This window comes from Callithrix jacchus, chromosome 7 (genome assembly GCF_049354715.1).
Source record: "Callithrix jacchus isolate 240 chromosome 7, calJac240_pri, whole genome shotgun sequence".
NCBI lineage: Eukaryota > Metazoa > Chordata > Mammalia > Primates > Cebidae > Callithrix > Callithrix jacchus.
In genome coordinates this window covers 50,645,128-50,698,852 of record NC_133508.1, presented here as the reverse complement: position 1 = coordinate 50,698,852, position 53,725 = coordinate 50,645,128, and the positions used below count along the sequence as shown (strand labels likewise).

General features: G+C 47.3%; 2 protein-coding genes and 3 pseudogenes across 2 annotated transcripts in view; 2 read left to right on the top strand and 3 right to left on the bottom strand.

Moving 5' to 3' along the window:
• The first annotated feature begins 3,351 nt into the window (after positions 1–3,351).
• LOC128932581 (PRAME family member 8-like) lies at positions 3,352–5,962 on the top strand (annotated as a pseudogene).
• A 4,033-nt stretch (positions 5,963–9,995) lies between these two features.
• Positions 9,996–12,174, bottom strand: LOC118143214 (tubulin beta-8 chain pseudogene; annotated as a pseudogene).
• A 2,876-nt stretch (positions 12,175–15,050) lies between these two features.
• LOC100412733 (tubulin beta-8 chain pseudogene) lies at positions 15,051–16,254 on the top strand (annotated as a pseudogene).
• A 6,772-nt stretch (positions 16,255–23,026) lies between these two features.
• On the bottom strand, positions 23,027–25,395 carry PRAMEF12 (PRAME family member 12). The gene is given in 7 exon segments (XM_035307788.3): positions 23,027–23,157; positions 23,160–23,362; positions 23,364–23,579; positions 24,508–24,616; positions 24,619–24,669; positions 24,672–24,830; positions 24,833–25,395. Coding segments are annotated over 7 exon segments (1,092 nt in total). The 5' UTR covers positions 25,056–25,395.
• A 15,484-nt stretch (positions 25,396–40,879) lies between these two features.
• CFAP107 (cilia and flagella associated protein 107) overlaps positions 40,880–53,725 on the bottom strand; it is a 14,978-nt gene continuing 2,132 nt past the window's right edge. Inside the window, exons 2-4 of the mRNA XM_002750299.6 lie at positions 47,214–47,327; positions 44,531–44,708; positions 40,880–43,259 (exon numbers count right to left, since the gene is read on the bottom strand). Of these exons, the coding sequence (XP_002750345.1) occupies positions 43,078–43,259; positions 44,531–44,708; positions 47,214–47,327 (474 nt within the window). The 3' untranslated portion in view covers positions 40,880–43,077. The remainder of the gene's footprint in view (positions 43,260–44,530; positions 44,709–47,213; positions 47,328–53,725) is intronic.

The window sequence follows — 53,725 nt, the reverse complement described above, 5'->3', positions numbered from 1 at the left end:
ATCGAAACAGAGACTTTCTGAGGTGTGGTTTGAGCAGCAGGAGCGACTGCATTAACAGCGGTATTGGGAAAAGATGTCTAATGAAAGTAAAGGCATGTTAGTTTTATATAAGGTTATTCTTCCACTTCGGGGAAACGTGTGAGTTTAAGAGAAGTGGGGGAGAGAACTTCGACTTCCAGGAGGAGGCAGAGGAGTCAGGCTGATTGTCTGACAGACACAGCTTTATCCTGGAATGATGGACCCACTGGGGAGGGTCTTGTACACAGACAACAGTTGTAGTGCTATAGACGACCAGGAAGGGTCCTGTCCATTGAGGCTGCTTTTAACTAGTACTGACTTTCTGACTAGGGTGTTTTCATATGGCCGGGTATCTGGAACGGGTAGCAGCCTGGCAGATTTCATGTCTGGCCTGTTGGAGGACTGGAAGATAGTTACCAAGAGGCTGCTGTCTGGAATAAGGTTAGGTCCAAGCAGAAAGGTGCAGCCATAAAGGAGTTCAAAGGGGCTATACCCTGTGGGTTCTTTAGGGGTGGTTCGAATCCTGAGTCCTTTGTAGTGGACCACTTCAGCCTTGGCTGGGAGGAGAATGGCCTTAAAGAAGGCCTTTACTAAGGGGACATTGATAATTGAAGACCTCTGTGTGACGAGAAAACCTCTTTCTGTCCATATGGTAGCATGGTGGTGTAGGAGGTGGAAGGTGTATTCAGCGTCAGTATAAACATGTCCTTTGGCAAGAGTGAGAGCACGGGTTAGGGCGATTATCTTAGCTTGCTGAGAAGTGGTGGGGAGGGGAGTGTGGCACCCTCAGTAAGAGATGAATGGGATCCCACAGCATATCCAGCTTTGACTGGTGCTGACCAACTGGGCTTGGAGGAACTGCCATCGAGAAACCATGTGTGGTCTGGGCTTAGAACAGGAAAAAGACCAATATGGGGAAATGGGAAGGATGCTCTCTGGATTAGGGAGACACAGTCATGGGGTTCAGGGTTTGTGCTGGGTGTGAAGTGAGAGGCTGGGTTGAAGTCAGGATCCAGAGCAGTGGTTAGTGTGGGGGTTTCAGTGAATAGTGGCTAGAGGTGGAGGAAGTGAGGGACAGAACGTATGTGTGTAAGATGTGAAGGAGAAACTGAAATTTGGAGGTTGTGAGAGCTGTAGAGGGTAAGTGGGGCATTGCCTGTGATTTTGACGGTTGCTGAGAGTATCAGGGTGGCAGATGCTGCCGCGTGCAGGCATGAGGGGCCAGCCTAGGACTGTGAGGGAAGTTGTTTGGATAAAAAGTCTACAGGGCGTGGGCTTGGCTCCTGCATAAGACTTTCAGTGGCACAACCTTATATTTCTACTGTGTAGAGAGAGAAGGATTGAGAGGACTTGGGGAGCTGAGAGGACTCTGGGCCAGACCATTCTCCCTCATTCCCTCCCTGTTCCACGAGGCTGTGATGTGTGAGGAGACGGAAATGCATAATTTTCAAAGAGCTTCCCTTTCCCTGGCCTCAGGCCAAGGCCGCTTCCCTCCGACCTGTCCCTTGTCTTTGCATTCAGGATGGACGCTCTCAACCTGCACTCCTCACTGGCCTGACTCTGTGCCCCTGGGGAAAGGTGGGCCAGCCACTGGAACCTCATGCAGACCAGGCCACGCAGACGGCCTTGGGAAATCACAGTGTCACATTCAGGCCCCAGTGCCCCCAGGGTCTCAGACACTAGTCCCTACCTTTCAGGAACACAGCTCTGTGACAGCCAGAGAAGCTGGCCCCCTGCCTGCTGCCATCTCCCTCCTCCTCCCTTATTCCACTCCCCATCAGCTCCTCTGGGCCACTCCCTGCTGGGCTGTGTTCTTGCCCTGAGTTCCTCTGACTCTGTCCAGCCTGCAGCCAGTGTCAGGAACTCCCCCCACGCCCAGGGTGCTACAAGCACCTCCCTCAGCATCAACTGTCTGCTCTGAGGGTGACCCTGTCCTCAGATTTTATTGGAGGAAAAAAAGGGGCAGCCCCTCCTGGCATGACAAAAAGTGACCCGACTAGGTCAGAAAACTGACTGCATTCCAGGTGCAGCCTTCTCAGCTCTCAGGCTGGGCCCGGGGAGCCTGGAAAGAAATGGCCCGTGCCCCAGAACCTCTGCCAGGCAAGGTCAGCCCGCAGCAGTCCCGGGTGCCTGTTTAGGTCCAGAGTAGCCGCTGAGGAGCTACCTGCTCTGTGCCTTGCTACGTTCTCCAAAATAGCTCGGTAGAATTTGGGGAGAATTCCTTAATCACTGCTGATTACAGGAAAAGGGTCTCCAAGCATCTGGGCTGTATTCCAAGATCCAGGAGAGATGGGCTGACGTTCCTGGGCTGCAGAGACAGTGGGCTGCCTGGCCCTTTCCAGGCTCCCCTGGCCCAGGCTTACAGCTGACAAGGCCACACCTGGGGAAAGAAACAGAGGTTCAGAAATATTCTACAGACTCTGGAGACCCTGAGCAAGGGCATGGAGAAAACTTTGAGATCCCAGTGGGGATTCCATGAGTGGAGAAGGGGTCAGGTCATCCCTTGAGATGAGCTGTGAAGGCTGCCCTGACCTGGGCAGCAGACAAGCACCTTGAGAAGAACATGGTAGAAAGGTCCCCCAAGTGCAGGATTCTCGCTGGGGTCCTGGGGGTGGTGCAAGACTCCCTGAATTGGGCAGGAAAGGGAAGCCTGTCCATGAGATCTTTCCAACATTTAGGTTGTTGAACCGTTTGGGGGATGCTCTGAGCCCCTCACCTGAGGGATCTGCCAATCATCTGCCACCTAAACATGGGCAGGTTCCTCTCCCTGGCCAAGTCTCAGGGTCACCAGGTTTAAAATATGGAAAATAGCAACATGCCTTAGATTCTCCATGAGGGAGAGCTGAGATCCTGGATGAATGGTACCAGCCCCCTGCTGTGCCTCCTGGATGCCCAATCAGCAGAGATGCCCACGACCATCCTTGGTGCTGAGCTGACCCTCAGCCTCAGGTTCACAAAGCAAGGGCCTACAATGTAGAAGCCCCACTGAGCACGTTTCAGTTTAACTCGATTGCACACATAGTAGGGCATCAAGAGTGAGGTCAGAAATGTGGAGAAGGAACATTTACAGAAACATTCCAAGATAGAGAACATCGTTCAAACTACCCCAGTTTTGGTGGCCAGTGGCATCTCAGAGCCGTTTGGGTTTCACATGGGATGGGAGAGAAAGGCCTGGAGGACTTTCTGGAGGTGGGGAGGTACTCGCTACTCTGGGAAAGGGCTGCCCACCATGCAGGGTCCACTGAGGAAACAGGAGCTTCTCCTCTAGTGGCACTGAAAGGTACAGGCAATGGGACCAGGCAAAATCCAAAGGGAAAAGAGGATGGACAAAATCAGAGAGAGGGAAGAGTGGCAGGGAGGGGAGATGCTGATGTCCGGGACGTGAATAAAAGCTCAGGCCCTTGCCTTAATTTGGAGCCTCTCTTTTACTCACAGGCCGTGGAAACTTCAAGGGCTGAAATGGCGGATGTGGATGAGAACTTCCGGGGCATATGGTCTGGAACCCCTGCACCCTTCCCAGAGGCCCTGAGTAAGACGCAAACAGCAGAGAACTGTCCAGAAACAGGCAGGCAGCAGCCCTCGGTGGTGTTGGTAGACCTTTGCCTCACGAACGGGACGCTGGATGAATGCCTCACCCACCTTTTAGAGTGGGGTAAGCAGAGAAAAGGCTTACTCCATGTGTGCCGCGGGAGCTGCAGCTTTTTGGAATGCCCGTTCCCAGTGTCACAGAGGTCCTGAACTTAGTGGAGGTTGACTGTATCCAGGAGGCAGACGTGTGCTGCCCTTCGAAACTGTCCATTCTTGTAAAGTTTGCCCCTTACCTGGGCCAGAGGAGGAATCTCCGCAGACTGTTCTCGTCAGCCCTCATGTATCTGCCTGCATTCCTCCAGATGAAATGAGGTAGTTACTGCCCGATTCACCTCTCAGTTCCTCAAGCTGCACTACTTCCAGCATCTGCCTCTGTACTCTGTCTCTTTCCTCAAAGGCCATCTCGACCAGCTGCTCAGATGAGGGAGGAGGATGAGCTTTCTCTGCAGACCACAGCAGAGCCTTTCTTTGTTCCAGTAAACACCAGAGGGCATCGACTGCGACCCAGCCTATGGGAGGTGACAGTGAAGGGGACACCAAAATGTCCATGCATTGTCCTGTTTGCAGCTCTGTCCTGAAATGGGGATCACACAGCCATTCCAATAAAGGCAGAGGGATCACCTGGGCTAGATGCCATCGGGAAGGTGCCATTCAATGAAGCTAGCATGGAGGGTTCAGATCTATGAGGGTGCATTTGTAAATTTTTCCCAAGGATGTGTGTCTAGGTTAAGATGGTGGGAAGTAGAAAGGTGAAGAGGGCGCTAAAGAACAGAATGCCCATCACACTCCTATATTTTAACACACAACCTCTGTCCTCACCTGCTCAGTGAACAGACAACGTCCTGTCTCTCTCTCTCCTGTCAGTAGAGTGTTTTGAGCTTCAGGTCAGATCATTAATGTATGGGAAACGCATGATGTTGGAACGGAGGGTGAGGGAGCAGGAGTGAAGAATGGTAAAAGTGAAAGATGGTTTGCAGATGGCACAGGTATGTCAGGGACCCCTGCGGCCTGGTCACCACAGCTCATGTTGCAGGATCCTGCCTGGGTTTGTCCTTTATGCCTGTGTCTCCATTGGGTTTCTGTGGCCCAGAGATGTGGTCTTCTGCCTGACAGATGAGGAAAGGGAGTCTTAGAGTTCATGGACTTGACCCAGTCACCTGAGTGATGGTGAAGGAGTGAGCCTCAGTTGGGACTGCCCTGAATGAGCAGCGTCTCCATTCCCAAACCTGGGTGCTGACTATCAGATGAGCAGAGTTCACCTCATGAACTCTCGGGTTGGAAACGGGGTCATCTTTAACCCTGAGGTCATCCCCATTACCTCCTCTAACTCCTCCTTGTTCTCTCCCAGGTGACTCCAGGCCCCCTTGGAGATGGTCGGAATGACCGACTGCCTGCTGTCAGAGTCAAACTTGAAGCATCTCTCTTGGTGCCCAAGCATCCGTCAACAAAAGGAGCTGGACCTGAGGGGCATCACACTGACCCATTTCAGCTCTGAGCCCCTTGCAGTTCTGCTAGACCAAGTTGCAGCTACTCTGCAGACCCTGGACTTAGACGACTGTGGGATAACTCAGCGTCATCCCGCTTGCCCTGAGCCGCTGCTCCCAGCTTAGTGCCTTCAGCTTCTGTGGGAACCTCATCTCCATGGCCGCCCTGGAGAACCTGCTACGACACCACATCATCGGGCTAAGAAAGCTAAGCCTGGAGCTGTATCCTGCCCCTCTGGAGAGTTATGACACCCAGGGTGCTCTCTGCTGGGGGAGATTTGCTCAACTGGGGCTGAACTGATGAAGACACTGAGGGACTTAAGGTAGCCCAAGATCACTGTGTTCAGCACCGTCCCCTGCCCTCCCTGTGGTGTCAGGACCTCCAATGACCTGGAACCCAGTCACTGCCTCTGTTGAATGCCCCCCCATCAGGGTGGATAGATTTCAAGCTTTCTTCTGGCGATTTGGGAACTGAAACTCAGGCCATAAGTGCATGGTAAAGGGAGCACAGACCCGTCATTCCAGATGCCTGCTCAGTGTGAATGGGAAAGGGAAAGGGATGCTGCAGGGATGGGGCTAGGGAAAAAGTTGACTTGGAGTCGATGGGATCTTTAGAGAGCTGTGTCCCAGAGAATCAGAAATGGGAAACTGAATTGCTAGAGTGAGACTCAGTAGGATAGACACATGACAGAGTTACCCCTGCACAGATGCTTGTAAAGAAACAGTCAGAAATCAAAAGAAACTGAGTGGAAACTGTCTGGTGTCCTCCATGATTCCTTTACCGGGCTTAACAATTTAAATCTAAAAAGCTCCAGTTACTGATGGCAGAAAGAAGGTACTGATTTGTTTGTGACTCATGAGGCTCAGCTCCCAGAAATCAAGGCATCAAAATGGAATTTGATCACTTGGATCAAATTTGATAATTTGGATTTTTTTTTTAAAGGTCTCCATTTTGTGTTGGAGATCATACTAGATGGCTGTTTTCTTCCATGAGCTGAGGATTCTCTCGCCTGAATTCCTCTTCAGCCATCTCATTGTAATTTTCTATTACTGGGTTTCCCTGGGGTCTCTGCTAGTGATTCAGGTGGTCCTTTTCTCTTCTTTTCTTTATAAAGATGGGGTTTCACCATGTTGGTCAGGCTGATCTTGAACTGCCGACCTCAGGTGATCCACCCGCCTTGGCCTCCAAAGCGCTTGGGTTACAGGCCTGAGCCACCACGCCCAGCCTCTGGTGGTCCTTTTCATAATGACAGGCACTATGTTAGGACCTGAACTGCTGGCACGTATCCCTGCAGCTGAGTATGTGGTAGCAATTTGTATGCCTTTGGCAGGCTGTGCTTCAGCCTACGGCTTAGCTACTCTTTTCCATCTTCCACCACTGCAAGAGGCCTGTATGATTGGAAATAGGTAGAATGTGCGGCTCTGCACAGCCATTCCAAAACTGGCCTTTCCGCCACAGTTCCTCGGAAGCACGTACGTTTCCCTTGCTCTCTGTTCTTTTCCAGTCTGGAGAAGCAGGGATTTTTGTTTTCATCTATCAAATCTATGGAAGTGAAATGTTGCACAAGCAAGCTCCTCTAGATGAAGAAGATACATACATTTCTTATAAAAAACTAAAAAGAGGAAGGGCAGACACTTCCTATGGCACAGTGAAAGCAGACCATGTAATGATGATGGAAACCGCTCAGACTTCTCTCTAAATGTGGAGATACACAGGAGCTTCTGTCTTGCTGAAATATTGCTTCGTATGTATGGCCCGTGGTAGTGCAGCTGGTCAACATAAAGGATAAGAACTGGTTCACACTGTCACACATGTAACAATTCTCATCTTTTCATTTTAAGGTTCGTTGGTGTATTCACCAAGCGTTGTCACAAATGACAAATCAATGCTGTAATATAATTTGCACCTGGGATGGCTAACATGCAGCCTCAACTAGTTAAATGTGCTTTTTACTTTTTACCATCACCAGTTTTTACGACTGTTGCAAATACAGAAACTATCAGAAAACAGGGTCTCGGAAATGTAGAATTTTGGCACTCTGTTCATGAGTAAAAAAGAGCTATGTTTGTAAAGCATGACTGAGTTTAATGTAGTTCTAAAAACAAAACTGTGTGCTTGCTCGACTTAAAATTCCTGACAACGTTGAACTTTGACTTGTATTCAGAAAAATTCCAAAACAGGTCAGTTACATAAGGAAGTACAGTATTTGTTAAGCCAGTATCAGAGAAAAGTTACATTAATGTTTGATTGCTGGATCTGGTATCTACTCATTAGTAATGAATACACATCTTTCTAGTGGACGAGCCATGTTCTTTTCCATGGGCCTTCTGCATTTGTGCAAACACACCCGAAATCAACTGATCTTCTGGAGGAATGATTTGGTTGGGAAATTTTCCGCTCTGAAGCAGAGCAAAACGGTACCTTCTGGTCACCACTGGGGCTGGGAAAGGGAGGCCTCCAGGGGAGAAAACAACCTAGATGAAGATGCCCTGGGTGGTTCTGCACGCCCTCGCAAAGACGGCTCAGTGGGTAGCCTCTCAGAGCAGCTCTGAGATCAACTGTCGTCTGAGTTAATGGGTAATGACCCAGAACAGTTCGCAAAACTTGGCACTTTCGCTCACCAGCCAGAGACACCCGGCCTCGGCTTCCCGCGGCGCAGGCGCCTGGAACAATCAGGGCACCTGGAGGAGCCAACTCAGCTGAGAGCGGTGATGTGTTTCTCTCCTTGAAATCCTCCTCACCTCGGGGCGCCTTGGTTCCCCTACAAATCAATCAGCCCTTTCAGGCAAAGAAGACCCTCTTTCCAGATCATCTAAGGGTCATTGTGCCAACATCCGGGTGTGGAGAGTTTCTGCAGGGAGAAGGACGCCGAGGGCTCCCTACTCGCCGAGCCGGTGACTGGAAGGGCGTGGAGTGGCGTGGGGGCGTGGAGACCCCTCCCCGCCTCTGCTCCGACGCCCCGGCCAGTCGCCTATTTAGGGAGCGGCGGCGGCCGAGAGCAGGGTGCCCATGGCGTGCTTGGTGGATGAGGTGTACTCCCTGCTCGCACCCGTACCCCAACCTGGCGGCCACCAAGGGCAGGGGCGCGGCGGGGACTACCTTCCCGCAGCCTCTTCCTTCTTCCCCCTCTCGGCGGGCGCGGCCTCGTCCTTCCTGGGCTGCGGGCAGCTGGCGGCCGCCAAGGGCTTCCACAGCTCCCCGCGGGCGCAGTTCGTGGCCCTCCTGGGCAGGTGGGGCCGACAGCTCCACGTGGCGGTGCAGGGAGCCAGCGCATCCACGCCGGTGCAGAGCTCTGGGGGCGGTCACGCTGCAGCTCACGACCCGCGACCCCGAGGCCCCGGCGGGGAAGGCACAACCGGGAGCGGCTCTTCCTCCAGTGCGGGCCCGTCGGGGTCCAGAGCCCGGCAGCCCCCAGAGTAGCCCCCGCGCACAGTCGCCCTGTACTCGCCCGTGGCCTCGCACCGCGTCACTGTCTTCCTGAATGGTCCCGGGGCCGCGGCGGGGGAGCTAGAGGACGGGGCGTCGGACGGAGAGCCGGGCCGCAGCCCGCTCGGCTTCCAGGCCCAGAGGAGGGGGAGGCGTCGGCGAGGAAGATGCACTGACTGCCGCAGTCCGAGGACGACGGCCGCGAGGCCCAGGCTGAGGCCTGTGGAGCTGGGCGGGCAGGAGGTCGATGGTCCGGGGCTGCCGCTGCGGGAGGTTGAGGAGGGCGAGGCAGCTTCGGGGTGCGCGCTGAGGAGCTCCGGACAGTCTCCGCAGGCGGGGAGGATCCCAGACGGCGGCGCTGGTTGGGAGGCGGCCGCCGCGGGAGAAAGGCCGTCGCCAAGGAGCCCGGAGCTGGGCGAGGAGCGACTGGGCTTCCAGGTAAGGCCTGGGGAGGCCAGAGCGCGGGGGAGCCCGGGGGTGCAGGTGTCTTCCTGGGGCCTGGCCCTGTGACTGCTCCGGGCTCTCCGAGGTGCGGCGCTTCCTTAAGCGAGGGCCATTTCCGTGTCTCCCAAACAGCCAGTGACCCCAGCGCAGGCACCTGGAATGGCAGGACACCTGGAGGAGCCAACTCAGCTGAGGGCGGTGATGTGTTTCTCTCCTCGAAATCCTCCTCCCGTCGGGGAGCCTTGGTTCACCGACAGCACAGTCTAGGGGTGACTTTCTCGCAGGGGCTGCTCCACAGGCTGGCCAGGGCGACGGCCTTGGGACATTCTTATAACCCACGTGTTTGCGCTGTGAACCTCGGGCAGAGGACCGGCAGGCCAGTCCCGTCAGCGCGGTTGGATGATCTATGAGTAGGCACAGCTGAGCTTCGAAGGAGCATTGCCCGCTGCATCCTCCATTCCCAGAGACCCCTCTCTCCCACTTCCCCACTACATGTGGCAAAAACCCCTGGACTGCTGGGATCTCTGTCGGCTCTTCTGCCTTTTCCTTTACAAGCTCCCAGGCCACTGGAAAGCTGAGGCTCCTGAAATGCACCCTCTTAGGAATTTGCTTGGCTTTTAAAAACTATCCCCACTCAGGAAATCCAATACTTCGAGAGCATTTGGGCTGCTCAGTGTTGCTGCCTGGAACAGGCTGAGGCTTTAAAGGGCTGGGGCACCAGAGGGCAGTCGTGACCCAGCGGAAGTGGAAAGGCACAAAAGGTGTTGAGAAACCCGAGGGACTCCTTCGTGGTCTCTTCCACTTTTTTCCCCCCCATAGCTGTAAACCCTTCTGAGATATGCTCGAAGAGCTTCCTGGATCTTCGATGGCCGTGTTGTTTCCGATAAAGGCTGTTGGCTATTTTTCCCCCTAGGGTGTGATGTCGCAGGTGGCTGTTTTTACATTGTGTGGGTGCCAGTCACAAAGTAGCGGTGGTTCTTGTTCTGGATATTGAACATTTGTCAGATATTTGCTCATCCACCTCTCATGGACTGTGACCTCTGAAAATGGCATTAGCTATCGGCCATGAGGGGTGGGGGGGTGGTCAGAAGCAGCCATTATACTCTTCAGGTCAAACATCTGCTGGGTGAACTCAGCCACGGTCAGGACCCAGTACCGCTGGCTGCCCTGGCTGGTCAGTGGGGCAAAGCCAGGCATGAAGTGCAGCCTGGGAAATGGGACCATGTTCACAGCCAGCTTCTGCAGGTTGGCATTCAGCTGGCCCGGGAAGTGCACCTACGTGGTGACCCCACTCATGGTAGACACCAGGTGATTCAGCTCATTGTAGTTGACTGTGGGCAGTTTTAAGGTTCTGGAGCAGATGTTATAGAGAGCTTCAGGATCCATGCAGAAGGTCTCATCTGCAGTTTCTATGAGCTGGTGGACTGAAAGGGTGTCTGACACCTTGGCTGAGGGCAGGACGCTGAATGTGTTTATAATCCTGTCTGGATACTCCTCCTGGATCTTGCTGATGGGACTGGGTTTGGGATAAGTAACCTTCTCCCCACCCAGGAGGTGGGTCAGCTGGAAACCCTGCAGGTAGTCACAGCTGTCAGCCTCCTTCACAACTTCCATCACTGACTCCAACAGCGCTGTGCCTTCTGTGTAGTGGATTTTTTTGCTTTTAGAGAATGCTTTATTAGGTAAAACCATATACTATAAAAATGCCTTAAAATGCAACAGGAGGAGATGTGAAGACACAAAGAACAAGAACATAGTGACACATGGCTATCAGAACACACACAAGAATCCACACTGCTTCCCCGCTTTACCCAAAAAAGGAAGGTTCTAGGCCCCCTCCTCCTCGGCACTTTACTACTTTCTCTCTGGGCATCTGTTGCCTCCTTACTCTTCTCTGTGCCTGTTTACTGGGTCAATACACATGAGACACACGCACAGGGCCTGGACCATTCTAAGTGGAAAGTGAGTGTCAGCCACTGAAGTTAAGCCCCGTCTTCTCAGGGGCCCCCAGTTCTGTCCAGATGCTGAGACCCTGTTTGCTCCTAATGGGTGGGCCCAGTATCCTCAGATCCTGGCCATTACCTGTGCTGGGAAAGCATGAGGCATGGCTTCTGCCCCGGAAGCGGAGGTCCACACGGCATAAGCAGGACCCTCAGGGCATCACCAACCCATGCCTGTCCTCATGGTGGGTAGTGGCCCTTGCTGAATTAAAGTAGTTGTGGGAAATAAAGACATCCAAATTCCCTTTCAGCAAAATGTTTACATTATGTAGGCATAGAATACCTGTAATATCGATCAAAGACCTTTTCTGGCTGGGTTTGGTGGCTCACGCCTATAGTCACAGCACTTTGGGAGGCCAAAGGTGGGCGGATCACGAGGGCAGGATTTTGAGACCAGCCTGGCCAACATGGTGAAACCCTGTCTCTAATATAAAAATTAGCTGGGCATGGTGGTGTGCACCTTTAGTGCCAGCTACTCAGGAGGCTAAGTCAGGAGAATTGGTTTAACCTGGGAGGTGGAGGTTGCAGTGAGCTGAGGTCGTGCCACTGCACTCCAGCCTGGGTGACAGAGCCAAACTCCATATCAAATGAAAAACAAAAACCCTTTTCTTAGCACTCCCCCCTTTCTCCCTGCCAAGGAAGACTAGTGCATCATGTTTGGGATCACACATCGTCAGAGGGAAGTTAAGGATCAAGTGCCTGTGTGTAATTGGTGACCTTTTCTTTGCTGAAGGACCCTACACAAAGGGCACGTAATAGTAGAACCCGGCTGAGGACCTGGGGTGCTGTGGTTGGGTACAAAACAGGCAGGAGGCTCAGTTTCCCTGTAAAGTGTAGGTGATGATGCCCACCACCCTATGAGGCCCTTGTAGGACCCAATGAGATGGTGCACAATCAAGACTTGGAATGGAGCCTGGCTTACAGCTCAATACGTGCATCTTGTTACTTTCTTTCCCTCCTAATAGAAGACCCAGCATTCTTCGCCCTTCAATCTCACCTTCTATTCTGCAGGAACCCAGGGCAGGCGATGAGACTCAGCTTCCACATGCCGCCACCACTTCATCGTGATTCCCCCAAACAGCAGAGCCTCAGCAGCCTGCAGAGGGAGGGGTGGGCAGTGCAGGAGCCAGTTCATCTCCAGGGACCAGGAGAAAAATTTCCAACTCATGAGACTCATGTGCCATCTGCTGGTAGTTCAGACCACATGGTGTAAATTTATTGATGTAAACGGGATGATATTGAATGGTGTCTCCAAAAATTTGCTGTTAGGTAATGTTTATGCAGAATATTCATTTGTGATTTATATATAACATTTTAAGATACAAATTGAAATTTTATACAGGGAATTTAGTATTTTAGAGTATGCAGTGCAGTATTTTTAAAATGCTTAATGTGGTTTGGAATCTCAAATGACACCTTCAAAACTCATGTTAAAGATCAGTAAGAATAGTTCTTATTTAAAAATATTTAAATTTATAAAATTTTGGAGCTGGAAGTAGTGCAATATTTTTAGGGAAACATGATTCATATTCTTAGAGAACTTATAAGGTCACAGTGAAGTTGAGCAGAAAGTAGATCGTTCCCACATACTTCATGACCCCACACTAGCACAGACTCCCCAAGATCAACACCCCACACCAGCTGGTACATTTGTTCTAATGCATGAGTCACATGAACCATCCTTATCAGCCAATGTTCATTATTGACATTAAGGGTTCAGTGTTGGTGTTGTATATTCTCTGAGCTCTGGTGAATTGATAATGACATGTATTCACCCTTATAGCATCATGCAGAGTAGTTCCAGTGCCCTAAAAAATCATCTGTTCTCTTTCTGTCCATCTCACTGTACCCTGACTCCCGGCAACCCTTGGGCTTTCTACTGTGTCCATAGATTTGCCTCTTCCAGAATGTCTACAGGAGGTGGCCTTTTCATGCTGACTTCTTTCACTTAGTTATGTGGATTTAAGTGTCCTCTGTGTCTTCTAGGGCTTAAAAATATTACATTGTCAGAATGTGCCACAGTTTATTCATCCATTTATCTGCTGAACATGTTGGTCTCTATTAAGTTCTGGCCGTTATGAATGTCGTGATTAAAAAATTCCAGGTTTCACCAGGCACGGTGGCTCACGCCAGTAATCCCAGCACTTTGGGAGGCCGAGGCAGGTGGATCACAAGGTCACGAGATCGAGACCATCCTGGTCAACATGGTGAAACCCCGTCTCTACTAAAAATACAAAAAATTAGCTGGGCATGTTGGCATGTGCCTGTAATCCCAGATACTCAGGAGGCTGAGGCAGGAGAATTGCCTGAACCCAGGAGGCGGAGGTTGCGGTGAGCCGAGATTGCGCCATTGCACTCCAGCCTGGGTAACAAGAGCGAAACTGTCTCAAAAAAAAAAAAAAAAAAAAAAAAAAAATTCCAGGTTTAGGTTTTCTCATTTGGGTAAATGGCAGGGAGTGTGATCGCTGGACCATGTGCCCAGGTTGTGTTCAATAATGACTTTTTTGCTTGACAATCTCATGTGGTAGACAGAGATTGCTTCTTCAAGGGTAGGGACTGTGTCTCTGTCACCCTGTGGTCCCACAGCAGATCATGGAGCCTGGCAGGTGGCTGTAAATCCTTATTGACCACATAGTGCTTAGAAATCTGTACTATCGGATTATAGCCACTAAAATGCAAATGTCGGGAAGTCAACCTGAGCTGCTACCAATATAAACACATTGAATATGGAGGAAATGGGTCACTACCTGTGTCATGGCAGTGCCATCATCACAACAATGAACTTCATCTGTATTTTTAGATTGCCCCCCACATAATCCAGGACACAGTCTTTAAACATAGAGTCACCAGGTTTCCTGAGGGTCACTGGCCTGAGTCTGTCCCCTTAGAACTAAGGTTCCTCATAACTGTACTTACCTATCACAGATGTCCCTGTAAGTGCTACTAGAGGGTGAGCAGCTTCACCAAACCTGATGAACCAGTGGAATCTGACCTGAATGCCTCCTTGTTCTGCAGGGGCCCCCAGAGAAATCTGTTGGGTTCAGATGGAGGAAACTAGAAGACTCCTCAAACCCAGGACCAACAAAGAGATTCCCTCCAAGGTCCCAATTAGGGAGTCAGGACAGGGACTGGGAAGGGAAAGCCCCTTGTGTCCCTGAACTTGGAACTGACAGAGAAGGTCCCCTCCAGGGCCTGTGTGGAGACAACCAGCTGGGAAGAATAAAGTCTCTGAGATCCTCAACCCAAGAGCTGGACATCTGAATTCAGGAAGACGTGCCTGAGGTCTTTCCCTGGCGCCACCTAGAAGAGTTCACGGGGTTCTTGCCAGTGCAGAATCTGCTGGTTCAGGAGGCGTCAGGAAAAAATCAGAGGTCTCCTTGGAATCCCACTTCTAACACCAGTGATATCCACAAAAAATCATGGGGTCTATAGATTTAGAAAAAGGGGAGTGTAATGTCTTCTAAAGGTTTACAACCTGCATGCTGGGAAATGGGCCCCCAGTCAGGACACGAGGCAAGCACTTGGAGGGAGGGAAGGGGACCCAGGAATCTCTGCTGAGCATGTTGGCCAAGTGGGCATATTCAGCAGGTGATTGGAGCAGCTATGCAAATACACAGGGTGCAGGATACATGCATGTTACATACCTCCCATGTTCACTTACGGAAAGATAAAGAGAATTCTCAACAGAATATAGCTTTTTCCCCGGTAGACAACTGGGCAGTTCTAATGCAAGACATGGCAAGTAAGTATTTGGGATTAAACATCTTTTGATTTCTTATCTGTCATGTGATGCTATGCCAGAGTCAGCCTGGAAAACAAGCCACTTAATATAGTGTTAAAGAAAACCTCTCTGAGGGGACTTTGTGGTTTGTAGGAAGTGACTCCCCAGGCCACGTAGATAGGAGTTAGGGACCTTTATGTCCCAATTTCACCTTTTGATGTAGAGAACCTAATTATAATGCATTTAGATGTAAAGCCTCCACCACAAAGTGAACACGAGAGGGATGGTTCATGTGACTCATGCATTAGAACAAATGTACCAGCTGGTGTGGGGTGTTGATCTTGGGGAGTCTGTGCTAGTGTGGGGTCATGAAGTATGTGGGAACGATCTACTTTCTGCTCAACTTCACTGTGACCTTATAAGTTCTCTAAGAATATGAATCATGTTTCCCTAAAAATGTTGCACTACTTCCTTCCAGCTCCAAAATTTTATAAATTTAAATATTTTTAAATAAGAACTATTCTTACTGATCTTTAACATGAGTTTTGAAGGTGTCATTTGAGATTCCAAACCACATTAAGCATTTTAAAAATATTGCACTGCATACTCTAAAATACTAAATTCCTTGTATTTCAATTTGTATCCTAAAATGTTATATATAAATCACAAATGAATACTCTGCATAAACATTTACCTAACAGCAGATTTTTGGAGACACCATTCAATATCCCATTTACATCAATAAATTTACACCATGTGGTCTGAACTACCAGCAGATGGCACATGAGTCTCATGGTTTGGAAAGTTTTCTCCTTGTCCCTGGAGATGAACTGACTCCTACACTGCCCACCCCTCCCTCTGCAGGCTGCTGAGGCTCTGTTGTTTGGGGAAATCATGATGAAGTGGAAACCCTGCAGGGTTTCCAGCTGACCCACCTCCTGGGTAGGGAGAAGGTTACTTATCCCAAACCCAGTCCCATCAGTAAGATCCGGGAGGAGTATCCAAACAGGATTATAAACACATTCAGCATCCTGCCCTCAGCCAAGGTGTCAGACACCCTTTCAGTCCACCAGCTCATAGAAACTGCAGATGAGACCTTCTGCATGGATCCTGAAGCTCTCTATAACATCTGCTCCAGAACCTTAAAACTGCCCACAGTCAACTACAATGAGCTGAATCACCTGGTGTCTACCATGAGTGGGGTCACCACGTAGGTGCACTTCCCGGGCCAGCTGAATGCCAACCTGCAGAAGCTGGCTGTGAACATGGTCCCATTTCCCAGGCTGCACTTCATGCCTGGCTTTGCCCCACTGACCAGCCAGGGCAGCCAGCGGTACTGGGTCCTGACCGTGGCTGAGTTCACCCAGCAGATGTTTGACCTGAAGAGTATAATGGCTGCTTCTGACCACCCCCCCACCCCTCATGGCCGATAGCTAATGCCATTTTCAGAGGTCACAGTCCATGAGAGGTGGATGAGCAAATATCTGACAAATGTTCAATATCCAGAACAAGAACCGCCGCTACTTTGTGACTGGCACCCACACAACAGCCACCTGCGACATCAAACCCTAGGGGGAAAAATAGCCAACAGCCTTTATCGGAAACAACACAGCCATCGAAGATCCAGGAAGCTCTTCGAACATATCTCAGAAGGGTTTACAGCTATGGGGGGAAAAAAAGTGGAAGAGACCACGAAGGAGTCCCTCGGGCTTCTCGTCACCTTTTGTGCCTTTCCACTTCCGCTGGGTCACGACTGCCCTCTGGTGCCCCAGCCCTTTAAAGCCTCAGCCTGTTCCAGGCAGCAACACTGAGCAGCCCAAATGCTCTCGAAGTATTGGATTTCCTGAGTGGGGGTGGTTTTTAAAAGCCAAGCACATTCCTAAGAGGGTGCATTTCAGGAGCCTCAGCTTTCCAGTGGCCTGGGAGCTTGTAAAGGAAAAGACAGAAGAGCCGACAGAGATCCCAGCAGTCCAGGGGTTTTTGCCACATGTAGTGGGGAAGTGGGAGAGAGGGGTCTCTGGGAATGGAGGCTGCAGCGGGCAATGCTCCTTGGAAGCTCAGCTGTGCCTACTCATAGATCATCCAACCGCGCTGACAGGACTGGCCTGCCGGTCCTCTGGCCGAGGTTCACAGCGCAAACACGTGGGTTATAAGAATGTCCCAAGGCCATCGCCCTGGCCAGCCTCTGGAGCAGCCCCTGCGAGAAAGTCAGGCCAGCCCTGAGACTGTGCTGTCGGTGAACCAAGGCTCCCCGACGGGAGGAGGATTTCTAGGAGAGAAACACATCACCGCCCTCAGCTGAGTTGGCTCCTCCAGGTGTCCTGCCATTCCAGGTGCCTGCGCTGGGGTCACTGGCTGTTTGGGAGACACGGAAATGGCCCTCGCTTAAGGAAGCGCCGCACCTCGGAGAGCCCGGAGCAGTCACAGGGCCAGGGCCCAGGAAGACACCTGCACCCCCGGGCTCCCCCGCGCTCTGGCCTCCCCAGGCCTTACCTGGAAGCCCAGTCGCTCCTTGCCCAGCTCCGGGCTCCTTGGCGACGGCCTCTCTCCCTCGGCGGCCGCCTCCTGTCCAGGGCCACCGTCTGGGTTCCCCCAACTGTGGAGACTATCCGGGGCTCCTCAGCGCGCACCCCGAAGCCGCCTCGCCATCCTCAGCCTCCCGCAGCGGCAGCCCCGGTACATCGGCCTCCTGCCTCCCGGCTTCCCGGGCCTCAGCCAGGGCCTCGCGGCCGTCGTCCTCGGACTGCGGCAGTCGGTGCACCTTCCTCGCCGACGCCTCCCCCTCCTCTGGGCCTGGAAGCCGCGCGGGCGGCGGCCCCGCTCTCCGTCCGACGACCTGTCCTCTAGCTCCCCCGCCGCGGCCCCGGGACCCTTCAGGAAGACTGTGACGCGGCGCGAGTACAGGGCGACGGTGCGCGGGGAGCGCGGGGGCTGCTCTGGGGGCTGCCACGCTCCGGGCCCCGACCGGCCGGCGCTGGAGGAAGAGCCGCTGCCGGTTGTGCCTTCCGCGCCGGGGCCTCGGGGTCGCGGGTCGTGCGCTGCAGCGTGACCGCCCCCAGAGCTCTGCACCGGCGTGGATGCGCGGGCTCCCTGCACCGCCACGTGGAGCTGTCGGCCCCACCTGCCCAGGAGGGCCACGAACTGCGCCCGCGGGGAGCTGTGGAAGTCCTTGGCGGCCGCCAGCTGCCCGCAGCCCAAGAAGGACGAGGCCGCGCCCGCCGAGAGGGGAAAGAAGGAAGAGGCTGCGGGAAGGTAGTCCCCGCCGCGCCCCTGCCCTTGATGGCCGCCAGGTTGGGGTACGGGTGCGAGCAGGGAGTACACCTCGTCAACCAAGCACGCCATGGGCACTCTGCTCTCAGCCGCCGCCGCTCCCTAAATAGGCGACTGGCCGGGGCGTCGGAGCAGAGACGGGGAGGGGTCTCCACGCCCCCACCCGACTCCACGCCCTTCCAGCCACCGGCTCGGCGAGGAGGGGGCCCTCGGCGTCCTTCTCCCTGCAGAAACTCTCCACACCCGGATGTTGGCACAATGACCCTTAGATGATCTGGAAAGAGGGTCTTCTTTGCCTGAAAGGGCTGATTGATTTGTAGGGGAACCAAGGCGCCCCGAGGTGAGGAGGATTTCAAGGAGAGAAACACATCACCGCTCTCAGCTGAGTTGGCTCCTCCAGGTGCCCTGATTGTTCCAGGCGCCTGCGCCGCGGGAAGCCGAGGCCGGGTGTCTCTGGCTGGTGAGCGAAAGTGCCAAGTTTTGGGAACTGTTCTGGGTCATTACCCATTAACTCAGACGACAGTTGATCTCAGAGCTGCTCTGAGAGGCTACCCATTGAGCCGTCTTTGCGAGGGCGTGCAGAACCACCCAGGGCATCTTCATCTAGGTTGTTTTCTCCCCTGGAGGCCTCCCTTTCCCAGCCCCAGTGGTGACCAGAAGGTACCGTTTTGCTCTGCTCCAGAGCGGAAAATTTCCCAACCAAATCATTCCTCCAGAAGATCAATTGATTTCGGGTGTGTTTGCACAAATGCAGAAGGCCCATCGAAAAGAACATGGCTCCTCCACTAGAAAGATGTGTATTCATTACTAATGAGTAGATACCAGATCCAGCAATCAAACATTAATGTAACTTTTCTCTGATACTGGCTTGACAAATACTGTACTTCCTTATGTAACTGACCTGTTTTGGAATTTTTCTGAATACAAGTCAAAGTTCAACGTTGTCAGGAATTTTAAGTCGAGCAAGCACACAGTTTTGTTTTTACAACAACTACATTAAACTCAGTCATGCTTTACAAACATAGCTCTTTTTTACTCATGAACAGAGTGCCAAAATTCTACATTTCCGAGACCCTGTTTTCTGATAGTTTCTGTATTTGCAACAGTCGTAAAAACTGGTGATGGTAAAAAGTAAAAAGCACATTTAACTAGTTGAGGCTGCATGTTAGCCATCCCAGGTGCAAATTATATTACAGCATTGATTTGTCATTTGTGACAACGCTTGGTGAATACACCAACGAACCTTAAAAAGAAAAGATGAGAATTGTTACATGTGTGACAGTGTGAACCAGTTCTTATCCTTTATGTTGACCAGCTGCACTACCACGGGCCATACTACGAAGCAATATTTCAGCAAGACAGAAGCTCCTGTGTATCTCCACATTTAGAGAGAAGTCTGAGCGGTTTCCATCATCATTACATGGTCTGCTTTCACTGTGCCATAGGAAGTGTCTGCCCTTCCTCTTTTTAGTTTTTTATAAGAAATGTATGTATCTTCTTCATCTAGAGGATCTTGCTTGTGCAACATTTTACTTCCATAGATTTGATAGATCAAAACAAAAATCCCTGCTTCTGCAGACTGGAAAAGAACAGAGAGCAAGGGAAACGTACGTGCTTCCGAGGAACTGTGGCAGAAAGGCCGGTTTTGGAATGGCTGTGCAGAGCCGCACATTCTACCTATTTCCAATCATACAGGCCTCTTGCAGTTGGGTGGAAGATGGAAAAGAGTAGCTAAGCCGTAGGCTGAAGCACAGCCTGCCAAAGGCATCCAAATTGCTACCACATACTCAGCTGCAGGGATACGTGCCAGCAGTTCAGGTCCTAACATAGTGCCTGTCATTATGAAAAGGACCACCAGAGGCTGGGCGTGGTGGCTCAGGCCTGTAACCCACGCACTTTGGAGGCCAAGGCGGGTGGATCACCTGAGGTCGGCAGTTCATGACCAGCCTGACCAACATGGTGAAACCCCATCTTTATAAAGAAAAGAAGAGAAAAGAACCACCTGAATCACTAGCAGAGACCCCAGGGAAACCCAGTAATAGAAAATTACAATGAGATGGTTAAAGAGGAATTCAGGCGAGAGAATCCTCAGCTCATGGAAGAAAACAGCCATCTAGTATGATCTCCAACACAAAATGGAGACCTTTAAAAAAAAAATCCAAATGATCAAATTTGATCCAAGTGATCAAATTCCATTTTGATGCCTTGATTTCCGGGAGCTGAGCCTCATTACTCACAAACAAATCAGTACCTTCTTTCTGCCATCAGTAACTGGAGCTTTTTTTTTTTTAGAGGGAAAAAGAGAAAAAGAAGGGGAAAAATGAAAAAGAGGGAATAAGGAATATTACTTCATTCCTAAAATGGGTTTCAATAATGGCCGATCAATATTTTGAGTGTTTAAAGTGGTTAATGCATATTTTATGTGTTTAAAATGGAGACCTCTATTGTGTTTATTTGTTCTGGCTCTGAGTTCAAGTCCTGGATATCATTATCAATTTTTTGTCTTGTTGAATCTAAATCTCATTATGTGTCTTATGTATCTGGGTGTTAAGATCTCTTATTGTTACATTAATCCTTTTACCCTTGCATCCTTGTAGCTTTGAGATCTATTTTATTAAGTGTGAGAATTGCAACTCCTGCTTTTTATTTATTTATTTTTGCTCTCCATTTAGTTGGTGAGTTTTTTTCCATCCCCTTGTTTTGAGTCTTTGTATATCTTTAGATATATCGTTAGATTTTGTGGATAATGTATATTTTGTGTGTTTAAAATGGCGAGCTCTATTGAGTTTATTTGTTCTGGATCTTAGTTCCAGTCCCGGATATCGTTATCAATTTTCTGTCTCGTTGAATCTAAATCTCATTATGGGTCTTATGTATCTGGGTGTTAAGATCTCTTATTATTACATTAATCCTTTTACCCTTGTATCCTTGTAGCTTTGAAATCTATTTTGTCAAATATGAAAATTGCAACTCCTGCTTTTTATTTATTTTTGCTCTCCATTTGGTTGGTATGTTTTTTTTTTTCCAACCCTTTATTTTGAGTCTATGTATATCTTTGGATATACCATTAGATTTTGTCTGTATCTTTTGATTGGGAGATTTGGTCCATTTAAATTTAGGGTTGCTGCCATTTGATATTAACTGGCTATTTTGTCCTTTCGTTGATGAAAATTCTTCTTTATGTTAATGCTCTTTACTTTTTGGTGTATTTTTAGAAAGGGTCATACTGGTTGTTCCTTTCTGTGTATAATGCTTCTTTTAGAAGTTCTTGTAAAGCAGGCCTGGTGGTAATAAAATCTCTGAGTACTTGCTTGTTCCTAAAAGATTTTATTTTTCCTTCAAATGTAAAGCTTAAATTGGCAGGATATGAAATTCTGGGCTGAAAGTTCTGTTGATTAAGTATATTGAATATTGGCCCCCACTCTCTTCTAGCTTGTAGGGTTTCCATTGAGAGATCTGCTGTAAGCCTAATAGGCTTCCCTTTATGGGTAACTTGATATTTCTCTCTGGCTGCCCTTAATATTTTCTCCTTCGTTTTGATCTTGGTGAATCTAACAATTATGTGCCTTGGGGTTGGTCTTCTTGAGGAATATCTTTGTGGTGTTCTCTGTATTGCCTGGGGTTGAATAGTGTCCTGCTTTGCTAAATTAGGAAAATTTTCCTGGATAATGTCCTGGAAAGTATTTTCCAGCTTGAATTCATTCTCTCCGTCACATTCAGGTACACCAATCAAGCGTATATTAGGTCTTTTCACATAGTCCCATATTTCTTGGAGACTTTGCTCATTCCTTTTTATCCTTTTTTCTCTATTCTTGTCTTGTCATTTTGTTTCATTAAGTTGGTCTTCGACCTCTGATACCCTTTCTTCTGCTTGATCCATTCGGCTGTTTAAGCTTGTACATATTTCACTAAGTTCTCGTGTTGTATTTTTCAACTCCATAAGTTCATTTATATTCCTCTCTATATTGTCTATTCTTTTCAACATTTCATCGAACCTTTTTTCCAAGTTCTTAGTTTCTTTACATTGGGTTAGAACAAGTTCCTTTAACTCCCAGAAGTTTCTTATCATCCACCTTTTAAAGCCAACTTCAGATAATGCAACACAGTCCTTTTCCATCAGGGCTTGTTCGGTTGCTGATGAGTCCTTTTCCATCAGGGCTTGTTCCGTTGCTGATGGGTTCTGATTTTGAGTATACTCGGCCTTCTTAGGCTGTTTTTTTCCCTTCATTGTAGATGAACCGCCTTTCTAATTAGGTTTCTGAGTCGACGTCCGACTTATTGATTCCCAGTGCTGGGATCCTAGCAACCCACTGTGGCGGCCTAAATCGCAGCGATAAGACTGATGGTGCTCTTCTGCCCGGGAATCTCTGGTCTGGCTTCGCTCTTGAGTCCGCAACAAGCGGCTCTGACTTCCTGGAGCTCCAAACTCTGGTCAGTAGGGGAAGCAGTCCCGTTGGCTCTGCATGAAGAGCTGCTGCGCCGAGACGCCAGCAAAACCGCTGCGGCAGCCACAAGAGTCGCGCTGGCGACCCGTGGGGCTCCTCCACTGGGAATCGGCTGATCGGTGAGTGATGAAAATTTGTCTAAAGATGTGGCATCGTCTCGTTCTCTGAGCTTTCACTGGGAGCTACAATCCCGAGGTGTTAGTGGTCGGCCATCTTGGATCACATGTCCAACTGGAGCTTTTTAGGTTTAAATTGTTAAGCCCGGTAAAGCAATCACGGAGGACACCAGATAGTTTCCACTCAGTTTCTTTTGATTTCTGACTGTTTCTTTACAAGCATCTGTGCAGGGGTAACTCTGTCATGTGTCTCTCCTACTGAGTCTCACTCTAGCAATTCGGTTTCCCATTTCCGATTCTCTGGGACACGGGTCTCTAAAGATCCCATCGACTCCAAGTCAACTTTTTCCCTAGCCCCATCTCTGCAGCATCCCTTTCCCTTTCCCATTCACACTGAGCAGGCATCTGGAATGACAGGTCTGTGCTCCCTTTACCATGCACTCATGGCCTGGGTTTCAGTTCCCAAATCACCAGAAGAAAGCTTGAAATCTATCCACCCTGATGGGCAGGCATTCAACAGAGGCAGTGACTGGGCTCCAGGTCATTGGAGGTCCTGACACCACAGGGAGGGCAGGGGACGGTGCTGAACACAGTGATCTTGGGCTACCTTAAGTCCCTCAGTGTCTTCATCAGTTCAGCCCCAGTTGAGCAAATCTCCCCCAGCAGAGAGCACCCTGGGTGTCATAACTCTCCAGAGGGGCAGGATACAGCTCCAGGCTTAGCTTTCTTAGCCCGATGATGTGGTGTCGTAGCAGGTTCTCCAGGGCGGCCATGGAGATGAGGTTCCCACAGAAGCTGAAGGCACTAAGCTGGGAGCAGCGGCTCAGGGCAAGCGGGATGACGCTGAGTTATCCCACAGTCGTCTAAGTCCAGGGTCTGCAGAGTAGCTGCAACTTGGTCTAGCAGAACTGCAAGGGGCTCAGAGCTGAAATGGGTCAGTGTGATGCCCCTCACGTCCAGCTCCTTTTGTTGACGGATGCTTGGGCACCAAGAGAGATGCTTCAAGTTTGACTCTGACAGCAGGCAGTCGGTCATTACGATCATCTCCAAGGGGGCCTGGAGTCACCTGGGAGATCACAGGAGGAGTTAGAGGAGGTAATGGGGGTGACCTCAGGGTTAAAGATGACCCCGTTTCCAACCCAAGAGTTCATGAGGTGAACTCTGCTCATCTGATAGTCAGCACCCAGGTTTGGGAATGGAGATGCTGCTCATTCAGGGCAGTCCCAACTGAGGCTCACTCCTTCATCATCACTCAGGTGACTGGGTCAAGTCCATGAACTCTAAGACTCCCTTTCCTCATCTGTCAGGCAGAAGACCACATCTCTGGGCCACAGAAGCCCAATAGAGACACAGGCATAAAGGACAAACCCAGGCAGGATCCTGCAACATGAGCTGTGGTGACCAGGCCGCAGGGGTCCCTGACATACCTGTGCCATCTGCAAACCATCTTTCACTTTTACCATTCTTCACTCCTGCTCCCTCACCCTCCGTTCCAACATCATGCGTTTCCCATACATTAATGATCTGACCTGAAGCTCAAAACACTCTACTGACAGGAGAGAGAGAGACAGGATGTTGTCTGTTCACTGGGCAGGTGAGGACAGAGCTTGTGTGTTAAAATATAGGAGTGTGATGGGTATTCTGTTCTTTAGTGCCCTCTTCACCTTTCTACTTCCCACCATCTTAACCTAGACACACATCCTTAGGAAAAATTCACAAATGCACCCTCATAGATCTGAACCCTCCATGCTAGCTTCATTGAATGGCACCTTCCCGATGGCATCTAGCCCAGGTGATCCCTCTGCCTTTATTGGAATGGCTGTGTGATCCCCATTTCAGGACAGAGCTGCAAACAGGACAATGCATGGACATTTTGGTGTCCCCTTCACTATCACCTCCCATAGGCTGGGTCGCAGTCGATGCCCTCTGGTGTTTACTGGAACAAAGAAAGGCTCTGCTGTGGTCTGCAGAGAAAGCTCATCCTCCTCCCTCACCTGAGCAGCTGGTCCAGGTGGCCTTTGAGGAAAGAGACAGAGTACAGAGGCAGATGCTGGAAGTAGTGCAGCTTGAGGAACTGAGAGGTGAATCGGGCAGTAACTACCTCATTTCATCTGGAGGAATGCAGGCAGATACATGAGGGCTGACGAGAACAATCTGCGGAGATTCCTCCTCTGGCCCAGGTAAGGGGCAAACTTCACAAGAATGGACAGTTTCGAAGGGCAGCACACGTCTGCCTCCTGGATACAGTCAACCTCCACTAAGTTCAGGACCTCTGTGACACGGGGAACGGGCATTCCAAAAAGCTGCAGCTCCCGCGGCACACATGGAGTAAGCCTTTTCTCTGCTTACCCCACTCTAAAAGGTGGGTGAGGCATTCATCCAGCGTCCCGTTCGTGAGGCAAAGGTCTACCAACACCACCAAGGGCCGCTGCCTGCCTGTTTCTGGACAGTTCTCTGCTGTTTGCGTCTTACTCAGGGCCTCTGGGAAGGGTGCAGGGGTTCCAGACCATATGCCCCGGAAGTTCTCATCCACATCCGCCATTTCAGCCCTTGAAGTTTCCACGGCCTGTGAGTAAAAGAGAGGCTCCAAATTAAGGCAAGGCAAGGGCCTGAGCTTTTATTCATGTCCCGGACATCAGCAGCTCCCCTCCCTGCCACTCTTCCCTCTCTCTGATTTTGTCCATCCCCTTTTCCCTTTGGATTTTGCCTGGTCCCATTGCCTGTACCTTTCAGTGCCACTAGAGGAGAAGCTCCTGTTTCCTCAGTGGACCCTGCATGGTGGGCAGCCCTTTCCCAGAGTAGCGAGTACCTCCCCACCTCCAGAAAGTCCTCCAGGCCTTTCTCTCCCATCCCATGTGAAACCCAAACGGCTCTGAGATGCCACTGGCCACCAAAACTGGGGTAGTTTGAACGATGTTCTCTATCTTGGAATGTTTCTGTAAATGTTCCTTCTCCACATTTCTGACCTCACTCTTGATGCCCTACTATGTGTGCAATCAAGTTAAACTGAAACGTGCTCAGTGGGGCTTCTACATTGTAGGCCCTTGCTTTGTGAACCTGAGGCTGAGGATCAGCTCAGCACCAAGGATGGTCGTGGGCATCTCTGCTGATTGGGCATCCAGGAGGCACAGCAGGGGGCTGGTACCATTCATCCAGGATCTCAGCTCTCCCTCACAGAGAATCTAAGGCATGTTGCTATTTTCCGCATTTTAAACCTGGTGACCCTGAGACTTGGCCAGGGAGAGGAACCTGCCCATGTTTAGGTGGCAGATGACTGGCAGATCCCTCAGGGGAGGGGCTCAGAGCATCCCCCAAACGGTTCAACAACCTAAATGTTGGAAAGATCTCATGGACAGGCTTCCCTTTCCTGCCCAATTCAGGGAGTCTTGCACCACCCCCAGGACCCCAGCGAGAATCCTGCACTTGGGGGACCTTCCTACCATGTTCTTCTCAAGGTGCTTGTCTGCTGCCCAGGTCAGGGCAGCCTTCGCAGCTCATCTCAAGGGACGACCTGACCCCTTCTCCACTCATGGAATCCCCACTGGGATCTCAAAGTTTTCTCCACGCCCTTGCTCAGGGTCTCCAGAGTCTCTAGAATATTTCTGAACGTCTGTTTCTTTCCCCAGGTGTGGCCTTGTCAGTTGTAAGCCTGGGTGAGGGGAGCCTGGAAAGGGCCAGGCAGCCCACTCTCTCTGAAGCCCAGGAACGTCAGCCCATCTCTCCTGGACCTTGGAACACGGCCATGATGCTTGGAGACCTTTTCCCTGGAATCAGCAGTGATTAAGGAATTCTCCCCATCTTCTACTGAGTTATTTTGGAGAATGTAGCAAGGCACAGAGCAGATAGCTCCTCAGCGGCTACTCTGGACCTAAATAGGCGCCCAGGACTGCTGTGGGCTGACCTTGCGTGGCTTGCAGAAAAAGACGTGATCCTCTGGTTGTCCTAGAGGTGTCAGGCTGATGGGAATCCTGGGAGAGGTTCTGGGTCAGGGGCCATCCCTTTCCAGGCTCCCTGGGCCCAGCCTGAGAGCTGACAAGGCTGCACCTGGAATGCAGTCAGTTTTCTGTCCTAGTCAGGTCACTTTTTGTCATGCCAGGGGCTGCCCCTTTTTTTCCTCCAATAAAATCTGAGGACAGGGTCACCCTCAGAGCAGACAGTTGATGCTGAGGGAGGTGCTTGTAGCACCCTGGGCATGGGGGGAGTTCCTGACACTGGCTGCAGGCTGGACAGAGCCAGAGGAACTCAGGGCAAGAACACAGCCCAGCAGGGAGTGGCCCAGAGGAGCTGATGGGGAGTGGAATAAGGGAGGAGGAGGGAGATGGCAGCAGGTAGGGGGCCAGCTTCTCTGGCTGTCACAGAGCTGTGTCCCTGAAAGGTAGGGACTAGTGTCTGAGACCCTGGGGGCACTGGGGCCTGAATGTGACACTGTGATTTCCCAAGGCCGTCTGTGTGGCCTGGTCTGCATGAGGTTCCAGTGGCTGGCCCACTTTTCCCCAGGGGCACAGAGTCAGGCCAGTGGGGAGTTCTAGGGGGTAAGCGCAGGTGGCGAGCGTCCATCCTGAATGCAAAGACAAGGGACAGGTCAGAGGGAAGCGGCCTTGGCCTGAGGCCAGGGAAAGGGATGCTCTTTGAAAATTATGCATTTCTGTCTCCTCACACATCACAGCCTGCTGGAACAGGGAGGATTGCGCTTTTCAGGAGGGAATGAGGGAGAACGGAGTCTGGCCCAGAGTCCCTGTCATCCAAGTGACCCCAAATCTCCTCCTGCAAGCCAGGGGAGTGTCTTAGAGCATGGAAGTCAAACCAGGGCCCATCAGGCTGCCCGCACCTTCCTGTGGATGGAGAAGGTGAGCACTGATTCTGTTTTGGAAAAATCCTGCCATGTCCAGCGCTGAGGGGCATCACGAGGCCCTGGCTGGAGGGGAGGCTCTGGGTCAAGCTTTCAGAGAACAGTCTGGCACATGGGACCCCCCAACACGCAGTGCCTCCCTCTCCCTCCTCTCCCCTTAATTCATTCGAAAACCTTCACTGAGTGCCTGGGATATGCCATCTACTGTCCTGGGTGCTACTGAGGAAGACAAACAGAGAGCAAAGAATCTGGAAGATGAACCTGATGGAGTACACCTGGCTCGCCGCTGCAGCGCAGGTCAGAAAAAATGCATGTGCAAGATGAAATGTGCAGAGTGATCTTAACAATCCACGGGACAATGACAGTTGTCCCATGTCCTTTAACCACTTTTTGTTGGGATATTAAGAACTCTCTCTGCTGAATAGAAACATACAGGTAAATGGAAAACAATAGTAAAACTCATGTTTATTAAGTGCAATGCCATTCAAAACACTGAGAATCCAAGGGCTTTATTTCTTTGAAATAATTTCCCAAGGCAGTTTGAACAGTGATCTTCCTCCTGGGCACAGCACCACAGAGGCAGCTGGTGTCTTCTCCGCCTTGGAGAATTGTCCTACTTTCTTTAAGTTGAGATGAGTCAGGGAGTCTGGAGGAGTTTCTTCATCTTGGGCTGGGGGCACATGAGGAGTTGGTGGGGTGTCTGTGGCCACACCTCTGGCTTCTGGGATCAGGTGGAGACTGTGGGGCCTGGACACTCCCTCTGGTCTCTGCTTCAGATGATCCCTCTTCCTTCTTCAGGTGTGGGGTTTGGAAGAAGGTTTGGGATCCTCACCCATCCCTGTTGGCTCTTCTAGGGAAGATGCATCTGTGGGGCCTCTGCAGGAAGGGATCCCAGAACCCACACAGGTCCATGCAGATCAACGCTTCTTCCAGCAGACTGCAGGAACCCTGAGCCTCCTCACAGCTCCCAGAGCCTGGGGTTGGGGACCCACATGGAGGCAAATGCATGGAGCTTTGGCAAAGGCAGGGCCAGGGGAAGGAAAGGATGCAGGGGTCTCTGGACGTTCCAGGGCCAAAGGGACTTGAGAGTAGGGGAGAGATCATGGAGAGAAAGGTCCAGGGCTCCTTCCATGCCCTGAGGCCCCAGTAGTTTTCCTGTCTTTTAACTCTTCCCCCCCTACTTGCATTGGGAGTCTTGGCTGGCTCAGCAGGAGCCCTATGGGGTGTGGGAAGAATGCAGGGCCCTCAGGGCATCAAGTTTAACTTTTCACATCAACATCAAATGAGGGATTTTACCAAGTGCCCTCCTGTTCACAGATCCCACATCTTCCTGCTGAGCTTTTGGGAGATTTGTCCTGCCAGGGATATGGGACATTTTATTTTCTCTGCTACTGGGCCAGCTCCATCCTGGAGAGCTGTAATTTTCTAGGCGGTCATACGCGTATGCACACATACATACCATGAGGTCATTGCGGCAGTGCCCACTGGGCCTGGGGTTCTCTCTTCCACTCATCTGGGACCTGGGGTCATCGGCCTCCTTCTGTCTCATTCACCCAGCATTTGTCCTTGAGTGATGACAGACTCAGAGCCCAGCAAGATAGACACAACCTCTAACTTATGGGCTTAGGGAGAACACAGAGAAATGAGAAGGCCGGTGTTTAAAGGGGCAGGTTGTGAAATGGCTCAGGGAGATGAAGCTGGAGAGGTGCAGCCAGGGGCGGGGCTGGCTCAGGGGTCATTGGCAATTTGGGATTAGGGTTGTGAGGCCACTTGAGGCCTATTTTCCGCATCCCCGTGGTGGCTGTGAGGACGGTGTTCCCTGGGGGATATAAACAGGGGGGCAGGGACACACATCAGAAGACCCTTGTGCTGTTTAGGCAGGAGATGCTGGTGTCCACTTGAGTGGCCGTGGTCAGTGCGGGGACCTCCTGGAGGCATAGTCAGCACGACTTGCTCTTACTTCTTCCTGGAGTGGATGTGGGGCTTGTGTCCTGGCAGAGGGAGTGGCCGGCACAGGAGAGGGCTCTGTCTTAGGTCTGGGTCCTCCCCGGTGGCCTCAGCTGTTTTCCTGATTATGCCTGTTATCTTTGAATGTCAACAAACACAGCCACCATTTATGGAGGATTTATTCTGTCCCCTGCTTTGGGCTCAGCATATTTATCTGAAGGTTGAGATTATTTTTGTACCCATTTAATAAAGAGAAAGATTCAGAGAGAGAGAGAGAAAGAGAATTTTTCAAGGCCACCTAGCCTGTAAGTGGTGGTACTGGAATTATGGAATGTCTATCTGTGAACACCTCTCACAGTTCCATGATACTGTCCCGGTCTCTGGCAATGTGCTGCTCATTTCAATTCTTTGTAATAAAATTCCAGTCAGAGGCTTGTGCGAGAGCTGGGGTCCAGAGCATCAGGTCTAATGTTTACTGTATTTATTTTCACTGCAGAATCTGTTATTCCAAAAAAAGTTTTACAAATCAAATAGAAATACATGAGCTGCCAGCATTACAGTGATACCAAAGCCAGACAAAGACACAAAAACAACAAAAAGGAAAACTACAGGCCAGTATCCCTGATCAACACACAAGCAAACATCCTCTAAAAATACGAGCTATCCGAAATCAGTAACACATTGAAAAGATCACTTTTAGGCTGGGCGCACTGGCTTATGCCTGTAATCCCAGCACTCTTGGGAGGCCGAGGCGGGTGGATCACGAAGTCAAGAGATCGAGACCATCCTGGTCTACATGGTGAAACCCCGTCTCTTCTAAAAATACAAAAAAATTAGCTGGGCATGGTGGCACATGCCTGTAATCCCAGCTACTCAGGAGGCTGAGGCAGGAGAATTGCCTGAACCCAGGAGGCAGAGGTTGCGGTGAGCCGAGATCGCGCCATTGCACTCCAGCCTGGGTAGCAAGAGCGAAACTCCGCCTCAAAAAAAAAAAAAGATCACTTTCGCCGGTCAAATAAGAGTCATCTCAGTGGTGCAAGGATGGTTCAACATACAAAAATAAATAAATGTGATTCATCGTGTTAGCAGAACCAAGAACCATATGATCATTTTAATGGATGCTGAAAAATTATTCAATAAAATTCAGCATCTCTTTATGATAAAAACTCTCCACAAAGTGGGGAAAGAGGAACACACCTCAAAATAATAAAGGACATTTTTGAGAAACCCACAGCCAACATCATATTGAATGGGGAAAGATGGAAAGCCTTTCAGCAAGATGGCTGAATGGGAACAGCTCCAGTCTGCAGTTCCCAGGGAGAGTGATCCAGAAAGCGAGTGATCTCTCTGCATTTCCAACTGAGGTACCAGGTTCATCACACTGGGACTAGTGAGACAGTGGGTACAGCCCAAGGAGGGCAGCCGAAGCAGGGTGAGGTCTTGCCTTACCTGGGAAGCACATGGGGCCAGAGAACTCCCTCTCCTAGCCAAGGGAAGCCATTAGTGATGTTTCCCCACACTCTGGCACTGTCTCAGATACTGCGCTTTTCCCACAGTTTCCTCAACCCACAGAACAGGAGATTCCCTCCGGTGTCTGCAACACCAGCACCCCGGGTTTCCAGCACAAAATTGGGTGGCCGTTTTAGCCGCAGCAGTTTTTTGTTTGTTTGTTTGTTTGTTTTTTATCAAAGACCATCCTTTATTGTAGTATTAGTGCATGGTAACTCCATGAAAACATTTCAGGAGCAATTTACAATTTCCAGCTTAAAGGACTGGCCCCCCCCCCAACATAGCCTATTTATGAAAGTCCATTCATTAAAGAAAGGGAAAGAACCTCCTGTTGGGCAGGATGGCAAAGGACAAAGCTAGAACTTGGCCTGTGCCTTTGGAGGCTGAGGAAGGAGGACAGTTTTTTTTTGCTCATACCCCACTGGTGCCTGGAATGCCAGTGAGACAGAACCACTCCTTCCCCTGAAAAGGGGGCCTGAAGCCAGGAAGCCAAGTGACCTGGCTCAGCAGGTCCCACCACCATGAAGACCAGCAAGCTAAGATCCACTGGCTTGAAATTCTTTCAGCCAGCACAGCAGTCTGAGCTCAACCTGGGACATGTGAGCTCAGTGGGGAGAGGGTCATCCGCCATTGCTGAGGCTCTGGTAGGCAGTTTTAATCTCGCCTGTGTAAACAAAGTCATTGGGAAGTTTACCCAACAGCTGGGTGTAGCCCACAGCAGCTCAGCAAGCCCTCTGCAGGCAGGCTGTCACTAGACTCCCTTCTCGCTGGGCAGGGCATCTCTGAAAAAAAGGCAGTAGCCCATCATGGACTTATAAATGCCCCCACCTTCCTGGGACAGAGCACCTGGGAAAAGGGTGGTTGTGGGTTCCACATCAGCAGACTTAAACCTTCCTGCCTGGCAGCTCTGAAGGGAGCAGTGGAGCTCCCAGCATAGCGCTTGAGCTCTGATGAGGGACAGACTGCCTCCTCAAGTGTCTCCTTGACCCCCATGTATCCTGACTGGGAGACACCTCATACAGAAGAGCTCTGACTGACAGCTGGTGGGTACCCTTCTGGGACGACTCTACCAGAGAAAGGAACAGGCAGCAATCTTGGCTGTTCTGCAGCCCCTGCAGGTGATCCCCAGGCAAGTAGGGTCTGGAATGGACCTCCATCAAACTCCAGCAGACCTGCAGCAGAGGGGCCTGACTGTTAAGGAAAACTAAAAAACAGAAAGAAATAGCTTCAACATCAACAGAAAGGACGTCCACTCAGAGACCCAACCCAAAAGTCATCAACTTCAAAGACCAAAGGTAGATAAATCGATGAAGATGGGAAGAATCCAGCGCAAAAAGGCTGAAATTGCCAAAAACCAGAATGCCTCTTCTCCTCCAAGGGATCACAACTCCTCAACAGCAAAGGAACAAAACAGGATGGAGAATGAGTTTGATAAATTGACAGAAGTAGGCTTCAGAAGGTGGGTAGTAACAAACTTCTCCAAGCTAAAGGAGCATGTTCTAACCCAATGCAAGGAAAACTAAGAACCTTGAAAAAAGGTTAGAAGAAATGCTAACTAGAATAACCAGCATAGAGAAAAACATAAACAACTTGACGGAGCTGAAAAACACAGCATGAGAACTTCATGAAGCATACACAACTTTCAATAGCTGAATCAATCAGGCAGAAGAAAGGATATCAGAGATTGAAGATCAACTCAATGAAATACAGTGAGAAGGCAAGATTAGAGAAAAAAGAGTGAAAAGAAATGAACAAAGCTTCCAAGAAATATGAGATTATGTGAAAAGACCAAATCTATGTTTGATCGGTGTACCTGAAAGTGACAGGGAGAATGACGCCAACTTGGAAAACACTCTTCAGAATATTATCCAGGAGAACTTTCCCAACATAACAAGGCAGGTCAACATTCAAATTCAGGAAACACAGAGAACACCACAAAGATATTTCTTGAGAAGGTAACTCCAAGGCACATAATTGTCAGATTTACCAGGGTTGAAATGAAGGAAAAATTGCTGAGGGCAGCCAGAGAAAGGTCGGGTTACCCACAAAGGGAAGCCCATCAGACTCACAGCAGATCTCTCTGCAGAAATTCTACAAGCCAGAAGACAGTGGGGTCCAATATTCAACATCCTTAAAGAAAATAATTTTCAATCCAGAATTTAATATCCAGCCAAACTGAGCTTCATAAGAGAAGGAGAAATAAAATCCTTTATGGATAAGCAACTGCTGAGAGATTTCATCACCCCCAGGCCTGCCTTACAAGAGCTCCTGAAAGAAGCACTAACCAAGGAAAGGAACAAGAATTAACAGCCACTGCAAAAACATACCAAATTGTAAAGACCATCGATACTATAAAGAAATTGCCTCAACTAACGAGCAAAACAACCAGCTAGCATCAAAATGTTAGGATCAAATTCACACATAGCAATATTAACCTTAAATTTAAATGGTCTAAATGTCCCAATTAAAAGACACAGACTGGTGAACTGGATAAAGAGTCAAGACCCATTGGTGTGCTGCATTCAGGAGACCCATCTCATGTGCAAAGACACACATAGGCACAAAATAAATGGAAGAATATTTACCCAGCAAATGGAGAGCACAAAAGAGCAGAGGTTGCAGTCTTAGTCTCTGATAAAACAGACTTTATTTTATTTATTTATTTTTTTTGAGACCAAGTTTCGCTCTTGTTACCCATGCTGGAGTGCAATGGCGCGATCTCGGCTCACTGCAACCTCCACCCCCTGGGTTCAGGCAATTCTCCTGCCTCAGCCTCCTGAGTAGCTGGAATTACAGGCATGTGCCACCATGCCCAGCTAATTTTTTGTATTTTTAGTAGAGACTGGGTTTCACCATGTTGACCAGGATGGTCTCGATCTCTTGACCTCATGATCTGCCCGCCTCGGCCTCCCAAAGTGCTGGGATTACAGGCGTGAGCCACCACGCCTGGCTAAAACAGACTTTAAACCAACAAAGATCAGTAGAAACAAAGAAGGGCATTACATAATGGTAAAGGGATCAATGCACAAGAAGAACTAACGATCCTAAATATATACACACCCAATACAGGAGCACCCAGATACATAAAGCAAGTTCTTAATGACCTACAAAGAGACTTAGACTCTCACACAATAATAGTGGGAGACTTTAACACCCCACTGTCAATATTAGACAGATCAATGAGACAGAAAATTAACTAGGATATCCAGGACTTGAACTCAGATCTGAACCAAGTGGACCTAATAGACATCTACAGAACTCTCCACCCCAAATCCACAGAATATACCTTCTTCTCAGCACCACATTGCACTTATTCTAAAATTGACCACATAAGTGGAAGTAAATCACTCTTCAGCAAATGCAAAAGAATGAAAATCATAACAAAAAGTCTCTCAGACCACAGTGCAATTGAATTAGAGCTCAGGATTAAGAAACTCACTCCAAACTGCACATCTACATGGAAACTGAACAATCTGCTCCTGAATGACTACTGGATAAACAATAAAATGAAGGCAGAAATAAAAATGTTATTTGAAACCACTGAGAACAAAGACACTACATACCAGAATCTCTGGCACACATTTAAAGCTGTGGCTCTAGAGAGAAATAAATGTCCACAAGAAAAGCAAGGAAAGATCCAAAATTGACTCCCTAACATCAGGATTAAAAGAATTAGAGGAGCAAGATCAAACAAATTCAAAAGCTAGCAGAAGACAAGAAATAACTAAGATCAGAGCAGAACTAAAGGAGATAAAGACACAAAAGACCCTTCAAAAACTCAATAAATCCAGGAGTTGGTTTTTTTGAAAAGATCAACAAAATAGAGAGACCACTAGCCAGATTAGTAAAAAAGAAAAGAGAGAAGAATCGAATAGATGCAATAAAAAATGATAAAGGGGATATCAGCACCAATCCCACAGAAATGCAAACTACCATCAGAGATTACTATAAACACCTCTATACAAATAAACCAGTAAATCTAGAAGAAATGGATAAATTCCTAGACACTTACACCCCCTTAAGACTAAAACAGGAAGAAATTGAATCCCTGAATAGACCAATAACAAGGTCTGAAATTGAGGCAGCAATTAATAGCCTACCAACCAAAAAAATTCCAGGACCAGACGGGTTCACAGCCGAATTCGACCAGAGGTACAAAGAGGAACTGGTACCATTCCTTCTGAAACTATTCCAAACAATACAAAAGGAGGGAATCCTCCCTAACTCATTATATGAGACCAACATCATCCTGATACCAAAACCTGGCAGAGACACAACTAAAAAAGACAATATCAGGCCAATATCCATGATGAACATTGATGCAAAAATCCTCCATAAAATACTGGCAACGTGAATCCAACAACACATCACAAAGTTTATGCATCACTACCAAGTCTGCTTCATCCCCGGGATGCAAGGCTGGTTCAACATATGCAAGTCTATAAACATAATCCATTACATAAACAGAACCAAAAACAAAAACTGAATTATTATCTCAGTAGATGCAGAGAAGGCCTTCGACAAAATTCAACAACACTTTATGCTAAAAACTCTCAATAAATTGGGTATTGATAGGACGTATCTCAAAATAATAAGAGCTATTTATGACAGACCCACAGCCAATATCATACTAAATGGGCAAAAACTGGAAGCATTCCCTTTGAAAACTGGCACACTATACTCCAAGAATGTTATAAAAAAAAAAGAAAAAGAAAATTGGCACAAGACAAGGATGCCCTCTCTCACCACTCCTATTCAACATAGTATTTATTGGAAGTTCTGGCAAGGCAATCAGGCAAGAAAAAGAAATAAAGGGTATTCGATTAGGAAAAGAGGAAGTCAAATTGTCTCTATTTGCAGAGGACATGATTGTATATTTAGAATACCCCATTGTCTCAGCACAAAATCTCCTTAAACTGATAAGCAACTTCAGCAAAGTCTCAGGATACAAAATCAAATGTGCAAAAATCACAAGCATTCCTATACACCAATAACAGACAAACAGAGAGCCAAATCATGTGTAAACTCCCATTCACAATTGCTATAAAGAGAATAAAATACCCAGGAATACAACTAACAAGGGATGTGAAGGACCTCTTTTTTTTTCTTTTCTTGGCGTTTTGGCTAATTTTATTTTATTTTTATTTATTTATTTTCTCAGCCTTTTGGCTAAGTGAAGGACCTCTTCAAGGAGCACTACAAACCACTGCTCAAGTAAATAAGAGAGGACACAAACAGATGGAAATACATTCCATGCTCATGGTTAGGAAGAATCAATATTGTGAAAATTGCCATACTGCCCAAAGTAATTTATAGATTCAGTACTATCCCCATCAAGCTACCATTGACTTTCTTCACAGAATTGGAGAAAACCACCTTAAACTTCATACTTCATGTGGGCCAAAAAAGAGCCTGCATAGCCAAGACAATCCTAAGCAAAAAAAACAAAACAAAATGCAAGCTGAGGCATCACACATCACACTATGACTTCAAACTATACTACAAGACTACGGTAATCAAAACAGCATGGTACTGCTACCAAAACAGAGATATAGACCAATGGAACAGAACAGAGGCCTCAGAAATAAGGCCACACATCTACAACCAACTGATCTTTGACAAACCTGACAAAAACAAGCAATGGGGAAAGGATTCCCTATTCAATAAATGGTATTGGGAAAACTGGCTAACCATATGCAGACAGCTGAAACTGGATCCCTTCCTTATACCTTATACAAAAATTAATTCCAGATGGATTAAAGATTTGTGTTGGTTTTTTTTTTTTTTTTGAGACAGAGTTTCATTCTGTTGCCAGGCGCCAGGCTGGAGTTCAGTGGTGCGATCTCTGCTCGCTGCAACCTCCGCCTCCTGGGTCAAGCAATTTTCCTGCCTCAGCCTCCCGAGTAGCTGGAGCTAGAGGTGTGTGCCACCAGGCCCAGCTAATTTTTGTATTTTTTTTTTTTTTAGTAGAGACGAAGTTTCACCACGTTGGCCAGGATGGTCTCAATCTCTTGACCTTGTGATCTGTCTGCCTTGGCCTCCTAAAGTGCTGAGAGGACAGGCATGAGCCACTGCACCTGGCTGGATTAAAGATTTAAACATAAGACCTAACAGCATCAAAACCCTAGAAGAAAATCTAGGCAATGCCATTCAGGACATAGGCATGGGCAAGGACTTCATGACTAAAACACCAAAAGCAATGGCAACAAAAGCCAAAATAGACAAATGGGATCTAACTAAACTTAAGAGCTTCTGCACAGCAAAGGAAACTATCATTAGAGTGAACTGGCAACCAACAGAATGGGAAAAGTATTTTGCAATCTACCCATCTGACAAAGAACTAATAAAGAATTTAAACAAATTTACAAGAAAGAAAACAACACCATCAAAAAGTGGGCAAGGGATATGAACAGACACTTTTCAAAAGAAGACATTTATGTGGCCAACAAACATATTAAAAAAAGCTCATCATCACTGGTCATTAGAGAAATGCAAATCAAAACTGCATTGAGATACCATCTCACGCCAGTTAGAATGGCAATCATTAAAAAATCAGGAGACAACAGATGCTGGAGAAGATATGGAGAAATAGAAACACTTTTACTGTTGGTGGGAGTGTAAATTAGTTCAACAGTTGTGGAAGACAGTGTGGTGATTCCTTAAGGATATAGAACCAGAAATACCATTTGACCCAGCAATCCCATTACTGGGTATTACCCAAAGGATTATAAATCATTCTATTATAAAGACACATGCACACATATGTTTACTGTGGCACTGGTCACAATAGCAAAGACTTGGAACCAACCCAAATGCCCATTAATGAAAGACTGGATAAAGAAAATGTGGGACATATATACCATGGAATACTATGGAGCCATAAAAAAGATGAGTTCATGTCCTTTGCAGAGACATGGATGAAGCTGGAAACCATCATTCTCAGCAAACTGACACAAGAACAGAAAACCAAACACCACATGTTCTCACTCATAAGTGGGTGTTGAACAACGAGAACAGATGGACACAGGGAGGGGAACCTCACACACCAGTGACTGTTGGGGGTTGGGGGGCTAGGGGAGGAATGGCAGGAAGTAGGGGGATAGGGGAGGAATAGCATTAGGAGAAATACCTAATGTAGTTGACGGGGTGATGGATGAAGCAAACCACCATGGCACCTGTATACCTATGTAACAAACTTGCATGATCTGCACATGTGCCCCAGAACTTAAAGTATAATAATGAAAAAAAGAAAGCCTTTCTTCTGAAATCTGGAACAAGACTGGGATGCCCACTTTCACCACTGTTTTTCAACATGATAGTGGAAGTCCTGGCCAGAGCAGTAAGGCAAGAGAAAGAAATAAAGGGTATCCAATTTGGAAAGGAAGAAGTCAAATTAACCTTGTACACGGATGACATGATCTTATATTTAGAAAATCCTAAAGACTTTAATGAAGTCTGTTTCAGCAAAATTGTAGGATTAAAAGTCAATGTTTATATATGCCAACAGCAAACAATCTTAAAGATTGTTAAAGAAATTAAGAAATCACTTCCACTTTTGATAGTTACAAAGAATACAAAATACCTAGGAATTCATTTAACCACAGATGTGAAAGATTAATACAAGGAAAAATATAAAACACTGGTGAAAGAAATTGAAGAGGATACAAGAAAAAAAATGGAAGGATAGTTTATGCTCATGGATCAGAAGAATTAATATTGTTAAAATGAAAATGCTACCCAAAGCAATTTACAAATTCAATGCAATCCCTATCAAAATACCAATGACATGCTTCACAGAAATAGCAAAACTAATTCTAAAATTTTTATATGGAACCTCAGCAGACCCTGAATAGCCAGAGTCATCCTGAGCAAAAAAAAGACACAGCTAGAAGCATCATACTACTTGACTTCAAAATATACTACAAACCTATGGTAACCCAATCAGCATGGTACTGGCATAAAAATAGACACATACACCAATGGAAAAGAATGGCAGATTGATATAAGTTCACACATTTATAGCCAACTCATTTTTGACAAAGGCAGTAAGCCCATATACAACTGGGAAATGACAGTCTCATTCATCAACGGTGCTGGAAAATCTGGATACCCATGTGCAAATAAAAGTCTATCCCTGTCTTTCACCATATTTAAAAATCAAGTCAAAGTGGTTTAGAGTCTTAAATATAAGCCCTGAAATTATGAAACCAGAAGTAAAACTCAAAAAAATGCTCCAGAACATTAGTTGGGGCAAAGAGAGTTTGTATAAGACTAAGACCTGAAATTATGAAACCAGGAGGAAAACTTGAAAAAAATGCTCCAGAACATTGGTTGGGGTAAAAGTATTTTGTGTAAGGCCTTAAAACACAGGAAACCAAAGCAAAAATAGACAAATGGGATTACGTCAAGCTAAAAAGCTTCTTTTGCACAGCAAGCGAAACAATCAGAGTGAAGAAATAACCCACGGAATGGAAGAACATTTTTACAAGCTGTCCATCTGACAAGGGATTAATAATTAGAATATCCAGGAATATCTGGATACCCATGTGCAGAATGAAAGTCCATCCCTTAAACAAGGAGCTTAAACAAGTCAATAGGAAAAAATCAAATGATTTAATGATTTTAATTGGATCATTAAAAAATTGATCCAATTTTTAAATGGGCAAAAGTTCTGAATAGACATTTCTCAAAAGATGGTGTACAACTGGCCAACAGATATATGAAAAAATGCTCAGTATCACTAATCATCAGAGAAAGGCAAATCGAAACCACAGTGACATATCATCTTATCCCAGTTAGAATGGCTTTTATCAAAATGACAAGAAATAACAGATGCTGGTGAGTACATAGAGAAAGGAGAGCTCTCGTACACTGTTGATGGGAATGTAAATTAATGAGTGCAGCCTCTACGGAAACTACATGGAGGTTCTCCAAAAAACTAAAACTACCATATGATCCAGCAATCCCACTACTGGGAACATATTCAAAAGAAAGAAAATCAGTATCTCAAAGAGATGTCTGCACTACCATGTTTATTGCAATACTATTTATAATACCCAAAACATGAAATCAACTTATGTGTCCATGAATGGATTAATGGATAAAGAAAATGTGGTATATATAGATATACAATGAAATATTCAGCCATTAAAATTTTGTCATTTTTCAGCAATATGGATGGAAGTGGAGGTCATTATGTTCAAATAATCATTATGTAAAATAACATCATTATGTAAAATAATCCAAGCACAGAAAGACAACGCACGTTCTCACTTAGTCGTGGGAGCTTAAAAAGTGGATATTATAAAGATGGAGAATAAAGTGGTGGCTACCAGAGGCGGGAAACAGCTGGGTGCTGGGGGTGGGTGAATAGAGGTTGGTTGATGGGTACAAATATACACTTAGAAGAAATAAGAACTGGTGTGTGATAGATCAGTAGGGATACTATATTTAATATAAAGTGTACATTTCAAAATAGCTAGGAGAATCATTAGGATGTTCCTAGTGTAAAGAAAAATATTTAAGGTGTTGGACATCCCAATTACTCTGATTTGATTATATAAATGTATCAAATTGTCACATGCATCTCAAAAGTATGTACAGCTATTAAGTATCAGTAAAAATAAATTAATTAAAAACAAGATTTAGACTAGCTCAGCCTAGTGGTGTGGTTGCTAAAGTTCAGTACCCGGGCCAGCAGCACCAGCTTCCCCTGGGAACTCATTAGAAATGTAACTTCTCAGCCCCACCCAAGACCTGCTGATTCAGAAGCTCAGGGGGTGGGCCCAGCTCGCTTGGCTCGCTCCTTCCTTCCTTCCTTCCTTCCTTCCTTCCTTCCTTCCTTCCTTCCTTCCTTCCTTCCTTCCTTCCTTCCTTCCTTCCTTCTTCCTCCCTCCCTCCCTCCCTCCCTCCTTCCTTCTTTTGGCTCTTTCTTTTCTTTCTTTCTTTTTATTTCTCTCTTTCTTCCTTCCTTCCTTTCTTCTTTTTTTCTCTCCTTCTTCTTTCTTCCTTTCCTTTCCTTTCTTTTCTTCCTCTTTTTCTCCCTCCCTCCCTCTCTCCCCTCCTTCCTTCCTTTTGACAGTTTCACTCTTGTGGCCCAGGCTGGAGTGCAATGGCACAATCTCCACTCACCACAACCTCTGCCTCACACACGCTGCTCCCATGGCCCAAGCCGCCTTCTCTTCCCTCCCCACCTGTCCCTTCAGCGGGGCAATCTCCCTCAGCTTTCTGGCCTTGACCTACCTGATTCTCGCTGGCCCTACCTAAATAGGTCAACTCTTCATTCATCACCCATCAACCCCTGCCCATTACTCTCATAACATCCTTTACTTTCATGTAAGCTTGTCCAACCCTCTGCCTGCAGGCTGAATGTGGCCCAACATAAATTTGTAAACTTAAAACATTATGGTATTTTTTTTTTGCAATTTTTTTTTTTTTTTTTTAGCTCATCAGCTGTTGTGTTAGTTTGTTGTTGTTTTTGGGACGGAGTCTCGCTTTGTCATCCAGGCTGGAGTGCAGTGGCACGACCTCTGTTCACTGCAACCTCTGCCTCCCGAGTTCGAGTGATTCTCCTGCCTCCGCCTCCCAAGTAGCTGCTATTACAGGCGCGTACCACCATGCCCAGCTAATTTTTGTATTTTTAGTAGAGACGGGGTTTCACTGTGTTGGCCAGGCTAGCCATAAATTCCTGACCTCCGGTGATCTGCCCATATCAGCCTCCCAAAGTGCTGGGATTACAGGCGTGAGCCATGTGCCCGGCCAGTGTGTGTGTGTTTTTTTTAATGTGTGGCCCAAGACAGTTCTCCCAATGTAGGCCAGGGAAACCAAAGACTGGACAGCCCTGCTTAGCACATCCTGGATCTCCCCGAGATCCCTCACTATTCCCTCAGGGCCTTCAGCTGCACCCTCACTATTCCCCCAGGGCCTCCAGCTGCACCCTCACTATTCCCCCAGGGCCTCCAGCTGCATCCTCACTATTCCCCCAGGGCCTCCAGCTGCAGCGTCCTCTGTCCTGCAGGCATTTACCTTGTGCTCCTCCCTGACTGCTGGACTGAGGCTCTGTGAGGTCAGGGCCTGGCCCAGTCATGGCTCAGTGATGCTCAAAAGAATGGATGGATGTTGGAGGTGTGCAGACAGTCAGCTCCACTCTACCCGGCAGCTGTCTCCACATCGCAGCTGTCTCCTGGAGCAACCCTTCTGCATCCCCTGGCTCCTCCTCCTGTCATTCATTCATTCAACTCATTCATTCAATTCCTGTCATTCACTTATCCAGTAAACATTTACAGAGAACCTAGCCTGTGCCAGGCTCTGACGTTCAGTCAAGATGGAAGACAATGTCCTTACATGGACACTTGGATGACTAAGGAAGGAACTCTGTAGGTACCAAAATGACAATAAGGTAGGTGGCCTGAGGCCGGCAGCTGTCCTGTGAAAACAATGGCAAAGACTCAGGCTCCCAAACTGGGAGTCATATTATTGGTCTGTGGTATAAAAATCACTGGCAAAACACATCTATGCTTATTATCCAAGCACGCAGAGGCCCAAAGGTGTCTGCTGGCATTTCTTTGAAGAGGCGGTTTTGTGCAAGCACTGAGCATCCACACTTGGGGACCCTTATCCTGGGCGAAGACCATGCCTGAGTTCTGCTAGGAGATCCACCCTTACTCCCAAATCACTCACCAGAGCTTCTCCCCTCTACCCAGGCTCATAAAGATTTGAGAGCTCAGAGACAGAGGAAATGCCACATGTCTTTCCCTACTTCTGAGCCCCACGGGGCCACAACACGCCTTCCCCTGACCTGGCAATGACAGACAAGCTGGGGTCCTTCCCCATCGCCAGCTCTGCAGCACTGCCCGCCTGGGAACCTCATTCAGCCATTCTGTGGAGTTTTCATGATGGGTTTCATCCCATCATCATGGGACTAGACTCTTCAGGGAGTCACATTACCTCTCTGGGCCTCAGTTTCCCCTCCTGTGAAACAACAGGGTGGAACTTAAGGACCCCTCCAGTTTTCTCTGATAATCTGAATCTGTCTTGTGCATGTACATAGCCCTGCAATAGCGTCAAAGAGCTTTAATTGTGGGATGGAAAAGAAAGAAGCCTGTGGATTTTGAGGAGGGGACAGGTTCCGCCAAATGCAGACCGTGACTCCGAGGGCCTCTCTGATGGGCTGGATCTTGTACTCTGAGTTTATCGGCAGTGAATGCTGTCTGGCAAGTCCAGTGAGTCTCCAGTTGGTTCTCCACTGGGGTGGCAGCTCTCAGAAGTGTGGGACAGGATGTAGGCGACGGGGAGGGACTGGGATCGCGTGCTCCCTCGAGGACATAGCGCACAGTGGTGGTCTGGGGTAGGATGAGGTATAAGTGCTCTGCTTCAGGCCAGCCTTGGGTGCGAGCCATCTCTGCTTGAGCTGCTCAAAGAGTCCATAGTTTGTAGGGGGAGCTGCAAGAGAAACCAGGGTCCAGCTGAACGGGTCTTAGAGAAGGAGTCTTACCCTAAGTGGCCATGAGACTGGGCAGCAGGGACCTGGAGGTTTCCCAGGCTCTTCTATCAGGGACTGAGGCTGGCAGAGCCCCATATAGGGAAAGGGCCTTGCAGAGAGCATTGGTTCAGGCAGGCTCTGGCAGTCTCGAGGTGGGTCTGCTCCCAAGTGCTCAGGGGAGTCCAGGTTCTGCCACAGGCGCCTTAGAGAAGTCAGCCCCATGGTGTGGTTGTGCGTGGCCTCGCCAATCCTGAGTAATTGTCCCACCCCGTCAGGAAAGAAGCTGTGTGCGTTTGTGCATTGAGAGTGAAGTTGAGGAGAATCCCACACAAAAGTAATGCAGTGACCAGCAGCTCATTCTTCAACCTATGTCCCTTTGCATCAAAAGGTAGGATCACAAAGAGATGGCACTGCTCTGTGTCCTCATTAGGGTAGACGTGACTTGAACTGTAAGTCAGATCAAGGCACTCTCCTAAAAAAATCCACTCCAAGTCGTGGGATTGTGGGTAGGGCACATTCCATTCCCTTCACTGTGCCCTATAAGGCCCTACAGGGTCCTCCGCCATTCCTGCCTTGGAACTTTTTCACCTACTGTTTCTTCCTCTGGAATGCCCTTCCTCCCAATCCCTGTATGGCTCCCTCCTTCCCAGCTTAACTATCTCCTCAACAAAGACCATCCCTCCCTTTTCCAAGGAGGCATTTGTGAACCAAAGGAGGTTTACAAACACACCACCTCACCGTCTATCCATTCCCTGTTTCTTTTACTAGGGCACATTCCTGTCCGTCATTGTCTATGCGATCTTAAGTGTTCTTACTTTTCAATGGTGTCTTATCTGTTTCCCCACTGGAAGGTCAACTCCCAGAAATTCCTCAGCGTTTGTCACCACTGCAGCAGGGGGCACTCCCTGGGAATGACTATCATTATTCATGTAATAAATAGAACTGAGAGGGAGGATGCATGGATGTCCCTCCCTGCCACCTGTGCTCTAAGCACACCACCATGAGGCACAGGTGATGGCTTCATTACACAGCCAAGATTGCCCCGTGTCAAGGGAGAGGACAGGTGGCAGCCCTGAGGGGACAATAGGACTGAGCCCCTACTACGTCATTCCGCTACTCTCCTAGAGCTTGGGCCCCCCTGTGCTTCCTTCTGCATGAAGCTGGTACAGCTGTGTTGCTCCAGGCACCTTTACAGACCAACACAGAGGAAAACCCTGAATTATAAAAGTACCAAGAAGGGGATAGTCAGACTTCTCTGGCAGCCACAGTAGCTTCTGTCCGTTCCAGGTGCGGAGTGGAGGCAGCCCCGGGTTGTAACCATGCCGGTTGTAATGGTCGTCATAGGTGCTGATCAGGTAGCGATGCGGGGGCTCCTGGTGGTGGGTGATCAGGTGTTTGTAAGGGAGCCCCTGGAAGGACAGACACGGTGGACTCGTCACTGATAGGAGCAAGGCATCTGCCTGGCCTCGGTGGAGACAGCTGCCACAGTAGGGGTCTGTGGTGCTGATGGAGAGAGTGGGCATCCGTGGGCTGGCAAAGGGTCTTCAGGGCCACCCGTGGGGGACACACTTGTTGATCCTACGCTGGGGCAGCCCACTTTCAAACACATCCCAGCCAGCTGCAGTCAGTTCTCTATATGACCGGTCCCATGCCACGCCAATTCATTCCTAGAATGAGCTACGGTGACACATTAAAATTAACGCCACAAGAAGGGAAAACCAAACACCACATGTTCTCACTCATAAGTGGGTGTTGAACAATGAGAACACATGGACACAGGGAGGGGAACATCACACACCGGAGCCTGTCAGGGGGTTGGGGGCTAGAGGAGGGATAGCAGGGAGTGGAGGGATAGAGGAGGGATAGCATTAGGAGAAATATCTAATGTAGTTGACGAGGGGATGGATGCAGCAAACCACCACGGCATATGTACACCTATGTAACAAACCTGCGTGATCTGCTGGTGTACCCCAGAACTTAAAGTAAAAAAAAAAATGAAAGCTAGGACATCCTGCTAAATGAGAAGAGTCAGCACTACCTCACTTGTGGTCTGAAACTGCACCCTGATTTGTCTGAAGTCTTATGCATCCAAGCCTGTTCCTAGGGGCAAGGAAAAGATGGTGAGTGCCAGTCTGACGTGTGTGCCTTATATTTCTGTCTGTTACTGTGGGAAGAATCCGAGAACACCCCATAAATTGCCTTCTCTTGCACAGGATTTATGGCTCACTCAGCTGGAAACCAGGTGAGTGATTTCTTTGGTGAGGAGTAATTTACAGGGAAAAGAAAGCCATGTTCTCCTTACTCTGGGATGTTTGCCTGAAGCAGTGCTTTTCCTAAGAAAATCCTCTTGGGCCCGGAAGGGAATCCTGGGGAACTGCACTGATTTACAAGGGCGGGTAATGTTGATTTCCACGCTTGTCCTCTTGTTTGGAGCAGACAGGGAGGCCTGTGTCTGCTGTGGCCTGGAAATGCCGGATGCACCCAATATTTCAAGTGGTGGTTCCATAAATAAGTCAGATCACAATGCCAGAAGGGGACAAGGGGGGTGGGCACAGACATTAAGCAGGATTCCCAAGACCCACATCACCAGGTACCCCATAGTGTATTTCCAATGCCGGAGTGACTTGGAGGGTTTCCCATCAACAGAGGGAAGTGCCGAAGTAGCATTGTGGCCCGAGAGAAAGAGAGGCCAGCAGGAATTTTCTTGCAGTTTCTTTTCTTTTCTTTCTTTTTTTTTTTAAAGATGGGGTTTCACCATGATGGCCAGGCTGGTCTTAAACTCTTGCCCTCAGGTGATCCACCCACCTCAGCCTCCCAAAGTGCTAGGATTACAGGCACCTGGCTTTCTTACAGTTTCTCTTGGTTTGGGGTGTGGTCCTGCCGTCTCTATTGTGTGCCTGGGGTTTTTCCTCATTCGAGTGTGGGAAGGTGACAGACCCAGAGACAACTGCCTTTGATCTGAGTGATCTCTTTCCAAGCACTAAAATGCCGCACCTTCCGAAAGTTGTCCCCTACCTTATTCTGTGCCTCTCTGCTGCCACCCTGAGGTTAAGCCGGTGTAGTAGGGTCAGGTGGGATGGGAGTGGGGAGGAAGAAATCACTTATGACAGCAACAGGCTGGCAAAAATAAACAACTCAAGGGGACTTCCAGAGTGTGGTGGGGACAGAGCACAGCTGTGCACCCAGTGGGTGAGCACCTACAAGCTGTTCTCCCCAGGGCGTACCTGCTGGGAGCTACCCACAGGGGATGATGTAGGAGGAGGCTTTCCCTGCTGTTCCAGGAAGGGCCAGGATCTCTGAGCCTCTGGCACACCAAGTTAATAACTGTCTCCTATATGCTCACTAGTGGGACTGATAAAAATAATAATAGTCTCAAACGCCCCTCCCTGGGTGTGGGGAGCATGTTCTGAGGTTGCAGTGCCCTGCTCTCTGCTTCCAACACCTGTAACACCATGATGCCCACAGACAAGTGCCCAGTCAATAAACGGAGTGTGTGAACAGTGCTTGACATTTCATACGAAAGAACAGGAAGCTGGAGCACAGATAATACAAGACTCTGTTTGTCCAAATATTTCATTGCTAGCTGCTTTTGCAGTGCCTTATGAGATTCCTGACTATATTCACCATTTAGTTTTGTTGCTGTTTCTCCCATTCTTTGCTTATATTCTGTTGGAAGAGTGATCCAGGTGCTGGGATGCAGGTTGGAGGGAAGGCTACGGTTTGAGATTAAACAGATCATCCGCCCACACAGGTAATTTGGGTTAGTGCTATCTGCAGCCCCTGGGCTAGGAGGGTATTAATGAGACTGCTCCTGTTTTCCCCAGAGGGTACTGAACCTGTAAGACGCTGGCTGGTGTCCCCTGAGCTTTGGGTGGGGTCCAGGCCTGAGTGTCCCAGATGCCACTCCCTCTTACCTCAACTTTCCTTTTCCCGTACCACCTGGAGATCTGGTCCGGTCTGTGGTCTGGGAAGGGGACGTATTCTTTTTTGTGAATGGATTGGGGTGTCTTGTCAGTGTCTCTGGTGAACTGGAAAAGACCAAATATTCAGGCAAACCTCTGAGATGTCACTTCTCAAACTTCTGCTGGTTCCACTTACCTCCTGGGCCATCAGAAGATGGGTATTGAAATGGTGAATACCAACCCCAGGACGTCCCGCTCAACACCTGAAAAGAGCTGGCCCGGGACTGGAGCCTTCCATCTGGCACCCCGGGGAAGAGCTGTCATTGGCCCCCCCCCCCCCCCCCCCCCCCGGCGCCACCTGCTCGTGGTCCCCACCTGCGTCCTTTCTCATCTCTCTCCATGCTCTTGTCCCTCCTTGGCCTCCTCCATTTCTTTTTCTTCTTTGTTCCTCACTCTTTCCAACCCTCTCACTTTCTTTTTTTTTTTTTTTTTTTTAGATTGAGTTTTGCTCTTGTTACCCAGGCTGGAGTGCAATGGCGCGATCTCGGCTCACCGCAACCTCCGCCTCCTGGGTTCAGGCAACTCTCCTGCCTCCGCCTCCTGAGTAGCTGGGATTACAGCCACACGCCACCATGCTCAGCTAATTTTTGTACTTTTAGTAGAGACGGAGTTTCACCATGTTGGGCAGGATGGTCTCAATCTCTTGACCTCATGATCTGCCTGCCTCGGCTTCCCAAAGTGCTGGGATTACAGGTGTGAGCCACTGTTTTCTTAAAGTTTAATATGGTAAAATGTATTCAACGTAAAATATACCATTTTAGCCATTTTCAACTCTACAGTTCAGTGGTGCTCACACTGTTCTGCAGTCATCACCACCATCCTTCTAGAAGTCTGCTCACCTTGCAAAACTCAAACTCTGTGACCACTAGACACTAACTCTCCAAACTCCTTTCCCTGTAGCTGCTGGCAATCATCATTCTACTTTCTGTTTCTATGATCTTGCCTGTAACAGGCGCTCTGTGTAAGTAGAATCAGACAGTATTTGTCCTTTTGTGTCTGTCTTATCTCACTTAGTATAATGTCTTCAAAATTCATCCATTTGATAGCATGCGTCAGAGTTTTCCTTTTAGGGTTGATTCTCTTCCATTGTATAACTCATACCACATTTTGTTTATCCATTCATCCATCAGTGGGCATTCAGGTTACATGCACTTTTGGCCACTGTGAATAGTTGCTTTTTTTTTTTTTTTTGAGACGGAGTTTTGCTCGTTACCCAGGCTGGAGTGCAATGGCGCAATCTCGGCTCGGCGCAATCTCGGCTCACCGCAACCTCCGCCTCCTGGGTTCAGGCAATTCTCCTGCCTCAGCCTCCCAAGTAGCTGGGATTACAGGCACGCACCACTATGCCCAGCTAATTTTTTGTATTTTTAGTAGAGACGGGGTTTCATCATGTTGGCCAGGATGGTCTTGATCTCTTGACCTCATGATCTGCCCGCCTTGGCCTCCCAAAGTGCTGGGATTACAGGCATGAGCCACCGCGCCCAGTAAACCTACTCTTAAATACTTTATTTTTTGATGTTACTGTAAATGGAATTGTTTTCTTAATTTCCTTTTCAGAGCTCATTGTTAATGTTTACAAACACAACCAAGTTTTGTCTAAACTCATTTATTAGTTCTAACAGTTTGTGTGTGTGTGCATTGTGTTTGATCTTTAGGGTTTCCTATATATGAAGTCATGCCATCTGCAAAAAGAAGAGATAATTTTACTTTTTCCTTTCTAATTTGGAAGCTTTTCTTTCCTAATTGTTCTGGTAGACCTTCCAGTACTATGTTGAATAAAAGTGGCAAAAGCTGGCATCTTTGTCTTTTTCCTCATCTTAAAGGAAAAGCTTTCAATCTTTCACCATCAAGTATTATGTCAGCTGTGGGTTTTTGTCATTATGTTGAGGCAGTTTCCTTCTATGTCTAGTTTGTCGAATGCTTTTTTTATCAAAAGAAGTTTAATTTTGTCAAATGCTTTTTCTACATTGTGATGATTATGTAGTTTTTTTTCTTCATTCTAGAATATTGGTTACTTTTTATATATTGAACTTTATTTTTATTTAGAGACAATCAGCCAGGCTGAAGTGCAGTGGTAAGATCTCAGCTCACTGCAACCTCCACCTCCCAGGTTCAAGCCATGTTCATGTCTCAGTCTCTTGATTAGCTGGAACTACAGGTACATGCCACCATGCCCAGCTAATGTTTGTATTTTTTGTAGCGATGAGGTTTCATTATGTGAGCCAGGCTGGTCTCGAACTCATGACCTCAAGTGATCTGACTGCCTTGGCCTCCCAAAGTGCTGGGACTACAAACATGAGCCACTATGCCCAGCCCTTAACCATTCATGCATTCCAGGAATAAATCTCACTTGGTCATGGTGTACATAACCCTTTTAATATAATATTGAATTGGGTTTTCTATTATTTACTTGGGAATTTTTGCATCAATGTTCGTTAGGAATATTGGTTTGTAGTCTTCTTTTCTTGTAATTTCTTTGTCTTTAGTATCAGTGCAATGCTGCTTCATAAAATGAGTTAGAATGTATTTCCCCCTCTGATATTTTGGAAGCATTTGAGAAGGACTGATGTTCATTCTTTCTAAAATATTTGTTAGAATTCACCACTGAAGCCATTGGCTTTCCTTTGGGGAAATTTTTGATTACTAATTCAATCTCTTCACTATTGATCTATTCAGACTTTCTATTTATAATTCAGTATTGATAAACTGTATATTTCTTGGAATTTCTCCATTTCATGGAGAATTATACAAATTATCCAATTTTTTGGCATAAATTGTTCACAGTACTCTCCTATTATCTTTTTATGTTGAAAAAAAGTTGGTAGTTCTTTATTTATTTTTATTTTTTTAAAGACGGGGTCAGGCTGGTCTTGAACTCCCGACCTCAGGTGATCCACCCGCCTTGGCCTCCAAAGTGCTTGGATTACAGGCGTGAGCCACCACACCTGACCAAAAGTTGGTAGTTCTTTTACACTTTTCATTTCTAATTTTAGTTACTTGCATCTATTCTCTTTTTTTTCTTTAGTCAATATAGATAAAGATTTGTACATTTTATTGATCTTTTCAAAAAACCAACTAGGATTCTGTTTGCTTGTTTGTTTGTTTTGAGATGGAGTCTCACTCTATTACCTAGGCTGCAGTGCAGTGGTATAATCTTGGCTCACTGAAACCTCCACCTCCCAGGTTCAAGCAATTCTCCTGCCTCAGCCACCTGAATAGCTGGGATTACAGGCATGCACCATGAGGCCCGGCTAATTTTTGTATTTTTAGTAGAGACTGAGTTTCACTATGCGGCCAGGCTGGTCTTGAACTCCTTACCTCAGATGATCCACCTGCCTCGGCCTCCCAAAGTGCTAGGATTATAGGCGTGAGCCACCATGCCTGACCCCAACTCAGTTTTGTTGATTTTTTTCTGTTGTTTTTCTATTTCCTATTTTACTTATCTCTTCTCCAATTTCCTTCCTTCTGTTAGCTTTGCATCTTATTTGTTCTTTTTTTTTTCTATTTCCTTAAAGGGTAAAGTTAGGTTGTTAATTTGAGGTATTTCTTCTTTTTTAATGAGCTGACAGCTGTAAATTTCCCTCTTAACAGCATTTTCCCTGCATCCCATAAGTTTTGGTATGTTGTATTTTCATTATCATTTGTCTCAAGATATTTTCTAATTTTTGTGTGATTTTTTTTCTTTACTGATTTTTTTTAACAGTGTGTTGTTTAATTTCCACGTATTTGTGGATTTTTCAGTATTTCTTCTGCTATTGATTTTTAGGTTCATTTCATTTGTGATCAGAAAAGATACTTTGTATGATTTTAATCTTTATAATTTACTAAAACTTGTTTTGTAGTGTAACATATGGTGTATCCTGGAGAATATTCCATATGCACTTGAGAGAAAGCAAAACACCACCAACAACAAAAACATGTATTATGTCTTGGTAGGAGGAGTATCTGTCAGATCCAGTTGGTCCATAGGGTTGTTCAAGTCCTCAATTTTCTTCTTGATCTTCTGTATTTTTTTATCCAGTATTAAAAGTGGGGTATTGAAGTACCCTACTATTATTGTAGAGTCATCTATTTCTCCCTTCAATTCTGTCCATTTTTGCTTCATACATTTCAGAGCTCTAATATTTGGTGTATATACATGTGTATTATTATACCTTCTTGGTGAATTGGCCCTTTTATCAATAGATAACGTCTCTCTTTGTCTCACAATGGTTTTTAACTTAAAGCCTACTTTGTCTGATACAAGCCCTACCTACTCCTTTCTGGCTCTAATTGCGCAAAATATCTCTGCTTCCTTTCACTTTCAACTTACACGTGTACTTCCATCTATAGTCAGTCTCTTGCAGGCAGCATATGGTTGGATCCTGTTTTGTAAACTCTCTGCTAATGTTTGCCTTTTATTGGGAAGTTTAATTCATTTACATTTAAAAGTGATTACTGATAGGGAAGGACTTACTTTTGCCATTTTAGTATTTGTTTTCTGTATGTCTTGTAGATTTTTCTCCCTTATTTGCTCTTACTGTCTTCTTTTGTGTTTTATTTTTGAGGGGCACATTTTGATTCCCTTATTATTTCTTTTGTGAATATTTGATAGGCATTTTCTTTGTGGTTACCATGGGGATAATATACAATGTTCTACAGTTATAACAACATATTTTAAATTGTGACCAACTTGGCCGGGTGCGGTGGCTCATGCCTGCAATCCTAGCACTTTGGGAGGCCGAGGTGGGTGGATCACCTGAGGTCAGGAGTTCAAGACCAGCCTGGCCATTGTGGTGAAACCCCATCTTTTAAAAAAAAAATTGTGACCAACTTAAATTGCATACCAAAACTCTACTCTTTTTATAGCCCTGCCTCCCTCTGCTTTATGTTATTGAAGTCACAAATTACATCTTTACATAATGCATACTCATTTACATAGATTTATAATTTTATGCACTCGTCTTCTAAATTCTGTCAAAAATAAGGAGTGGAGTTATATTCCAAAATTATAATAACTCTGGCTTTTATGCTTGTCTACATATTTACCTTTCCTGGAGAAGTTTATATTTTTGTATGACTTCAAGTTACTGTCTAATGACCTTTCATTTCAACTTCAAGGATTGTCTTTGAGAATCCTTCCTTGCAAGTTAGGTCTACTGTCAATAAACACCCTCAGCTTTTGTTTATCTGGGAATGGCTTAACTTTTCCCTCATTTTTAAAAGACAGTTTTGTGGAATACAGAAATATCAGATAACAGTATTTTTTTTATCAGCACTTCAAATATATTATCCCATGGCCTTCCAGGCTCCAGGGTTTCTGCTGAGAAAATTCCCTAATTATCTTTTTTATTATTTATTATTTTTTTTTTTTGAGACAGGGCTTTACTCTCACTCTGTCACCCAGGCTGGAGTGCAGTGGCATGATTTTGGCTCACTGCAAACTCCACCTCTCAGGCTCAGGTGATCCTCCCACCTAAGTCTCCTGAGTAGCTGGAACTACAGGAATATACCATGTGCCCAGCTAATTTTTATCTTTTGTAGAGATGGGGTTTTACCATGTTGCCCAGCTGATCTTGAACTCCAGGCTCAAGCAATCCACCTGCCTTATCTGCCTAAAGTGCTGAGATTCAGGCATGAGCCACCACATCTGGCCAATTCCCTAATAATCTTGCTGAGGATCCATTGTTCTTGATGAGTTACTTTTCTCATGGTGCTCTCAAGATTCTCTCTTTGTTTTTGGGTTTCAATATTTTAATTATAAAGTGTTTCAATGAGGGTCTCTTTAGATTTTTTCCTACTTGGAGTTCATTGAATTTCTTGGATATGTAGATCTATGTATTTACTGAAATTTGGGAATATTTCATTCATTATTTTTTCAAATACTCTCTTGGCCCTTTTCTCTCTTCTCCTTATGGAATCCCCTTAATGCATATATTAATATGCTTGATAGTGTCCCATAAGACCTATAGGCTCTGTTCACTGCCTTTAAATTTGCTGATTCTTGCTCCTGCCTATTCAAATCTGCTGTCAAATCCCTCTATTGAATTTTTCAATTTAGTTATTGCATTTTTCAGCTTTAAAACTTGTTTGACTCCTTTTTAAAATTTCAATCTCCTTTTTGATAGTCTCATTTTGTTCATGTATTGTTTTCCTTATTTACTTTGGTTCTTTGTGTCCTTTAGCTACTTGTCCATATTTAAGTCAGCTGTTTTAAAGTCTTCTCCCATTGATTTTCTTCCTTTGGATGAGCCATTTTTTTTTCTATTTCTTTGTATGTCTGGGGTTTTTTTTGTTGTTGTTGAAAATTGGGCATTTGAAAAACAGCCAACTCTTCCAGTCTCTGTAGACTGTCTCTGCAAAGGAAGATCTTTTCTAACCAGCAGGTAATGTTCTGAGTCTTGGGGTCAGCCCAACATGAAGGCTTAAAGCATTCTCAAGCCTGGTGTACATCTTGCCTGGACCTGGGTATGCTTTTTAAAATT